The sequence below is a fragment of the Zea mays genome, chromosome 6 (genome assembly GCF_902167145.1).
Source record: "Zea mays cultivar B73 chromosome 6, Zm-B73-REFERENCE-NAM-5.0, whole genome shotgun sequence".
Lineage (NCBI taxonomy): Eukaryota > Viridiplantae > Streptophyta > Magnoliopsida > Poales > Poaceae > Zea > Zea mays.
The window spans coordinates 159,139,443-159,211,232 of record NC_050101.1 but is presented as its reverse complement, the minus strand read 5'-3'; the positions used below and the strand labels follow the sequence as shown (position 1 = coordinate 159,211,232).

The 71,790-nt window shown below is 51.1% G+C and overlaps 1 protein-coding gene and 2 non-coding genes across 3 annotated transcripts; all 3 read left to right on the top strand.

The window, feature by feature from the left end:
- Positions 1-3,722: 3,722 nt before the first annotated feature.
- Positions 3,723-3,804, top strand: TRNAS-UGA (transfer RNA serine (anticodon UGA)). Its single transcript has one exon. It is a non-coding gene; the product is annotated as a tRNA-Ser (tRNA).
- A 1,077-nt stretch (positions 3,805-4,881) lies between these two features.
- Positions 4,882-4,963, top strand: TRNAS-CGA (transfer RNA serine (anticodon CGA)). Its single transcript has one exon. It is a non-coding gene; the product is annotated as a tRNA-Ser (tRNA).
- Positions 4,964-27,199: 22,236 nt separating this feature from the next.
- On the top strand, positions 27,200-28,355 carry LOC109940641 (SWI/SNF complex subunit SWI3C-like). The gene is made up of 3 exons (XM_020540249.3): positions 27,200-27,593; positions 27,715-27,773; positions 28,210-28,355. Exons 1-3 carry the CDS (start codon positions 27,326-27,328, stop codon positions 28,222-28,224), a joined length of 342 nt encoding a protein of 113 aa, XP_020395838.1. The 5' UTR covers positions 27,200-27,325; the 3' UTR covers positions 28,225-28,355.
- Positions 28,356-71,790: the final 43,435 nt, after the last annotated feature.

Sequence of the window (71,790 nt, the reverse complement as noted above, 5' to 3'; positions counted from 1 at the left end):
GGACCAGTCTTTGCTCGACGATATGACAGTGGAGACAATGCCGACATCGACCCCGCCATATAATATGCCCTTGAACACGATACAGGTAGGAAAAGTGTTGATGTTGCTAAAATCTTCACAAGCGACTTCAAGCTCAGCTCTGTTCAGCTTTTGGGCACCTGAATACAGGAAATAGACCGGTGATCTCTTCCTGTGATGTAGTAGGCTATAATCTTAGCTGAGTGGCTAAAACAAATTCGTCCAATGCCATGTTCCTTAACCCAGAATCAATTTTGAATAATTCAGTGGTTCGCAAGAATAGGAATGTTAGAAGCCTGTGATGTTTGTACACCCGAACAAAAGATTGGAAAAAAATCTCTATCAACTCCACTCAATTTTGCACCTCTCCCAGTAAACCCTCTTCACCCCTTTTACCTGTCTAGAACTAACTGCCTAGAGAATTACAAACACCAGAATGTTAGCATCGCCTAGCCCCCACAATATCTTAAAAGGTAGAAATGCTCTGCGACTTGCACTACAACTTTCAACTATGTAGCAAACATCACTGTTTTACGTTTAAACCTTTAACCAAACAAACCACTCCATATGGTAGGAAGCATTATGTAAAATCAGTAACCTGGCCACGCGATAGATTGAGGATGTCGTCGCCCTACGAGCCAGTCGTGTCGCGAAGAGGAGGATCTCGTACAGATCCATGGCACGCAACCTATCACCCATCGCCATCGTGCTGCGGATCCAGTCTTCTCCCTCGTGCGTGAGGCGTTGGCTGGGAGGAGTTTTAGGGTTGGGGCGGCGGCTGGGAGGAGTTTTAGGGTTGGGGCGGGGTGGAGCAACGCCTGGTGCCTGTCGGGGGTGGAGACCGCACGACGAGCAGGGGCACCGAATCCGGGGAGGAGGGGCTGGGGTGCTGAGGCAGGCCGTCTCGCCGGAAGTAGAGCACGACAGCGTTGGCGGTTGAGGAGTTTTAGGGTTCGAGGCGGGTGAGGGCGGCAGGGCTTTGTTGGGCGACCCGCTCACGATGTCTGCGCAGGGGGCGCCTGTCGCGACGAGCGCCATGGGGGGTGGGGGAGGGGGCTCTGGCGACACGAGCAGATGCGGGCGGGGCACGGTGAAGGTGCGGCATTGATGGGAGACGCGACGCGGGGATTGGGGAAGGGGATGACTCCGGCGGCGAGCTCCTGGTCTCGGAGGAAGGGCCGCCGCCGCGCCGGAGAGCGTGCTGATGAGATCCTCGGAATGGAGTGGAGGTGAACGATCCGCGGGAGAGCGGCGGACTGGAGGGGGAGGCAGGGCGGCGGCGGCTCACGCGGGGTGGGGGAGTGGGAGGCGGGGGGACGAACGTGGGCGTAGGCGGGCGGACGGTGTAGATTTACGAAAGCGAGTGGACGGTGCAGATTGGCTGAAGGCAGAACCAGGGGAGGCAGCCTACCACTTAGAGCCTTAATAGGTAGTATAGATTGGACGTATACTACATTCCAAGGTCGACAGGGCCTCATGGTGTCCCCTGCGCGGCTCCAAGGCAAGCCGGGGCCCCTGCCATAGGACAGGACAGCCCTGCGCGTGGACGATCATCTGAAACCCACATGGGAACAAAGCAGGACACGGCCATTTGGACGTCTCTGTGAGTGACCTATAGCAGCATTGTTGGCGCATCTGTTCCACAATCATGTATTCAGTTTATGCGCAGGCAGTCGTAGGCTGTCCCAGCTGGAGGCTGGGACTTGCTGCCGCGATAGATGGGAGGCTGGAGCCATGCGAGGAGCATCGGCTCCAACATGCCACTTGCTGTGTCTCAGGATGCATGTAATGCGCGTGTACTATACCCCATGTCCGTCCTAACTCCTAACCAACGTTGGACTGTTCAGCTTCGTACCTGTGTATGATCGATTTCTTCAGGTACAGACAGACAGACAGGTCACTCACGCCGGCCCTTATTGGTCTTGCATGGGGTAATGGGTTGCAAAGCTAGCTAAAGCGCGTCGTACAGTAATAGATACCTCCGGCGAGAGTAAACAGTAGGTTGACATCCGGACTTCGAGCAATCAAACTGCAGGAATCCCAGGCAAATATATAGTCCAATAGTAAGGGCTAGTTTAGGAACCAACTTTTTCCATATGGTATTTTTATTTTGTCAAGGAAAATTAGTTCATTTTTTCTTGTAAAAATGGAAGTCTCTCGAAAAAATAGTGTTCTCAAAATAGTCCTAAATATATAGCAGCTTCGTCGATAGTAACCGGGCGACAATGTTATTATTAGGCGTGCAGTTTACCTTAATTATCCTAGCAAAGTGTCCACTACACCAAAAAAAATTAACTTTTTACGGCTTCTTAACTTCCTACCACGTTTATAACAAACCGTATAAAATTAACAACTTCCGAAATGCTACTGATAGCTATAGGAAATAACAATAACTTTCTACGTTTTGTAATAAAAGCTGTATGAAGTTAGATTTCAGCTGTTTGACGTCTACAATCTGTGTTCTGTCCTGCATCAACAAAAAAAACATGGTCTTTGCTAGTAGGATACCATTTCGAACAGAACAAGGAAGCCTAGCTATATATCTAGTATATCTTTCATGATCTTGCCTCCAAAGCAGTGACAGGAGAGAAGTCTAAAGTGCGGCTTCCACTTCAACCCGGCAAGCAGTCATGGCCAGTTTTGTGTTGGTTTCCCTACTAGATTATATAAATTAGATTATTTTAGCTTATTTGTAATCTCAAAGTGATATTTTATCCTACTACTGTTCTACCATAATCTAACTTATGTAATTTAGGAGGAAAACAAACAAGAATGAGAGAACATAGGGCAGTCGCTCGCTTTAGGACACACTCACACACCCGCTGCAGCACTGCAGCAGCATGAATTAGCGCGCTGTTAATGAATGATCCGGGCATGCTGTACGTACGTCCTTCAAAAACGAATTAATGTGCATGCACCACTGCGCCCCCTGGCAACTGGTCTAGACCCATGGGCCATGGCTTCTCGCAGTGGCTTTGTGTTTTGCTTTGCAATTGCAAGTCCCGGGCCGCGCACAAAGCTGGCAGCCATCGCCCTCAGTCCCAAAAAGTAAAGCGTGCATTTAGGATTTAGCTAGGCTCCCTTGTTCTTCTTTTTAGAAGTTGTCGTTGCTCCATATGAGCGGGTCGTACGTTAGCTGTTGCTGTTACGTACGTTGTAATTATCCACAGCAGTATCTGAAACCCTAGCAAACAATGATATATAGTCGCGCATATATATGCAGGACGTACGTGACGGGTAAAAGCCTAGACACAGATGGATGGAGATGGCTGAGCACAGGAATTTTACTGGCAGCAGGGTAAGCTAGCTAACCCGGAACGACTGTTGGACGCGCTGAACGGAAATTGAATAATTGTTCGATCCAATCTAGCACGATCGTCCACAGAGGGATACGACGTCGTTGAAAAGGAGAGGGGAGGGGTCGCTGTTGCGTTCTCTTTTCCTCGGAGTTTGCAGCCGGGATCGACGACCGACCGCACATGCACGGCGGGCCGGCCGGCCTTGCGTATGTCCCGGGGCCCCGGCGTCGCCGCCAGCCCGGCGCTACACGCCTCGGAGATACTCATATAGGGGAGAGGGATGGGACAAAAAGGAGGCGAACAGGGGACGGGCGCATGCGTGCATAGCAACAGTTTCCATTCATTAGTCGATATGTACTTAGTAGCAAGTACTTGTTCGTATTTAGTAGCCAACTCAACGTAGACGTCGATATGTCCGAGTGGTTAAGGAGACAGACTTGAAATCTGTTGGGCTTGTCCTGCGCAGGTTCGAATCCTGCTGTCGACGTTGTTTTTTTCAATTTTGTAACCTTCGTCGCCACACCACAAGGTCCAAGACTGTAGCAATTGTTGTTAAAGTATCGGCGTGATGCAGATCTTAGCCCTGAACCTTCTCGGCCTTGGCTTTTTGTTTCAGTTCCTTTACGAGGATGTACGTGTTTATTATAGAGAAAAAGTACAGTGTTTTATAAATACGTTTGATTTTAGCTCAGATAATTTTTATATAGATTTTCAATAGTCCTCCTTGGACGAATACCTACGGCTAACTCATACCTCATTAAAACTTTGAAAACTCAGTGAAAAAATACACAGAGGCAAAGCTTTCCCGTCATGTCGACCTGTGTTCTGCATCGATGGAACTTTTGTGTCCCGAAAAAACAAAGGGGCTTATCTTGATAGTAATTGGGATCGATTGCAACAATCAGCAAGTTCCTGTGGCTTTTGCCTTCGTCGAGAGCGAGCGAGAACACTTTCACCTGGTATTAGAAACGGTCTTTTCTTTAGGGGTACGGACGGGATTGAAGCCGTTATGGAATCTAAACAACAAACCATGCAGGTCGAGAGTTATAGTAATAGTAATGTGTAATGTAGTTATGGAGTTCTTACTTGTATGGTTTGTGCAAAGTACTTTAGGGAGCGTTACATGGCTGCTACTATCCATAATAATTTGTCTGGTGTGGAGTTTTGCGCGCGCGGGTGTCTAGTTATATTGAAGAGTAGACTAGAAAGGATTGGTTTCATATAGGCTTCGATCAGAACGTGCGGGCATCTGGAATTGTCTTCCTGTTGGGCCCAAAACCAATCCTGTCTAGATAGGGTGGATGATTGGTACTATGAAGCAACTGCCTTGTGGCCTGGCCCCCCTTTGCCCTGGGATGGCGTAGACCGGCGCAGGTCCGAAGCTGACCGAAATTAGCGGTGCTTCCATTCAATTAGATACCTCCGGGCGCATGCGTGCATAGTAACAGTTTCCATTCATCATAACATAAGTCAGTACACACTTAGTAGCCAACTGAACGTAGAATACACATTTAGTATCCGACTTAACAGTAAATACACACTTAGTAGCCGACTACACATACAAGTCGATATGTCCGAGTGGTTAAGGAGACAGACTCGAAATCTGTTGGGCTTGTCCTGCGCAGGTTCGAATCCTGCTGTCGACGTATTTTTTTAACATTCGTCCCCACACTGCGCAGGTTCGAATCCTGCTGTCGACGTTTTTTTCCTTCCATTTTTTAACATTCGTCCCCACACTGCGCAGGTTCGAATCCTGCTGTCGACGTTTTTTTTTTCTTCCATTTTTTAACATTCGTCCCCACACCACAAGGTCCATGGCCGCACAGGAGTCTCGAACCCGCCGAAATCAACACCTCCTCAGCATGTTAGCCTTTGAGTCACCAAATGGACTAGATGAGTGCACGTGCGTTGCAACGGAAATATATAATATCACGATAAATATGCGTTATATTATTAGAAGATAATATTTTGTAATTCATTTGTGATCCTAGCCATACATAAATTTTGTTATAGTTAGGTGCACGTGCGTTGCAACGACATATAAAATATTTGACAAAATGTTAGTGCACAATGATTACATAAAAACGAATATTATATTTATTATCGACCTCAATATCGCACAATTTTTTTTGATAACAATCAATATATAACTAAACAAAGTCTAAAGATGATGACTTTTTTACACAATTCTTACTACTATAAAAGCACGAGTTTTCATGCGATCCATCTATCTGATAAAAGTGTTTGTTGAACATCGTGCTAGCACTGTGGTAGATAGCGAAGAAATTAAAGCGAGGGGTACCTGTTTGGCGAGCGATAGTCTGACGAGCTGAGGATCTCCTAATTGAGGACATAGAAGTTGAGCGCGGTCCCTTCTGCGATCACTCATGCTATGAGATGCTTTGGTGAAGCTTACTCTACAACAAACTGGCATATGAAAGTTCTGAAAATATTAAAAAGTTTGGGTCAGCATTTGAGATCTAGTGGGGGTTGTAAGAATTTATATGGTCTAATTTTCCAAGCCCATATAAAGAAATTTTAATAAATCTCAAATGTCCATTACCTTTGTTCTCTAATGATTTTTAATGTTTAAGCCTATGAGAAGAGGTGGAAAACACAATATTAATTAGTATCATATTGCTAGTTGATATGGAGTAAGGGATTCACCTCTCTCTATATATTTATCAATCCTAATGGGAAAAGACCGAAAAATTATTATTTGAAAGTTTATAATTTGAAAAATCCTACAAATAATTTTTCTCTCTTCTTGCTGCTACACTTTCGTCATAGTCTCTCTATCGCAAGCGTATACGTGCACTGATGATTTGAAGAGCATGTCTCTGTAACCATTGTCTTCGTGAACTTATACAGAGAAAGAGATGACGAATAAGATTTTGGGAAGCACTTTTGGTGCGACTGATCCCAACTTTTAAGATGATCATATCCTATTAAAGTTAGACATCGATACATCTTGACGCATTCGTTATTTGAAACGTAGATTGACATAATTTATGTTCTGGTTCTTATCGGAAATTGTCGATATGAACATAAGCTATAACGTGCAGTTTGTGAATCACATATTTGCAAATGGTCATAAAGAAATTCTAAAAATTTTAATTCGTGTGTCCGTTTCATTGCAGAACCATTCAAAAAGTTTGACCCATTTCTTCGCTTCAGAGGACTGTTCTGAGTCAAGTTAACGATATTCAGAGAACTGTTCTGAGTCAAGTTAACGATATTTTGACAAGCCGGATTGCTGCTGCTTAATTATTTCACTAATTTAGTTTATAGACCTTGATTTCAAAGGGAGAACAAGTAAGTTTACAATGAACTCTGTGATTCCCTTGAAGCACTGTTTGCATTGACCAAGGATGATGATAACGATGGTTGCAGAAATGCAGAATCACATGATCTTCAGCAACTGAACATCAAACACCAGTGACAGTAGACTTTGCCTTGGTTCAAACTGCAATTTCAATAAAAATATAAGCAGGAGAACTATCAAACTTATGTAGAATTTATATTTTGGAAGTATTGTACTAATGTTCCGTCAAATCAAATCTAGATAAAGAGTACAACATCAAGATTGTGCACCTCTTCATGTATAAGCTTCAATATTTCACTGATGTAGCCTACATCAGGAGAGGGATTAAAGCCCTCCTCTTGCCTGCACAGACCACACCAAGTCATAAAAAAGGTTAAAATAAAATGGATGTCCTAAAAGCATAGTGTCAGACCACCAATATTCATATCGTTATAAGAAAAAAATAGAACAAATGATTTACTATGCAGCCAAGCTAATATCCAAATTACCTCGAGCATTCATCCCAATAAAAACGCCTTTCATGACTCGAATCATCTGAACATCCCATAATATATAGATTTCACAACAAACAAATTCACAGAACTAAAAACTACAGTAGAGTCAACCAAGAGGATATTTATACTCCTGAAGAATGTGGGAAAAAAATCCAAGTGCGAAGCTTGTAACCTCATCTTCAGATCAAGTGCAATTCGTCCCTGAGCAATCAGAAACAAGAACCGCCAGCTCCTCCGCCTGAAAAGTCCACATGTTGCCTTCACAGATGAAGCCTTAGTCTAGCGTGTGTCGGCCGGATCTTCTTCGTGTCTCATGGACTGACGGACACCAGCATCTGAGAACTGAACACGACCTCTTCTCATCAGTCAGTAACGGTGAGTGGCGATGATGTTCTGCATCATATTGGGGATGAAAAAATTCACTGCAACATGACTGAAGAAACAACAATATGTATAAAGTGAATAATTTTACCAATTTGATGAGATGACCGAGTTGGTCTAAGGTGCTAGATTAAGGTTCTGGTCTGATTAATTCACATATTAACTTTTTAATACTTTCAAATAAACTTGAGTCACAAAAGTGAGAAGGTCTATTTAGTGATATAGATTATAGAGAATTAATTTACATTTTAAACACTTCAATAATGCGACCAGAATTGACATCATGAACCTCTGGCATATACCAGAATGAAATGGTTAAAAATGACAAACAGGAATGAGCCTACAGAAGTTCTCCATAATTCTAACTGCAAGTTCACATGGCACTTTGAACATATAACCAAGTGAAGAACTCCCTAAAATGCTCAACGCACCAAGCAAAGAGCGGAGGCAGCAATACAACTCACCTTCTGGCACGAGGCCTGTCGAAGGAGGATGCAGAGAGGAGGCCCTTGTTCTCCTCAATAAGGATACGTTCTCTTTTAATTTAAGAAAAAATAGTTCATTTGTCAAACTGGCTAGACACAAAAGATGTTGTTTTTATATCAGAAAATTTTATTTGTTGCTAAATTTTATGATATGGAATGTCATCCCCTGTTGTTTGCAAAAGGGAGACAAAAGGGCAATGGTGTACCTAGTAATCAACAACAGTTCTCCTGCTTGCGTAGACAATGTCATATTAATTTTTTATTCCCGTGGCAACGCACGGGCAGGAACCTATTACTATATTATGCTTTGTTTATGTTTATTGAGAATAGTTGAAGGTGTGTTCTGTTGACCATTAACCTCATGCTTCTCTGCAGTGGTTAGCTTTGGATAAAGAGGAAAAAAAGCTTTCGGTTGAAACAACAACTAATCAGGTGAAAGATGTTAACCGTATCTGTTTATTCTTCATATGATACAGCATGGCTATGCCCAGTTCTCATTCTGGATCGTAGTCATATTGATGGCAACTTCCTTGCCCCTAGGTGCCCCATAGGCAAGCTTAACAGACACATGACATCTTGCAAGCTGCAATTGTTGTTGAGTGTGATTATATGCAGGCTTTGCATTTGTATGCATGCTTAAGAAAGGTATCTGACATAAGAAAAAAATTGAAAAATATAATAATCAAAATAAGCATCTAATGGGAAATGGATGTTGGGTTGCTTATGATATTGTATAAAAAAGGGTGTGAAGGGAAATGGATGTTGGGTTGCTTATCTGTGAAGATTGTACAGAAGGTTGTTCCATACACACGGCTAATTTTAGTATCTTGCAGGATCCTCTGGTGACTAAAGGTGCAAGCTTGGTTCCGCTGTTGGGGATTGATGTCTGGGAACATGCATACTATCTGCAGGTGATCTTGATGATGCTCCTAAACTGATGATGACTTCACACTGTTGCTTGACTCGTATGGAAAGGCTGCATCAAAAATTGTTATTGGCTCCTTGCATGTTACCATCCTATTGGTTCAACAACCCCTAAAATTAGCAACTTATGAATTATCTCCTCGATTCTTTTTATAAGTTGCCCATCATTCAGATTGGTGTTTATAACTTTATATTGAAGATAATTCCTACATCTTTCAAGTTTCAACTGTTTTAGATAATTCCAAATTCTAGCAGCTTATGGATTATTACATCATTATTATGGTTTATGCTTTACACATCAAAGTATTTAGAAGTAACAGTACAAATCTTGGATATATGACCATACATGTAGAAGGTAAAATTGACAAAGATATTTTCGAAGGTTGCCCAGTTGCAGTTTTGATTGAAAAAAAGCAATATTTTTCCCTCCTTACCAATCTGTAGGAAGTCGTGTGCCCCTGCTTTAACAACGAATTCAAATTGATCTTGGGTTCTGCGTCCTGAGTGGTTCAAATTTATTTGCCCTCCCAATATCAGTGTTAGTTTTGTCGTGAGTAAATCTTGAAGAGACTTTGTTGTCGTGCTAAGTGATCACTGCTTTCTTGGTTGCAGTACAAGAATGTTAGGCCGGATTACCTGAACAACATCTGGAAGGTGATGAACTGGAAATATGCTGGAGAGGTGTACGAAAATGTTCTTGCTTGAATTGTCTTAACAGACAATACTCATTTGCGCGCGCGGGTTTCGGCTGTTTGATCATGTGAAATAAAAGATGGACCTGTCTAGCGGCTGGACCTTGTGTACATTTCGCTGAGATAGACTAATGCACGGCCTGCCGATTTTGTTCGTCCTGCTTGTGTGCTACTCTGTCTCTGCTCCTTTTGTCTCCCTTCATTTCGCATATTAAGTTTATCAACAACAGTTCTCCTTCTCTAGAAGAGGAAGCAGGGGAAAAGTAGTTAATCAGATATTGGACAAGAATTGCTAGTGTACCTAGTAATGAACTCGGGATCAAGATAAAAAAAACTCATTAATTCTTTTGAGCTGACACAACATTAAGGGTCGTACATGTCGTAGTACCTGTCGTCGTACCTGAGCCCTGTTGGATTGGATCGCCCACGCACGCAGCAGATCCAAAACGCCCTGCCACTCAAATCCAAGGAATCAGCTAGTATTTGGCGTGATGGTGCCCAGTCTCGAGGAGCAGTTGCAGGATCTCGCCATGCCAAAACAATCAGAGCATCAGGGGGAGGCGATCGATCCTCCCACTCGCTCAGATGAGTCCTTTGTTCCTGCAGCAAAGGCGCATCACGAATTTGTTAAATGCAAGCATGCAGATGTGATGCGTCGCCATACCGCTATCTCATGGAGCAAGGAAGGAAGAGAGACAGAGCACACCTATGTCTGCTTGGAGAAGGAGGGCCCCGCGGCGGAGGCAAAGGGCGGCGAGCTCTTGATGCGGAAGATCATGTACGTCAGTGGGAGCACCACGCCGCTCATCATGATCGCTGCCCCCACCAAGTACCTCACCGGCGAAGTCGCCCCCGCCTCTAAACATCGATACTCGACGGCAAGCGGGGGAGGAAGGCAGGCGCGGCTAGGGTTGGCAGCGTGGTGTCGTCAGCGACGCCCGTGTACGGCTCGCGACCCTGAGGGTCCAAGGTGACGCTCTCTGGCCACCGCATCTCGCCGCAGAACCGCCAGTTCGCGCATCATCGTCTTCCTTCTCCTCACAGCCCGGCTTCTCCTCACAGCCCGGGGTTGAAGCAGACGACTGGGGGGGCGACGGTCGCAGATCCGAAGACGGGGTGTGGGGGAAGAAGGCGCGGCGGTCACGGACCTGCGGGGGGAGGGGATGGGGGCGGACCTGAGCGGGGGTGGGGTGCGCGGGGGTCACGGAGGCGGGGGCAGGGGCATGCTCTACATTAGACTCTTAATCTATACTACTCTATTAAGATAGTAGCGTCAACGTCCACACCCTGGTTGCCCCCGCCTGCCCCCACACCCTCCCACGCGCGCGCATGGAAGCAGCCCGCCAGCCCCGGCCGTGCCCCTCCCCCCACGACCGCAAAGGCACCGTCCCCCGTCGCCCCGCCCCGGATCCCGCCTGCTAGCCGCTAACCCACCGCGACTGCTCCGCATGCCCGCCGCGACAGCTCCGCACGACCGCTGCGACCGCTCCGCCGTGAACCGCACGGCCACATCGGGTGAGTTCTTCAGCGGGATCCACCATTTAGGCCTCTGATTCGACGCGGATTCGTGGCGCGGAGCCGCCGAGGTTGCGTGCGTGATTCGGATGGCGGAGCCAGGGCTCGAGGACAGCCAGCCGGTGGATCTGTCCAAGCACCCCTCCGGCATCGTCCCCACGCTCCAGTAAGTCCCGGATCTGGGCCGTCTGGGGTTGGGGGTTGCGGAGAGATCCGTGTCGTACGTGCTAGGGTCGTGTGGCGGATGGCGGTGCTTGGGTTCCCTAGAGACTGGAGCTGCCAGGGCTTGGGTCTGGGCAGCGGGGTGCCTCTCTGTACTGTGAGTGGTGGTGTGGTTGGTTTGTATCGTGTTTTTTTGTTCAGCTTCCCGAGCTCCCCGGTGCTGGGTGCATCGAAATGAGCTAATATTGACTTTACATAGTTGGGACTAAAACGTGAATTATTTAGTTATCATCCTCTCTCGGATCTAATTTGTGCGAACTAGTCAGGGCCAAACTCAGATCTAATTGAAGTTTGTATTCTTGGCGTAGTAGTCACAGCAAGCATAATCTCTTCTTGACCATATTTACATTCCATGTTTTGACTCGGGAGCATAAATTGTGTAATGACTAATGTGATAAGCAGTCAGCCTCGCGGAATGAGATTTTGATATCTCATCTCGTGTCAAGGGTTAAATGCATTGGTTGATGTGAGTTGACCATGAATAAAGGTGTTTAAGGGCTTATTGTACCACTCAATCGGTGGAGGCTATTGGAATCTAATGGTTGAGTCCTACGTCGTCCTTGTTCTTGCCCACGAAGGCCACCCAGATCCTCCTCGCCTGACCTCTCCCTTCTCATTTTTAGGCCTTGCACTGTATCTGCAGCAAAGAGAAGGATCCGAGGTTCTCCGTATTCACACTAAGAACTTGAAGCTACCTGAAGATGTAAGTGTCTGTAATTTATTCTTGATGCATTGTACTTCACACTGATTAGAATATGGTTTGTGTCTTCTCTTCTAGCGTCTTGTGATGTCCATTCTCTGAAATTTCCAAGTTAATTTGGAACTGGAAATCACTCTTATCAATACAGGTATGATTGCTCTAGCATTCTTTAGTATGATTCCATGGTTCCATCCTTAGGAGTGAGGATAATACAGATCGTTTTAGGTGAGTCTATCTATTCGACCTCAGCATATGATTATCTAAATTAAAATGGAAACATAAGACAAGCTAATATTTGTCGGGGACCATAATTAGGGGTACCCTCAAGGCTCCTAATTCTCAGCTGGTAACCCCCATCAGCATAAAGCTGCAAAGGCCTGATGGGTGCGATTAAGTCAGGGATCAGTCCATTCGAGGGACTCAATCACGCCTCGCCCGAGCCTAGCCTCGGACAAGGGCAGCCTACCCCGAAGGATTTCCATCTCACCCGAGGCCCCCCTCCAGCGGCGAATATATTTCCGGCTCGCCCGAGGCCCTGTCTTCGCCAAGAAGCAACCCTGACCAAATCGCCGCACCGACCGACCAAATCGCAGGAGCATTTAATGCAAAGGGGGCCTGACACCTTTATCCTGACGCGCCCCCCAGCCGGTAGAGTCGAAGTGACCGCCGTCACTTCGCCGCTCCACTGACCGGCCTGACAGAAGGACAGCGCCGCCTGCGCCACTCCGACTGCGGTGCCACTTGACAGAGTGAGACTGACAGGCAGTCAGGCCCGGCCGAAGGCACCATAGGAAGCTCCGCTTCGCCCGACCCAGGGCTCGGACTCGGGCTAAGTCCCGGAAGACGGCGAACTCCGCTCTGCCCGACCCAGGGCTCGGACTCGGGCTAAGTCCCGGAAGACGGCGAACTCCGCTCCGCCCGACCCAGGGCTCGGACTCGGGCTAAGTCCCGGAAGACGGCGAACTCCGCTCTGCCCGACCCAGGGCTCGGACTCGGGCTAAGTCCCGGAAGACGGCGAACTCCGCTCCGCCCGACCAAGGGCTCGGACTCGGGCTAAGTTCCGGAAGACGGCGAACTCCGCTCCGCCCGACCCAGGGCTCGGACTTGGGCTCAGCCCCAGAAGACGACGAACTCCGCTCCGCCCGACCCCAGGGCTCGGACTCCGCCCTGGCCTCAGCCGACGGCCTCCGCCTCGCCCGACCCAGGGGCTCGGACTCGACGTCGGCCACGGAAGACAGACTCGACCTCGGCTTCGAAGGAGCTTCCACATCGCCCAACCTAGGGCGCAGACCAGCCACGTCAACAGGAGGCGCCATCATCACCCTACCCCGAGCTGACTCGGGCCGCAGGGAACAAGACCGGCGTCCCATCTGGCTCGCTCCGCCAGATGGGCAATGATGGCGCCCCACACACTCTGTGACGACGGCGGCTCTCAGCCCCCTTACGGAAGCAAGAGGACGTCAGCAAGGACTCGACAGCCCCGACAGCTGTCCCTCCGCCAGGCTCCAGCACTCCTCCGACGACCACGACATCACACCAGCTGGGTGCCAAAATCTCTCCGGCTGCCACGACGGCATGTACTTAGGGCACTAGCTCTCCTCCGCTAGACACGTAGCACTCTGCTACACCCCCCATTGTACACCTGGATCATCTCCTTACGCCTATAAAAGGAAGGACCAGGGCCCTCTTAGAGAAGGTTGGCCGCGCGGGGACGAGGACGAGACAGGCGCTCGCTTGGAGCCGCTCGCTCCCTCTCCCGAATGGACGCTTGTAACCCCCTACTGCAAGCGCACCCGACCTGGGCGCGGGACGAACACGAAGGCCGCAGGATTCCCACCTCTCTCACGCCGGTCTCCGGCCGCCTCGCTTTCCCCCCTTCGCGCTCGCCCTCGCGCTCGACCCATCTGGGCTAGGGCACGCGACGACATTCACTCGTCGGCTCGGGGACCCCCCGGTCTCAGAACACCGACAGTTGGCGCGCCAGGTAGGGGCCTGCTGCGTGTTGACGAACAGCTTCCCGTCAAGCTCCAGATGGGCAGTCTCCAGCAACCTCTCCAACCCGGGACGGTGCTCCGTTTTGAGAGTCTCGAGTTCATGTCCCTCGACGGCAGCTATGACATGATACTCATTCCACCGCCGGGCGGCAGCGGCAACGGCGGCCGACAACCCGCCCGCCGGCGGCGGAATCGACAACGTCTTCCCCGCGTGGTGGAAGAACAACCTTCGAACTCATACCGCCCTCTTCCCCGCCGACGGAGGGGAAGGCGGGGAAACCAAGGCCAAGCGGGAGGCAGCGTCTCGTCGGCTGTCGAGCGAGTCGACGGCGCCGGCACCCCAACGGGGGGCGCACCGGGCACCGACCTCGCGCCTGAGATGAAGGCGAGCGCCGTCTCCCCGCAACACGCCAGTCCCGAGCAAACGGACGACGCCAGCACGCTCGCGGAAGGCTTTCTGGGTGTCACCCTCGTACCTGAGACGACGATGCAGTCAGTCCCCGACGTGACTTTATCGCCGCTTGTCGACCAAGAGGTACCGATCGATTCCCATCCCACGTCATTTGGATTCAGCCTCAACCCGCCTCGTGACTCCGCTTTGGCGGGCGCTCTCGTAGAGGCGAGTCCAAACCCTCTGGGGTTTCGTATGCGGTCACCTTGGGACCGGCTGACGGACGTCTCGACCTACGGGCCCTCCGGGTCCGAGGAAGACGACGAACTCAGCTTCTGCTGGGATTTCTCTAGACTTGGCAACCCCAGTGCCATGCGGGACTTCGTGACCGCATGCGACTACTGCCTTTCTGACTGTTCCAACGGTAGCCGTAGCCTCGGCGACGAGGACTGCGACCCAAGCCGCGAATGTTTCCACGTCGATCTAGGGGGTCCCACCGAAGGCAATCATCTCGGCATGCCGGAGGACGGTGATCTCCCTAGGCCGGTGCCTCGCGTTGACATCCCACGGGAGCTAGCTGTGGTCCCCGTTCAGGCTTGGGGGCCATGACCCACAGCTCGAGCAAATCCGCGGGGTGCAGGCCAGGCTCGACGAGAGAGCAGGAGCGCTTGAGCCGATCCGTCGGAACGTCGGGCAGGCATGGGTGGGCCAACCTCCGGCCGGAGAAATACGTCATCTACCCTAGGGCTTCCAGCACCGCATCGCCGACGACGTCAGGGTCAGGCCACCACCCGCATCTAGCGGGGTCGGCCAGAACCTGGCTGCAGCAGCAATGCTCCTCCGCGCGATGCCAGAGCCATCAACCACCGAGGGGCGGCGAATCCAGGGAGAGCTCAAGAATCTCCTGGAAGGCGCCGCGGTCCGACGGGCCGAGAGCTCTGCCTCCCGAAGGCAGGGGTACCCCTCGGAACCTCATGCCGCGACTTCCCGATTCATGCGGGAAGCCTCGGTCTACACCGGGCGCACGCGCAACACAGCGCCTGCGGCCCCGGGTCGCCTCGGCAACGAGCACCATCACCGCGACCGTCGGGCCCACCTCGATGAGAGGGTGCGCCGAGGCTACCACCCCAGGCGTGGGGGACGCTACGACAGCGGGGAGGATCGGAGTCCCTCGCCCGAACCACCTGGTCCGCAGGCCTTCAGCCGGGCCATACGACGGGCGCCGTTCCCGACCCGGTTCCGACCCCCCGACTACTATCACAAAGTACTCGGGGGAGACGAGACCGGAACTGTGGCTCGTGGACTACCGTCTGGCCTGCCAACTGGGTGGAACGGACGATGACAACCTCATCATCCGCAACCTCCCCCTGTTCCTCTCCGACACCGCTCGCGCCTGGTTGGAGCACCTGCCTCCGGGGCAGATCTCCAACTAGGACGACCTGGTCCAAGCTTTCGCCGGCAATTTTCAGGGCACGTACGTGCGCCCTGGGAATTCCTGGGACCTCCGAAGCTGCTGACAGCATCCGGGAGAGTCTCTCCGGGACTACATCCGGCGATTCTCAAAGCAGCGCACCGAGCTGCCCAACATCACCGACTCGGATGTCATCGGCGCGTTCCTCGCTGGCACCACCTGCCGCGACCTAGTGAGCAAGCTGGGTCGCAAGACCCCCACCAGGGCGAGCGAGTTGATGGACATCGCCACCAAGTTCGCCTCCGGCCAGGAGGTGGTCGAGGCTATCTTCCGAAAGGACAAGCAGCCCCAGGACCGCCCATCGGAGGATGCCCCCGAGGCGTCAACTCAGCGCGGCGCCAAGAAGAAGGGCAAGAAGAAGTCGCAAGCGAAACGCGACGCCGCCGACGCGGACCTTGTCGCCACCGCCGAGTACAAAAACCCTCGGAAGCCCCCCGGAGGTGCCAACCTCTTCGACAAGATGCTCAAGGAGCCGTGCCCCTATCACCAGGGGCCCGTCAAGCACACCCTTGAGGAGTGCGTCATGCTTCGGCGCCACTTCCACAGGGCTGGGCCACCCGCGGAGGGTGGCAGGGCCCGCGACGACGACAAAAAGGAAGATCACCAGGCAGGAGATTTCCCTGAGGTCCGCGACTGCTTCATGATCTACGGTGGGCGAGCGGCGAATGCCTCGGCTCGGCACCGCAAGCAGGAGTGCCGGGAGGTCTGCTCGGTGAAGGTGGCGGCGCCAATCTATCTAGACTGGTCCGACAAGCCCATCACCTTCGACCGAGCCGATCACCCCGACCATGTGCCGAGCCCGGGGAAATGCCCGCTCGTCGTCGACCCCGTCATCGGCGATGTCAGGCTCACCAAGGTCCTCATGGACGGAGGCAGCAGCCTCAACATCATCTACGCCGAGACCCTCGGGCTCCTGTGTGTCGATCTGTCCTCCGTCCGGGCAGGCGCTGCGCCCTTCCATGGGATCATTCCCGGGAAGCGCATCCAGCCCCTCGGACAACTCGACCTTCCTGTCTGCTTCGGAACACCCTCCAACTTCCGAAGGGAGACCCCAACGTTCGAGGTGGTCGGGTTCCGAGGAACCTACCACGTGGTACTGGGAAGACCATGCTACGCGAAGTTCATGGCCGTCCCCAACTACACCTACTTGAAGCTCAAGATGCCGGGCCCCAACGGGGTCATCACCGTCGGCCCCACGTACAAACACGCGTTCGAATGCGACGTGGAGTGCGTGGAGTACGCCGAGGCCCTCGCCGAGTCCGAGGCCCTCATCGCCGACCTGGAGAGCCTCTCTAAGGAGGTGCCAGACGTGAAACGTCACGCCGGCAACTTCGAGCCAGCAGAGACGGTTAAGGCCGTCCCCCTCGACCCCAGCGGCGACGCCTCCAAGCAGATCCGGATCGGCTCCGGGCTCGATCCCAAATAGGAAGCAGTGCTCGTCGACTTTCTCCGCGTGAACGCCGACGTCTTCGCGTGGAGTCCCTCGGACATGCCCGGCATACCGAGGGATGTCGCCGAGCACTCGCTGGACATTCTAGCCGGAGCCCGACCCGTCAAGCAGCCTCTGCGCCGATTCGACGAGGAGAAGCGCAGAGCCATAGGCGAGGAGATCCACAAGCTAATGGCGGCAGGGTTCATCAAAGAGGTATTCCATCCCGAATGGCTTGCCAACCCTATGCTTGTGAGAAAGAAAGGGGGGAAATGGCGGATGTGTGTAGACTACATTGGTCTAAACAAAGCATGTCCGAAGGTTCCCTACCCTCTGCCTCGCATCGATCAAATCGTGGATTCCACTGCTGGGTGCGAAACCCTGTCTTTCCTCGATGCCTACTCAGGGTATCATCAAATCAGGATGAAAGAGTCCGACCAGCTTGCGACTTCTTTCATCACACCCTTCGGCATGTACTGCTATGTCACCATGCCGTTCGGCTTGAGGAATGCGGGCGCGACGTACCAGCGGTGCATGAACCATGTGTTCGGCGAACACATCGGCCGCACGGTCGAGGCCTACGTCGATGACATCGTAGTCAAGACGAGGAAAGCCTCCGACCTCCTTTCTGACCTTGAAGTGACATTCTGATGTCTCAAGGCGAAAGGCGTCAAACTCAATCCCGAGAAGTGTGTCTTCGGGGTGCCCCGAGGCATGCTCTTGGGGTTCATCGTCTTCGAGCGGGGCATCGAAGTCAACCCGGAGAAGATCGCAGCCATCACCAGCATGGGGCCCATCAAGGACTTGAAAGGCGTACAGAGGGTCATGGGATGTCTTGCGGCTCTAAGCCGCTTCATCTCGCGCCTCGGCGAAAGAGGTCTACCTCTGTACCGCCTCTTGAGGAAGGCCGAGTGCTTCACTTGAACCCCTGAGGCCGAGGAAGCCCTCGGGAACCTGAAGGCGCTCCTCACAAAGGCGCCTATCTTGGTGCCCCCAGCTGCCGGAGAAGCCCTCTTGGTCTACGTCGCCGCGACCACTCAGGTGGTTAGCGCCGCGATTCTGGTCGAGAGGCAAGAAGAGGGGCATGCATTGCCCGTACAGCGGCCAGTCTACTTCGTCAGCGAGGTACTGTCCGGAACCAAGATCCGCTACCCACAAGTTCAGAAGTTGTTGTACGCGGTGATCCTAACGCGCGGAAGCTGCGACACTACTTCGAGTCCCATCCGGTAACTGTGGTGTCATCCTTCCCCCTGGGGGAGATCATCCAGTGCCGGGAGGCCTCGGGTAGGATTGCAAAGTGGGCGGTGGAAATCATGGGCGAGGCGATCTCGTTCGCCCCTCGGAAGGCCATCAAGTCCCAGGTCTTGGCGGACTTCGTGGCCGAATGGGTCGACACCCAGCTACCAACAGCTCCGATCCAGCCGGAGCTTTGGACCATGTTCTTCGACGGGTCGCTGATGAAGACAGGAGCCGGCGCAGGCCTACTCTTCATCTCGCCCCTCGGGAAGCACCTACGCTACGTGCTACGCCTCCATTTCTCGGCATCCAACAATGTGGCCGAGTATGAGGCTCTGGTCAACGGGTTGCGGATCGCCATCGAGCTAGGGGTCCGACGCCTCGACGCTCGCGGTGACTCGCAGCTCGTCATCGACCAAGTCATGAAGAACTCCCACTGCCGCGGCCCGAAGATGGAGGCCTACTGCGATGAGGTTCGGCGCCTGGAAGACAAGTTCTACGGGCTCGAGCTCAACCACATCGCTCGGCGCTACAACGAGACTGCGGACGAGCTGGCTAAAATAGCCTCGGGGCGAACAACGGTTCCCCGGACGTCTCCTCCCGGGATCTGCATCAACCCTCCGTCAAGATCGACGACACGCCCGAGCCTGAGGTACCCTCGGCCCAGCCCGAGGCGCCCTCGGTTCAGCCCGAGGTACCCTCGGCCCCCGAGGGCGAGACGCTGCATGTCGAGGGGGAGCAATGCGGGGTCACGCCTGATCAAAACTGGCAGACCCCGTACCTGCAATATCTCCACCGAGGAGAGCTACCCCTCGGCTGAGCCGAGGCTCGGCGGTTGGCGCGGCGCGCCAAGTCGTTTGTCTTGCTGGAAGATGAGAAGGAGCTCTATCACCGCAGCCCCTCCGGCATCCTCCAGCGATGCATCTCCATCGCCGAAGGTCAGGAACTCCTGCGAGGGATACACTCAGGGGCTTGCGGCCATCACGCAACGCCTCGAGCCCTCGTCGGGAATGCTTTCCGATAAGGCTTCTACTGGCCGACGGCGGTGGCCGACGCCACTAGAATTGTCCGCACCTGCGAAGGGTGTCAGTTCTACGCAAGGCAGACCCACCTGCCCACTCAGGCTCTGCAGACGATACCCATCACCTGGCCTTTCGCTGTGTGGGGTCTGGACCTCGTTGGCCCCTTGCAGAAGGCGCCCGGGGGCAACACGCACCTGTTGGTCGCCATCGACAAATTCTCCAATTGGATCGAGGTCCGACCCCTAAACAGCATCAGGTCCGAACAGGCGGTGGCGTTCTTCACCAACATCATCCATCGCTTCGGGGTCCCGAACTCCATCATCACCGACAACGGCACCCAGTTCACCGGCAGAAAGTTCCTGGACTTCTGCGAGGATCACCACATCCGCGTGGACTGGGCCGCCGTAGCTCACCCCATGTCAAATGGGCAAGTAGAGCGTGCCAACGGCATGATTCTACAAGGGCTCAAGCCTCGGATCTACAACAACCTCAACAAGTTCGACAAGCGATGGATGAAGGAACTCCCCTCGGTGGTCTGGAGTCTGAGGACAACGCCGAGCCGAGCCACGAGCTTCACGCCGTTCTTCCTAGTCTACGGGGCCGAGGCCGTCTTGCCCACAGACCTGGAATACGGCTCCCCGAGGACGAGGGCCTACACCGACCAAAGCAACCAAGCTAGTCGAGAAGACTCGCTGGACCAGCTGGAAGAGGCTCAGGACAGGGCCTTATTGCACTCGGCGTGGTACCAGCAGTCCATGCGACGCTACCACGCCCGAGGGGTCCGGCCCCGATACCTCCAGGTGGGCGACCTGGTGCTTCGGCTGCGACAAGACGCCCGAGGGCGGCACAAGCTCACGCCCCCCTGGGAGGGGCCGTTCGTCATCGCCAAAGTTCTGAAGCCCGGAACATACAAGCTGGTCAACAGTCAGGGCGAGGTCTACAGCAACGCTTGGAACATCCAACAGCTACGTCGCTTCTACCCTTAAGATGTTTTCAAGTTGTTCATATACCTCGCTCCCACGCAAAGTTTAGTCATCAAGGAAGGGTCGGCCTCGCCTCGGCAAAGCCCGACCCTCCCTCGGGGGCTAAAAGGGGGGAACCCCCTCTGCGTCGAAATTTTCCTCGAAAAAAGATCTTTTCTGCCAGAATGTCTTTCGCGCTTTTTGACTACTTCGAAAGTGGATCCTGAAAACGACGGAGTACACGTAAGCAGCCAAGGCTGACCGAGCCGAGGGACTCCTACGCCTCTGGGATACGGATACCTCACTCATCACCTTCTGCGATAAGTAACTCACGTTCGGATAAGTGATTCCGCGGACCGAACAAGTCTTCACGCTCGGAAGCTCTTCTGCCGGAGCGATTCTTCGAGCCCTCTCGACTGCGTCGATGACAGAGCCCCATGGACGGGTAAGAGTGCGCGTAAGCGGCAAGGCCGACCGAGCCAAGGGACTCCTACGCCTCCGAGATACGGATACCTCACTCATCACCTTCCGCGAGAAGCAACTCTCGCTCGCACAAACATTTCTGTTACCGACAAGAAAGTCCAGATACTTGAAACAAGAGGAAAAGAGACGCAACTTTACAACACGGCGAGGGTGTGTGTTGGCCTCGACGGCCACAGAAAACACACGCTACAAGATGATCCGATCCTGCAGGCTCGGGTCTTGACGCTGGAAGGGAGCAGCGCCACCCTCGGCGTCGACAACACCTTCGGCGAGGTCCGACCTAGCCTCGAACGGCGACGCGGTCCGAGGATCTCCACCCTGAGGGACGACGTCATCACCAAGCCCGGGCCATCGCCGCCTGGGTCTTCTTCGAGAATCCGGCCCGAGCAGGCGGCTCGGCCGGTCACCCCGGGGCCTCGGCCAGCTGTCCTCCAAGGACGTCAGCCCGACCCAAGGCCTCGACTGGTCAATTCCGGCGTCGGTCCCGCTAACGGACGACCCGACCAGGCTCCGGCCAACCAGGTTTTCTTTTCGAGCCAACTCTGCCTCTGTTCATGCTGACACCGCTACCCCTGGCCTCGGCTCATCGGAGAGCGGCCGAGGGGTTCCTTTAACTGAGCAAGAGAAGCCTCGGGCAGCAAGGCTGACCGAGCCGAGGGACTCCTACGCCTCCGGGATACGGATACCTCACTCGTCACCTTTACACGGGGCGACTCACGCTTGGTGAAGCGGTTCAGACAACCAACAGGCGAGTCCTAGTGCTCGAAAGTGAGGAAACAACACGGCTCCGTGCCGCAATTACATACATGTTCAGGCCTCGACAGCCACAATGAACAAAAACACTGGCATTCGAGGTGCCATTACAAACGGAACTCCGGTTCCACCTCCGCAGGTACGAACAAACCCACTCGATGGGGGGGGGCCTGTGGAGCACCAGAAGACTGACGGGCGGCTCACCGCCGCCCACCCTGGCAGCAGCAACAACGACCCCCGCTCCGGGTGGCCGAACTGCAGCAGCGTAGGCCTCAGGGCGGGTGCTGCTACAATCTTGCCCTCGCCCACGCCGACGCTCGAGGGGCGAGGACAAGTACAAAGAGCCGGAGGCCCGAAGCGCGGATGGTGGCGGTGATCCCGTCGGCAATGGGGACTTCTCGAGCCGCCTCCACCTCGGCACCGACGACAGGGGCCGTCAGCCCTCCGGCAGATCCCCACTCAGATCCTCCCGGACGAGTGGGGCACCGACCTCCGCGCAGAGGCGCCATACCGGTGCAAAGGCGGGACCGCCCCAGAACACGAACGCTGCCCTAGCTGCGCGCGACATCTTGGGCAGTCCTCCCGTGCACACGGCGCGGCAGCCGCCTTCCGGCAGGAGGGGGCACTGGGAGCCAAGCCGACGAACCCAACGCGCTGAAGCTGACGACGCCCGCCGTCGACCAGCCCCGCGTTGTCGAAGTCCCCCCTCGCGCAGGGCCAGCGAGCGCTCTCTCCCTCGAACGCTGAGGGAGAGGCTGACCCACGAACCCGTGCGGAGGTAGAGCTCCGGCTCAGCCCGGCCTCCACCCCAGCAAGGATGATGAACATCCTTGAAGCTGAGGGTGGGACCAAGATCGCAGCCCGGCTTGCTTCTCCCCACCCAGGGGCTGGTGGTCACCGTCTTGGGTGACCGCCGGCGGAGGGGTGCAACCGGGCTGCATGATGAAAATCCTTGAAGCCGAACGATGGCTGAAAGGTGCCAACTCCCACGGAGTTGCATTCTTCCAACAACGAGGCGGAAAGACGGTGGATATCCCCCATCCGGGGGCTTGGAAGGTGGAAAGACACGATGCATAAGGGAGCGCGAAGACACGGTCGCCTTCCAAAGGGGTCACCCTCCCTTTTAAAGGCAACTCTCCCTGCTCGCATCCCCAGCCGTCGCGGGCTGAGTCTTCTCCAACACGCTCCAAGGTCCTCCCCCGCGGCGCGGGGGCTGGGACCCACACGTCATGCAAGCCGGCTCAGAGCAGAAGAAGCCAAAACCGCCGTGCGCGGTGCGTACAACCGCCCAACGGTTACAAGCGACCCTCCACTTTTGCCCAGACCAACGGGCGAAAGGGGCGGGCAGCCATGCAGGCGGCATGCAACCGCGCCAAGTGGGCGCACTTCTCCGACTCCCAACACGCCTAGCATGGAGGCCCAGGCCCACGCGTCATGCAACCGGCGCATCGAATGCTTCGTGCATGCAACTGCACCGCCACTTGCGCCACTACCGCGCCTCCTCGACTGCGGGACCAATACCGCGACTCGAGGCGACCCAGCGCACGACCCAGCAGCGCCAGCCTGGCGCGACGGTCAATGCGGCCAAAAATGGGCCGGCAGTAATGACGATGGCAGGCGGGCAGGAGCAGCGGTCACGTCGTCAGCCAAGCTCACGTCCCATCCGGGGGCAGCGAGAGAACCCTCTCTCACGGCGTGAAGACAACGTGCTCGTGTTCCATTCCTCGAACGGCTCGCGCACGCGCAACGGCCGCCCCGCGAACCACTCGCCCCGTCGCATTAACTCCACGGCGGGGCAGGCGGCGCCTCTGGCGGGAGAAGCGGGCGACGCTTCGCCTTCGCCATAATGACCGCGTCAAAAAAGGTACGCCGCGTCGTTCGATTTCGTATCCTTTTCCTTTTTCCCTCTTTCTCTGTCTTGCAACAGGGACCGAGAAAGGGGGATACCCTGAAAGGGATCCTTCCCCGTGAAGGAACCAGGCTCCGAGCCTCCCTACTGATCAGAGGTTCGAAGGCTGGCCCCTCGGAAGGGTTCGACAGCCGCCTCAGATCGCGTGGGCCCTACACCCACTATTGGTTAGAGGTTCGAAGGCCGGCCCCTCGGAAGGGTTCAACGGCCGCCTCAGGCTACTCGGGCTCCGCGCCCACTATTGTTTAGGGGTTCGAAGGCTGGCCCCCGAAGGGTTCACAGTCGCCTCAGACACAGAGCGAGGGATGACCATGGGTACGTTCGATACATAACCAAGGCTCGGGCTGCGCTCCCGAGGTACCCTAGGACATTTCTGAGACCAGCAGGAACGATCTTGTAACGGAATCCCATCAGAGGGAGGCATCGAGCCCTCGGACCCCGTCGCCAGGGGACCGGGTCCGGCAGATCACCCGCAGGTACTTTTGGGCGTGCCTCTGGGCCCCTAGCCGACCCCTAACGAATGGGGCACGGACGTCCACTCGGATTACCCGCTTGCAGCTCACCGGAAACACCATGTTCGGCGCCCATCGAGGGCAACATGGCGCTTTCCCCCCTCCTCCTTGCGGAAAGGCGACGCAGGGGCGTATGTAAAAAAGCCGAGTCTGTCCCTGATCGCCCTCTCGCCCTGTGCAGAGGCTCGGGGGCTGCTCTCGCAAACCCGGCTCCGGCCGAACCGTTGACAGCGTCAACATACCAGCCCGAGAACTTGGAACCCGACCGTACACCCGGGCTACGGCCAGCTCGCATGAGGGAACGATCAGACCAGCCGAAGCATTACGCGAGGCATTAAGACCTCGAAGGAGTGAAACCACTCCTCCGAGGCCTCGGGGGCTACACCCGGCGGGTGCGCTCGCGCGCACCCACCGGAACAAAACGCAACCGAGAAAGGCTGGTCCCTTTGCAAAAAAGGGCGACGAAAGCCTCCAAGCGAGTGCTAACACTCCCTTCGAGGCTCGGGGGCTACTGTCGGGGACCATAATTAGGGGTACCCTCAAGGCTCCTAATTCTCAGCTGGTAACCCCCATCAGCATAAAGCTGCAAAGGCCTGATGGGTGCGATTAAGTCAAGGATCAGTCCATTCGAGGGACTCGATCACGCCTCGCCCGAGCCTAGCCTCGGACAAGGGCAGCTGACCCCGAAGGATTTCCGTCTCGCCCGAGGCCCCCCTCCAGCGGCGAATATATTTCCGGCTCGCCCGAGGCCCTGTCTTCGCCAAGAAGCAACCCTCACCAAATCGCCGCACCGACCGACCAAATCGCAGGAGCATTTAATGCAAAGGGGGCCTGACACCTTTATCCTGACGCGCGCCCCCCAGCCGGCAGAGCCGAAGTGACCGCCGTCACTTCGCCGCTCCACTGACCGGCCTGACAGAAGGACAGCGCCGCCTGCGCCACTCCGACTGCGGTGCCACTTGACAGAGTGAGACTGACAGGCAGTCAGGCCCGGCCGAAGGCACCATAGGAAGCTCCGCTTCGCCCGACCCAGGGCTCGGACTCGGGCTAAGTCCCGGAAGACGGCGAACTCCGCTCCGCCCGACCCAGGGCTCGGACTCGGGCTAAGTCCCGGAAGACGGCGAACTCCGCTCCGCCCGACCCAGGGCTCGGACTCGGGCTAAGTCCCGGAAGACGGCGAACTCCGCTCCGCCCGACCCAGGGCTCGGACTCGGGCTAAGCCCCGGAAGACGGCGAACTCCGCTCCTCCCGACCCAGGGCTCGGACTTGGGATCAGCCCCAGAAGACGACGAACTCCGCTCCGCCCGACCCCAGGGCTCGGACTCCGCCCTGGCCTCAGCCGACGGCCTCCGCCTCGCCCGACCCAGGGGCTCGGACTCGACCTCGGCTTCGGAGGAGCTTCCACATCGCCCAACCTAGGGCGCAGACCAACCACGTCAACAGGAGGCGCCATCATCACCCTACCCCGAGCTGACTCGGGCCGTAGGGAACAAGACCGGCGTCCCATCTGGCTTGCTCCGCCAGATGGGCAATGATGGCGCCCCGCACACTCTGTGACGACGGCGGCTCTTAGCCCCCTTACGGAAGCAAGAGGACGTCAGCAAGGACTCGACAGCCCCGACAGTTGTCCCTCCGCCAGGCTCCAGCACTCCTCCGACGGCCACGACATCACACCGGCTGGGTGCCAAAATCTCTCCGTCTGCCACGACGACATGTACTTAGGGCGCTAGCTCTCCTCCGCTAGACACGTAGCACTCTGCTACACCCCCCATTGTACACCTGGATCCTCTCCTTACGCCTATAAAAGGAAGGACCAGGGCCCTCTTAGAGAAGGTTGGCCACGCGGGGACGAGGACGAGACAGGCGCTCGCTTGGAGCCGCTCGCTCCCTCTCCCGCGTGGACGCTTGTAACCCCCTACTGCAAGCGCACCCGACCTGGGCGCGGGACGAACACGAAGGCCGCGGGATTCTCACCTCTCTCACGCCGGTCTCCGGCCGCCTCGCTTTCCCCCCTTCGTGCTCGCCCTCGCGCTCGACCCATCTGGGCTGGGGCACGCAGCGACATTCACTCGTCGGCTCGGGGACCCCCCGGTCTCGGAACGCCGACAATATTATTTGATCCAACATACCTGTATTTATAAGAGTGAGTCCTACTTTTGATTGGTATAAAGCCCTCATGGACAATACAATTTTTCTGTCAATAACTTCTTCGACTATCCTCTTTGTTCGCTGGTCGAAAACCTTACATCACAGCATTGTTTAATTAAGGGAACAGTACAACTGCCATATCTTGTATCACTCAAAATTTTTAAATAAGTGTGAAGTCCATTCAAAATATGCACAGCAATGCGACCAAGGAAGAAGTGTGCAAGCCACTCCTAGATGGTGAGTACACCGACTTGAGAGAATCCTAATACATCTATCACTATGTAAAATTTCGTAAAAAAAACTATCGCTCTGTAAACAAGCATCCACAGAACGTTTCCTATCACTGTTCACTATTCAGCTTCCTGTGCATTTGCTTGTACTGCCACTGTTGGGAAGCAGGGCAGGCAGAGAGCCTTGGGACCGAGCTCTTGGAGATGCTGCTAAAGATGGCGCCTAGCAGGGAAGAGGAGATTAGGTTCAAAGAGTACAGGGAGGATGCCGTGTCTAATCTTGGCCCCATTGAGAGCTTCCTGAAGGCAGTGCTCGTGATTCCATTTGCTTTCAAGAGAGTGGAAGCGATGCTGTACATCGCCAAGTTTGATTTAGAGGTTGACTACCTCAAAGCCTCCTACAAAACTCTTGAGGTAAGGCATTCTTTCAGTTCATTTACTTCCCTACACCATGGCAGTATGTTTGTCTTGATGGGTAAATGAACGCCTTGGGGACAGATTGACAGTCTTATGATCCAACCAATTTATGTTTCAGAATCTCTACTACTAATTATGTGACTAATGTAGGCGTCCACAAAACGACGGCGCGACAATTCCGGCAAGCGGTCCGTGCCGTGCATGTCTATTTTAACTGGTGGAGCAGACAGACATTGCTTTTTGTTCAGACTGCTTCCACAATGCAAAATTTGTTACTGGGCGTTCAAGCTTAGATTTTCAGAGAGTGGATGCGATGAAAGATGGATCAGACACTGATGGGGACAGATGGACAGATCAGGAAACTTTGTTGTTGTTGGAGGGCATAGAAAAGTACAATGATAACTGGAATCATATCGCAGGTCATGTTGGGGCAAAATCAAAAGCACAATGTATTCACCATTTCATTCGTCTCCCGGTGGCAGATGGTTTGTTAGAGAACATTGAAGTGCCAGAAGCATCCCTTCCATCTGGAATGCAAAGCAGTGGATTTTTGCATTCAGATTCCAATAGCAGTACTTCAGGTGTTTTCTATTTGTTCAACTAGCAAACTTCTTAGTTCTGTTATGTTTCAGTATTCATGGTTACAAAATGTATTGGGATTCTATATTTTTGACTGATGATTTGTTCATTTTTTTCATCAAGGTAGCCAACCTGGAAACCAGATTCCATTCATTAATTCTGCTAATCCAGTCATGTCACTGGTGGGTTATTGTACACTATATTCAAATTTGATACTGAAATGTCTGAAAGCATTTACAGTTGTAACTGTAATTATCTTCACTATTCATTTATATGGCTGTCCATGACACACAAACGTTTTCCATGCCTGAATGTTTTTAATCTAAGCCTTTTCTGTCTCAATCAAAATAATATTTACCATTTACATGTTGACAACCATATGGGGTTGCTAATTCATTTCCTATGCTGTGGCGTTTTTTACATGTTGCCAACCATAATGTGGTGTTTTTCCTCCATTTTTGCCTTCTTGCTTTCTACTCGAAAGAATTGTACTGCTAACAGTACCGACATAGCACACACCACATCATGCCAATGTTTCCTTTCTTTTGTCAGTTTTAAATTCCCCGTTGGGTCCTGCACCTCCATGTTTCCTCACTGGGGTTACCATTTTTAACGCAGTTATTGGAGAAATAAGGGTCGACTTGGTTGCCCGAGGTCAACCTAGCACCTGCGATGGAGGAGAAGGCTGTCGCAATTGGAGCAGATGCAGAAATGAGTACGACTTGCACCAATTGATGGGAAGTGTGTCTCCGTAGAGGAAAGACTTGCTGGCACTTACAGGTACCTTGCACCAGAGTATGCAGGTGATCATCCTATATTTCTTCTTACCAAGTATCATATGTGTTCAGTTCAATTAATAAGCACATTACATCTAACCTACAACTACCTGTAATAATATTATTTAACCTACAACAGTATCATGAATACTTGCATATTACCATATTTCCTCTAAAATGACTCTTTAGTTGTGAATGATGTATTATATGGTAGAATTAGCTAACTTACTAATTTATTTTTCATTGGTAGAGGCATGTGCACACCCTTATTATACTTGGGAATTGCCCTTGGTTGTGACTTGTGACTTAAGGGGGTGTTTGGTTCCACCCAACCGAAGTTTAGTCCATGTCACACACTCACACAAAATACTACTACTATTAAGAATGAAAAGTAGACATCCACACGAGGAGATACCATGCCCCCGCCTGACACCCGCCTACATTTCCCGTGTCAGGCCTTTCAGTTCAGATAACAAATCTCTCACAAATATCCATCTACTACAATTGATTTAGTTCATGTGGCAGTGTTCATATTGTCATAGTATGGTAACGTGTTGTAGCTCTCACATAGACTAGAGGGCCACCTAGAGGGAGGAACCAGAGCAGCTGGCCAAGGCCTTGGCGAAGGACAAGACAATGCAGGTGACTCCTATGTGGAGGACAAGGCAATGCAGGTGACCATAGCCTTCAACCATTTCTATGAAGGTCTCATTTAGAGAATGCCAAGGTGAATTTATGAGCCTAAGCAGTAGCATACTGAACCTTGCTTGATTTTTCCTATCCAGCAACATCACTACTATGCACTGATCTATATTCCTTGTTACACATTTTGTTTTTCCACCCCTTGCCAGATATATCAACGGTTCTTGTTTCAAGTGCCGGCATGACTACTTCCATGTTGTGAACAATGACTACACACACTAGGAAATCTATGAATTCTTGATTTCGGCAACACCATCGGTTTTCAGAGGTTGGTGAATTTACATATATGAATAGCACTCTATACTTATTCATGGTTTGGTGAATTTTAGCTAGCAGTTAAAAGTGTTTGGATCCTTTGTTGAGGCGTTTGGAAGATAGGGTGGATGAACTGATTAAAGAGGAGCACATTAGTGTGCTGCTCCGGAGTGCACGACAGGCAACCACCAGTGATGTTTTCATTTCATAAGATTAATTCTATCAAGTATAGTCATGCTAATGATCATTTCATTAGATTAATCTATTAAGTACAGTGCTATGTGGATGTTTTCATTAGATTAATTCTATCAAGTACAGTGCTGCATGAAGCATTCCATTAGATTTATTGCAATAAGTACAGTCATGCTAATGATCATTTCATTAGATTTATGCTATTCACAAACTATAGAAAATAGTTTATCTACATGGTTCACTTAGTACACCATGCGTGACTGAACATGTGTGCATGAACTACCAATTTTTGTTCGGCTTCAGAATCTTAGGTTCATATCAATAACTGGCTTTGGAACTACCAGCTATAGCATGTACCTTGGTTAAGCTCTGCTGTTGTTTCTTAAGGAGCGGAGCTAAGTCAGATCACATGAAAATCTAACAAATTTGTCTTGAACTTTTTAGAATTATTTATATCCAACAAAACAAGAAGATTTTTTTGGCGCATGTCAGTTTGTGTTAGCTTTGAATTAATGTTTTTTGTATCAGTTCATTAGTCAAGGTTGTGCAGAACTGTAAGGTAATCAAACCCACAAGATCAAATGGATCAAATTTAGAACGTAATGATTGTGTATAAAGTATGTTCTCATGATAAAACATAAAGCTTAACACTGAACATTTTTTTCTTGTAATTCTCTTCCTTAGGCTTAGACCTCTTTTAATTCCTTGAAATGGTACTTGCCTACATTCCTCTCACATGAATTACCCCATATAGGTGAGGCTATATGTGTGGATGACATCCCCGCTCCCAAGGACTATATAGGTGAGGCTATATGTTCGATCAGATTTTGTCATAGATAGTGAATGCCTTTTTCTTATCTAACGAGTATGCCACTTATGCTTTGATGTGAAATTTAACTCTTTCTGTTGATGTGAAGGATATTTAAGACACTATCTCAATGGTTGTGCTCTCTCACTCTATCGCTCTCTGTTTTCTATTGTCCACATGTAGGGAAAAGTTCTACCTGCCGATGGCATGGATCAGGGAAAGGGTAAGTTTTGCTTCCTAGGTGTATCAATATTTGGAAACTCAACCAAACCCTCTTGTTTTTCCACCCGCTAACATAACCTTATGGAACCCAACACAAAACTCAATGAGAATAATGATGCAATGACACATACATGTCCAAAGTTCATACCTTTTTAAGAAATAACACTTCTCTAGATGAGATGATCAGTATATGTGCAATTATTGTCATGTGTTGTGTGAGCTGATGGATTGATTTTTATATCCTAGACAGTGATTCAGGTTACAGTTTACCTGAGATTCATGGAGCCAATTGGTTGAACCGTCCATCCAAATTTTATTTGTTTTAATCTAATGAATAGCAATCTATTAGTAGTGGCATGATGAGAGTTCATATTCATTAGTCAACTATTGTGTGTGATCTTCAGAGGACAATAATTGTGCATGTCTTTTGAGTTGGATGGCTTTGAATATACTAACTTTTGCTTTAGTTCCTTCTTTTTTGTTATGGATTGTTCTGAAACGTTTATTCTGGTAATTGGCAAGTATTGCTTTGGACGAATTGGAACTGATTTGCCTTTTCTTTGCAAACTTATGTACAGTGACACAAAATTTCAAGGAAGAAACCTTCGAACCTTAAATTTCTTCGCAGTATTCTTTTTGGAGGAAAGGCAAGGTAAATCTTGGACACACACACACATATACACACACACATATATACATTACATATATGTATATACACACATTTCTTTGTAACTACCAAATGCAAATTCATCCATCGTCCAAGTGCTTTGTGATGGCTTTATAGGCGTCGTGGCAAGAACGGGAAAGAGGCTGAGCGCTTGAGCATATGTGCTCGATGGACACCACTTGCTCGTTAGGGGGTAGTGATGGGGTGGCACGGCAGGTGAAAGGGAATTAGGCTTACACCTATTTCCTAATTGATTTTGGTGGTTGAATTGCCCAACACAAATAATTGGACTAACCAGTTTGCTCTAGATTATATGTTCTACAGGTGTCAAAGGTTCATCTACAACTGTACTAAATCGACTGTCCGGAATACCGTAGATTATTCCGGACAGGAGAAGCTTTTTGGAAAAACAGGCCAAGCGCGGACCGTCCGGGCCCTTGCGGCGGACCGTCCGCAACACCAGGATGACACTCGGACAGAACCAATGCAAAAATCCAAGTATGCACTACGGACCGTCCGAAGGAAAAGTAAGGACCGTCCGAGACCGTGCGCGGATCGTCCGGGCTCAGGCGCGGACCGTCCGGTAGGTGAGAAACCGAAAAACCCGAAGGTAACGGGTTCGGAAAAATGAATTATAGCGGCCTCGCGGACCGTCCGGGGTGCACGACCGGACCGTCCGCGACTGGCTTTAGCTGACATCTGACGACGCATTAAATGCAATATAGCCGTTGATATAGCCGTTACTGCTGACCGTTGCGTTTTCAGCCGTTGATCTACAGGCGCGGACCGTCCGGACCAGGCGGGCGGACCGTCCGCGGTCGGTAGAATGGAGCAACGGCTAGGAAGTGGTTGGTGGCTATAAATACAACCCCAACCACCTCCATTCACTACACCCAAGCATTCCAACCTTCAACATTCAATACAAGAGCTAGCAATCCATTCCAAGACACATTCAAAGCCTCCATCTCTCCAAGTTTCACAATTGAGAAAAGAGATCATTAGTGATTAGTGACTTGAGAGAGATAGTGATCCGTGTGTTATTTGTCGCTCTTGTCGCCTGGCTTTTGCAATCGTGCTTTCTTTCATTCTTTCTTGCAAACAACTCAATTGTAACCAAGGCAAGAGACACCAATTGTGTGGTGGTCCTTGCGGAGAAGTTTGTTCCCGTTTGATTGAGAAGGAGAAGCTCACTCGGTCCGAGGGACCGTTTGAGAGAGGGAAAGGGTTGAAAAAGACCCGACCTTTGTGGCCTCCTCAACGGGGAGTAGGTTTGCGAGAACCGAACCTCGGTAAAACAAATCCGCGTGTCACACTCTTTATTTGATTGCGATTTGTTTTGCACCCTCTCCCGCGGACTCGTTTATATTTCTAACACTAACCCGGCTTGTAGTTGTGATTATTTTTGAGAATTTCAGTTTCGCCCTATTCACCCCCCTCTAGGCGACTATCAATTGGTATCAAAGCCAGGTGCTTCATTAGAGCCTAACCGCTCGAAGTGATGTCGGGAGATCACGCCAAGAAGGAGATGGAGACCGGCGAAAAGCCCACTACAAGCCACGGGAGCACTTCATCGGAAGAGTCCCGCACAAAGAGGAAGGAGAAGAGCTCCTCCAACAAAGGGAAGGAGAAGAAATCTTCTTCTCACCACAAAGAGAAGAAGGAGAGATCTTCCTCTCACAAGTCGCATCGGAGTGGGGACAAGCACAAGAGGATGAGGAAAGTGGTCTACTACGAGACCGACACTTCATCAACATCGACCTCCGGCTCCGATGCGCCCTCCGTAACTTCTAAACGCCAAGAGCGTAAGAAGTTTAGTAAGATCCCCTTACACTATCCTCGTACATCTAGACATACTCAATTGCTTTCCGTTCCATTAGGAAAACCGCCAACCTTTGACAGTGAAGATTATGCTAGGTGGAGTGATTTAATGAAATTTCATCTAACCTCACTCCACAAAAGTATATGGAATGTTGTTGAGTTTGGAGCACAGGTACCATCCGTAGGGGATGAGGATTATGATGAGGACGAGGTGGCCCAAATCGAGCACTTCAACTCTCAAGCTACAACCATACTCCTTGCTTCTTTAAGTAAGGAGGAATACAACAAAGTGCAAGGGTTGAAGAATGCGAAGGAGATTTGGGACCTACTCAAGACCGCGCACGAAGGTGATGAACTCACCAAGATCACCAAGCGGGAAACGATCAAGGGGGAGCTCGGTCGCTTTCGACTTCGCCAAGGGGAAGAGCCACAAGACATGTACAACCGGCTCAAAACCTTGGTGAACCAAGTGCGCAACCTCGGGAGCAAGAAGTGGGACGATCACGAGGTGGTTAAGGTTATTCTAAGATCTCTCATTTTCCTTAACCCCACTCAAGTTCAATTAATTCGTGGTAATCCTAGATACACTCAAATGACCCCCGAGGAAGTGATCGGGAATTTTGTGAGCTTTGAATGTATGATCAAGGGCTCCAAGAAGATCAACGAGCTTGATGAACCCTCCACGTCCGAAGCACAACCGGTGGCATTTAAGGCGACGGAGGTGAAGAAGGAGGAGTCTACACCGAGTAGACAACAAATTGATGCCTCCAAGCTCGACAATGAGGAGATGGCTTTAATCATCAAAAGCTTTCGCCAAATCCTCAAGCAACGGAAGGGGAAGGATTACAAATCCCGTTCCAAGAAGGTTTGCTACAAGTGTGGTAAGCCCGGTCACTTTATAGCTAAATGTCCATTATCAAGTGATAGTGACAGGGGCGACGACAAGAAGGGAAAGAGGAGAGAAAAGAAGAGGTACCACAAGAAGAGGGGCGGCGATGCCCACGTGTGCCGCGAGTGGGACTCCGACGAGAGCTCCACTGACTCCTCCTCCGAAGAGGACGCCTCCAACATCGCCGTCACCAAGGGACTCCTCTTCCCCAACGTCGGCCACAAGTGCCTCATGGCAAAGGACGGCAAAAGGAAGAAGGTAAAATCAAGATCCTCCACTAAATATGAAACCTCTAGTGATGAGGATGATGCTAGCAATGAGGAGGATAACTTGCGCGTTCTTTTTGCCAACCTTAACATGGAACAAAAGGAAAAACTAAATGAGCTAATTAGTGCCATCCATGAAAAGGATGACCTCTTGGACTCCCAAGAGGACTTCCTAATCAAGGAAAATAAAAAGCATGTTAAGGTTAAAAATGCTTATGCTCTAGAGGTAGAAAAATGTGAGAAATTATCTAGAGAGCTAAGTACTTGCAATGACATTATTACCAACCTTAGAAATGAAAATGCTAGTTTAAATGCTAAGGTTGATTCACATGTTTGTAATGTTTCAATTCCCAATCTTAGAAATGATAATGATGATTTGCTTGCTAAGATTGAAGAATTGAACATTTCTCTTGCTAGCCTTAGGATTGAAAATGAAAAATTAATTGCTAAGGCTAGAGATTTTGATGTTTGCAATGATACTATTTCTAACCTTAGAAGTGAAAATGATATATTACATGCTAAGGTTGTGGAATTAAAATCATGCAAACCCTCTACTTCTACTATGGAGCACACTTCTATTTGTACTAGATGTAGAGATGTTGATATTAATGCTATTCATGATCACATGTCTTTAATAAAACAACAAAATGATCATATAGCAAAATTAGAAAATGAAAAATTTAAATTTGCTAGAAGTATGCTCTATAGTGGGAGACGCTTTGGCATCAAGGATGGCATTGGCTTCCAAAGGGGAGACAATGTCAAACTTAATGCCCCTCCTAAAAGATTGTCTAACTTTGTTAAGGGCAAGGCTCCCATGCCTCAGGATAACGAAGGTTACATTTTATACCCTGCCGGTTATCCTGAGGACAAAATTAGGAGAATTCATTCTAGGAAGTCTCACTCTGGCCCTAACCATGCTTTTATGTATAAGGGTGAGACATCTAGCTCTAGGCAACCAACTCGTGCTAAGTTGCCTAAGAAGAAAACTCCTAGTGCATCAAATGAACATAGCCTTTCATTTAAAACTTTTGATGCATCTTATGTATTGACTAACAAATCCGGCAAAGTAGTTGCCAAATATGTTGGGGGCAAGCACAAGGGGTCAAAAACTTGTGTTTGGGTACCCAAAGTTCTTGTGTCTAATGCCAAAGGACCCAAAACCATTTGGGTACCTAAAGTCAAGAACTAAAATTGTTTTGTAGGTTTATGCATCCGGGGGCTCAAGTTGGATACTCGACAGCGGATGCACAAACCATATGACAGGGGAGAAGAAGATGTTCTCCTCCTACGAGAAAAACAGGGATCCCCAACGAGCTATCACATTCGGGGATGGAAACCAAGGTTTGGTCAAAGGATTGGGTAAAATTGCTATATCTCCTGACCATTCTATTTCCAATGTTTTTCTTGTAGATTCTTTAGATTACAATTTGCTTTCTGTATCTCAATTATGTCAAATGGGCTACAACTGTCTCTTTACTGATGTAGGTGTCACTGTCTTTAGAAGAAGTGATGATTCAATAGCATTTAAGGGTGTGTTAGAGGGTCAGCTATACTTGGTAGACTTAGATAGAGCTGAACTAGACACATGCTTAATTGCTAAGACTAACATGGGTTGGCTCTGGCATCGCCGACTAGCCCACGTTGGGATGAAGAATCTTCATAAGCTTCTAAAGGGAGAGCACATTTTAGGACTAACAAATGTTCATTTTGAGAAAGACAGGATTTGTAGCGCATGCCAAGCAGGAAAGCAAGTTGGCACTCATCATCCACACAAGAACATCATGTCAAGTGACAGGCCACTGGAGCTCCTACACATGGATCTATTCGGTCCGATCGCTTACATAAGCATCGGCGGGAGTAAGTACTGTCTAGTTATTGTGGATGATTATTCTCGCTTCACTTGGGTGTTCTTTTTGCAGGAAAAATCTCATACCCAAGAGACCTTGAAGGGATTCTTGAGACGGGCTCAAAATGAGTTCGACTTAAGGATCAAGAAAATTAGAAGCGACAATGGGACGGAGTTCAAGAACTCTCAAATTGAAAGCTTCCTTGAGGAGGAGGGCATCAAGCATGAGTTCTCTTCTCCCTACACTCCACAACAAAATGGTGTAGTGGAGAGGAAGAATCGAACTCTATTGGACATGGCAAGAACCATGCTTGATGAGTACAAGACACCGGATCGGTTTTGGGTCGAGGCGGTCCACACCGCCTGCTACGCCATCAACCGGTTATATCTACACCGAATCCTCAAGAAGACATCATACGAACTCCTAACCGGTAAAAAGCCCAACATTTCATATTTTAGAGTCTTTGGTAGCAAATGCTTTATTCTTGTTAAAAGAGGTAGAAAATCTAAATTTGCTCCTAAGACTGTAGAAGGTTTTTTACTAGGATATGATTCAAACACAAGGGCATATAGAGTCTTTAACAAGTCCTCTGGACAAGTTGAAGTTTCTTGTGACGTTGTGTTTGATGAGACTAACGGCTCTCAAGTAGAGCAAGTTGATCTTGATGAGATAGGTATTGAAGAGGCTCCGTGCATCACGCTAAGGAACATGTCCATTGGGGATGTGTGTCCTAAGGAATCCGAAGAGCCTCCAAATGCACAAGATCAACCATCCTCTTCCACTCAAGCATCTCCACCAACTCAAAATGAGGATGAAGCTCAAGTTGATGAAGTAGAAGATCAAGCAAATGAGCCACCTCAAGATGACGGCAATGATCAAGGGGGAGATGCAAATGATCAAGACAAGGAGGATGAAGAGCAAAGGCCGCCACACCCAAGAGTCCACCAAGCAATCCAACGAGATCACCCCGTCGACACCATCCTCGGCGACATTCATAAGGGGGTAACCACTAGATCTCGTGTTGCACATTTTTGTGAGCATTACTCTTTTGTTTCCTCTATTGAGCCGCACAGGGTAGAGGAAGCACTCCATGATTCGGATTGGGTGGTAGCAATGCAAGAGGAGCTCAACAACTTCACTAGGAATGAGGTATGGCATTTAGTTCCACGTCCTAACCAAAATGTTGTAGGAACCAAATGGGTCTTCCGCAACAAGCAAGACGAGCATGGTGTGGTGACAAGGAACAAAGCTCGACTTGTGGCCAAGGGATACTCCCAAGTCAAAGGTTTGGATTTCGGTGAAACCTATGCACCCGTAGCTAGGCTTGAGTCAATTCGCATATTATTGGCCTATGCTACTTACCATGGCTTTAAGCTTTATCAAATGGACGTGAAAAGTGCCTTCCTCAATGGACCAATCAAGGAAGAGGTCTATGTTGAGCAACCTCCCGACTTTGAAGATAGTGAGTACCCTAACCATGTCTATAAGCTCTCTAAGGCGCTTTATGGGCTCAAGCAAGCCCCAAGAGCATGGTATGAATGCCTTAGAGATTTCCTTATTGCTAATGGCTTCAAAGTCGGAAAGGCCGATCCTACTTTATTCACTAAAACTCTTGAAAATGACTTGTTTGTATGCCAAATTTATGTTGATGATATCATATTTGGGTCTACTAACGAGTCTACATGTGAAGAATTTAGTAGGATCATGACACAAAAGTTCGAGATGTCTATGATGGGGGAGTTGAAGTACTTCTTAGGATTTCAAGTGAAGCAACTCCAAGAGGGCACCTTCCTAAGCCAAACGAAGTATACTCAAGATATTCTAAGCAAGTTTGGGATGAAGGATGCCAAGCCCATCAAGACACCCATGGGAACCAATGGGCATCTCGACCTCGAGACGGGAGGTAAGTCCGTGGATCAAAAGGTATACCGGTCGATGATAGGTTCTTTACTCTATTTATGTGCATCTCGACCGGATATTATGCTTTCCGTATGCATGTGTGCAAGATTCCAAGCCGACCCTAAGGAAGCTCACCTTACGGCCGTAAAACGAATCTTGAGATATTTGGCTTATACTCCTAAGTTTGGGCTTTGGTATCCTAGGGGATCCACATTTGATTTGATTGGTTATTCGGATGCCGATTGGGCGGGGTGCAAAATCAATAGGAAGAGCACATCGGGGACTTGCCAGTTCTTGGGAAGATCCTTGGTGTCTTGGGCTTCAAAGAAGCAAAATTCGGTCGCTCTTTCCACCGCCGAAGTCGAGTACATTGCCGCAGGCCATTGTTGCGCGCAATTACTTTGGATGAGGCAAACCCTACGGGACTACGGTTACAAATTAACCAAAGTCCCTTTACTATGTGATAATGAGAGTGCAATCAAGATGGCGGATAATCCCGTCGAGCATAGCCGCACTAAACACATAGCCATTCGGTATCATTTTCTTAGGGATCACCAACAAAAGGGAGATATCGAGATTTCTTACATTAACACTAAAGATCAATTAGCCGATATCTTTACCAAGCCACTAGATGAACAAACTTTTAACAAACTTAGGCATGAGCTAAATATTCTTGATTCTAGGAACTTCTTTTGTTAAATTGCACACATAACTCTTTTATATACCTTTGACCATGTCTCTTTCATATGCTATGACTAATGTGTTTTTCAAGTCTATTTCAAACCAAGTCATAGGTGTATTGAAAGGGAATTGGAGTCTTCGGCGAAGACAAAGGCTTCCACTCCGTAACTCATCCTTCGCCGTCGCTACGAGCCACTCTCCATCCTAGGGGGAGAAAGCAAAAGGACTTCGTCTTTGGTATAATCTTAACTCATTTATTTATGACCAAAGGGGAAGAAAGTCCTTCAAGGGCTCTAATGATTCCGTTTTTGGCGATTCATGCCAAAGGGGGAGAGAGTAAGAGCCCAAAGCTAAAGGACCGCACCACCACCAATTTCAAAAACTTAGTTTTTCAAAGAGTATTTTCAATTGGTATCTTATTGTGTTCAAAAGAGGGAGAAAGTAGTATTTCAAAATGATATATCCAAACCCTCTTGAACACTAAGAGGAGGATCTCATTTAGGGGGAGTTTTGTTTCAGTCAAAGAAAAAGCATTTGAAACAGGGGGAGAAAATTTCAAAATCTTGAAAATGTTTTGCAAATCCTATTCATTTACCTTTGACTATTTGCAAAAGAACTTAGAATTTGCAAAAACAAAACAAGTGGTGCAAGCGTGGTCCAAAATATTAAGAATGTAAGAAACGATCCATGCATATCTTGTAAGTATTAATATTGGCTCAATTCCAAGCAACCTTTGCACTTTTATATTTGCTTTGGTTTGTGTTGGCATCAATCACCAAAAAGGGGGAGATTGAAAGGGAATTAGGCTTACACCTATTTCCTAATTGATTTTGGTGGTTGAATTGCCCAACACAAATAATTGGACTAACCAGTTTGCTCTAGATTATATGTTCTACAGGTGTCAAAGGTTCATCTACAACTGTACTAAATCGACTGTCCGGAATACCGTAGATTATTCCGGACAGGAGAAGCTTTTTGGAAAAACAGGCCAAGCGCGGACCGTCCGGGCCCTTGCGGCGGACCGTCCGCAACACCAGGATGACACTCGGACAGAACCAATGCAAAAATCCAAGTATGCACTACGGACCGTCCGAAGGAAAAGTAAGGACCGTCCGAGACCGTGCGCGGACCATCCGGGCTCAGGCGCAGACCGTCCGGTAGGTGAGAAACCGAAAAACCCGAAGGTAACGGGTTCGGAAAAATGAATTATAGCGGCCTCGCGGACCGTCCGGGGTGCACGACCGGACCGTCCGCGACTGGCTTTATCTGACATCTGACGACGCATTAAATGCAATATAGCCGTTGATATAGCCGTTACTGTTGACCGTTGTGTTTTCAGCCGTTGATCTACAGGCGCGGACCGTCCGGACCAGGCGGGCGGACCGTCCGCGGTCGGCAGAATGGAGCAACGGCTAGGAAGTGGTTGGTGGCTATAAATACAACCCCAACCACCTCCATTCACTACACCCAAGCATTCCAACCTTCAACATTCAATACAAGAGCTAGCAATCCATTCCAAGACACATTCAAAGCCTCCATCTCTCCAAGTTTCACAATTGAGAAAAGAGATCATTAGTGATTAGTGACTTGAGAGAGATAGTGATCCGTGTGTTATTTGTCGCTCTTGTCGCTTGGCTTTTGCAATCGTGCTTTCTTTCATTCTTTCTTGCAAACAACTCAATTGTAACCAAGGCAAGAGACACCAATTGTGTGGTGGTCCTTGCGGGGAAGTTTGTTCCCGTTTGATTGAGAAGGAGAAGCTCACTCGGTCCGAGGGACCGTTTGAGAGAGGGAAAGGGTTGAAAAAGACCCGGCCTTTGTGGCCTCCTCAACGGGGAGTAGGTTTGCGAGAACCGAACCTCGGTAAAACAAATCCGCGTGTCACACTCTTTATTTGATTGCGATTTGTTTTGCACCCTCTCTCGCGGACTCGTTTATATTTCTAACGCTAACCCGGCTTGTAGTTGTGATTATTTTTGAGAATTTCAGTTTCGCCCTATTCACCCCCCCTCTAGGCGACTATCAGCAGGCAAGGCAACGGATAACTCGCTTTGTATGACATTTTTTATGCTACGAGTCTCTAAAAGTGAAGTAAGACAAAGGTATTTGATTATAACGTTGAGAATGTGAGCTTTGATAGTTGAATTTATCGTTTGTTTAGACCCTCTAGAGATAATTGTTAGCAGCTAAATTCCTGTATTACTAATGGAATCTTAATGTTTTTTTACCATGATTGTTAGCAGATAATTGTTGATTCTGAGGAACTTTGCATATTCTTCACGTTTGGTTATTCCGAGGAACTCAAAGCTACATGTCCATTGCATATCCATAGTTTCAAAAGCCAAGGATGAGTTGCCACAGGCAGTGCGTGCTTGTGAATGGTGTCGTGCCCACTTCTCTTCACCTTATGGTGGAAACACGCTGCTGCATGCCGTTCACGACCAGCTTCGAGCCGCCTCCACCTTACTCACTGAAGTTGGCTGTGGGGCGGAAGCCAACCGAGGGCAAGCAGCCGCGGTCCTGGCTGGCTGCTGAAGCACCTGTAGCGTCAGAAGAGGGCGTGCAAATGGGGCCACTTTGGGAGATTATGTTGTTGCCAATGGTCTTTGAGCACATTGAACCACTCGACGCCTGGTACTGCTGGTTCTGCTCCTGGAGCTGCTGCTTTGTGTTGAGGAACCGCCCTCCTGAGCCACGGGCCCGCTTCATGGCATGACGGTGTCGAGACTCATGAAGGTATGGCTGCGAAGAATGGAGACTTCGTGATGCGTATTTGCCAGGTGAACTATATAGCTGAAGTAACAGAACTGTACAGCCTGTATAGAAATGCAGGGCTAATTCATGCAGCTTTCAGATCAGAGAAGAACAGATGAAAACGTGGTGCAGAAGCCAAGAAAAGCTTGGTCCTAGCTATTTAGCTGCTAACAATTATCTGCAACGAATAACTCGATGGACACCATTTGTTGATTCCTTCTGCAACCACATTTGCAGATCTCAACTCCTTCGTGTCGGTGCCATGGTGTGGGGCGCCACCACCAGACACGCAGTGAGAGCCACACATGGAGTTTGTAAGATAGTAAGGGCGATGGTAATTTGTGTTGTTTGCTTTCATGTAATCATTGTGCACTAATATTTTGTTGAACAATTTATATACCATTGCAATACACAGGTATTGTAATATCTATGTTTTATAATATTTTTTACTCTCGTGGCAACGCACGGGCACATACCTAGTAAGTTAATAAGTAGTATAGATAAAGGAGAGCAACTTGTTAGCGCAACTAATATTTTTACAGTATACATATTTCAAGTCATAAATATTGACATTGTTTTGTACTATAAACGTATAAACGTTTTTTAAGGCTATATAACCTTTGTTTAAGTTATACGTGGCCAATGGACCGTGTGATTTAATTGGGCCAAGGCGAAGTCGGAGCCCAAACACGACCCTCGTGACCTTAAAGTTATGATAGTAGCAGTAGCCTCCGCTCAGAGCGTGCCCTTCCTTCCTGTTGGGCCCAAAACCAATTCGGCCTAGATAGGGTAGACGACGATCGGTATGTCGACGTCGTACTCGATCAAATCTGAAGCAACTGCCTCGTGACACCGACCACATTCAAAAAGAGATACGTAGTCGTCTCGTGTTCGCGTGTGCCAGTGTAGCCACAACACAAACAATTCTAACAGACGATACATATAAGCAATGCATTTTGCACGCTCCAGCCAAGGACAGCTAAAAATGTATATATCCTCTCTGCTCAATGCATCGTGTACGGTCGCGTGCCAGAAGCATTGAATACGACGCATTTTGTCTAATACATGTCTTCATTGAAACCAAAGACTGCCTTTTTTGCGTGTCCATTTGCATGCTGTTTTTTCGTGTCCCATTGGGGTCGCCGGGTCGGTCTGAGTGTTGTACTGTTTGTGGCCCTGCACTGCACCCACCCTTGCTTCTCCCTGGGCCTATCGCGGTACGGGTCGAGGCCTATAGGGACGAGTAATTAATTGGCCAATCTTGGGATACCCGGCATACCATCGGTCTCTTTCGAGGCAGAAATGATCAGTGCGGTGCGGCTGCATTTCTGAACGAAAACGAAGGTCATCAGGGCTACTACGCGCGCGGTACGTGCGGTGTCGCGATGATGATTTTATTGGACACGCACAACCGTACTGCACCAATCATTACAGTTCAGTTCGGAACACGCCTATTATTGGCCCGCGCGAAAATAATATGTTATGTTTGTCCAAATTAGAAAGCGATGACATTTCACCAAATTAAATCAGCCGAGACAATAATGCATTGTGTGCATATATATATGTGTACAGGTGGTACAAACTATAAATTAATTAAAACACTATGCACCGCTATATATGCAATCACTGCTGCCTACATTATCTCAGTGATCATTTCGGCTTAATGGCAGAACGTGTGCATCCGACTAAGAGTGTGATTCGTTTTTATATAGAGGTGGATGCCCGGCCTATCCGTTTTTTATTAAGTATATTAACACAGACGATCGCCTTATGCTCACCTTCTACGTTCAGACCCGTTAACACTTAACAGAGGCAAGACATAGCATGCTCGTCTGCCTTGACGACAACGTTTAGGCATCTATCTGACTCCGTTGAAGTATTAACTGAGACGACCCTGTTTACTATGCCCACCTTCATTAACTATTTTTTTAGATTTAAATATATATTTCTACTATTCTATTTGAATTTTATTTAACACAAACAAATAATACTGGTGCTCGGTGTTGATGCCAAGATGGAGGCTACACCATGGCTCTACAGACTGAGGTATAGCCTCTGTCGTCAGGAGTAATAGGCTATTAACAATGGTGAATGTTTTATATCAACCGCCTCAAGACGACAGACTCTTAGTTGTAAGGCATGCCGATGATATTAAGAGAGAATGAGAGATGGTACTCTACTGTGTTGAGCTCCGTTAACCCCAGGACCGTGCGTGTAAGCAGCGAATCCTCTGAACCAAAACGAGCAAATCCCAGGGGACTTGCGGAGATGAAATCCAGAAGAGGAATGAAGTGAAAGGCATGTTAGATAGGCCGTAGCTGTACGTACAGACTGCGCGTTCAGGAGTTGAAATCTCGCTCTCGAGTCCACAGCTCTCGCTAGGTCGATCTACGTCTAGCTGGAGTAGTTGTAGTTATCCAGAGCAAAGCGGCAACCGACAAAACTAAGCACAATCAATTAATGCCCTCTCGATCGCTTGGGCTATATCGATCCTGCTACCTGCAGTAGCTCAGCACCGGCCGAACTTATATAGACTTAGCTTATGGTTATCTGTCCGTCAATACGCGCGATAACGATGTTACTCGATCTACTTAAGGGGGGAAAAAAAGTAAACAACACTTAGTCAACTAGAACATCTGGGCTGGGGTTAGCGACTGTGCTTTGATTTGGTCACGTACGGCACGGAGCTCTCGCTTATTCTGAAGCAGACAATCCGAATGACGCGTGCATCGTCGTAGTGATGCAGTCCTTGTCAGTTACTGTCACAGATGTGTGTCGTCGGCCGTCCTTAGGGGGACGATGCATCAGAGACGTATACGTACGCCCGGCCCAACCCAACCCAACCCTGCCCAACCTTGGCACACACGTTTACGACGACTCATCTCAGTCATCAGTTCAACCGTCTCTCTTCGGGAGTTCAATTTAATTTGCCCAACTAACCAACATTGTTGCCACGCCGCTGACTCCGACGTCGTCGTCGTCGAGGCATGCGATTATTCCTCAAGGGGGTTGTGTACGACGTGCACCAAACGCGCGCGCCCGCGGCCTGTGTACTACTAGTACTAGCCAGGTCGATCGACCTCCAGGAGATGTAGATGTGGAGTACTCTGTGTATAGATGCTACAGCGGTGCGGGATATGCATGCATGTAATGTAATATTAATGTGCTAAGAATCGTAGCTTACGGCAACCGAGCTAGCCGGCCGCCGGCCTGCTGGACGATTGTTTCCCGGCCTCTCGTACGACGTTGGGGTCGTGAACAGCCGTTAGAGCTTTACGCAAGTCGTGGCCTATACATAGCTACATACAAGTATATTCTGCTATCCTCTGCATTGCACGCGATCTGATGCTCATTATTACTACTTGTTCCGTATGCCGGACGTACGTTTCAAATAAACTAGTACATTATTAGAGCCTAGCTCTACCTGAGACGATGCATGACTTTTAGTAGCAAAGTAGTAGCATGCAGCAGCGTACGTAGAACACGACGACAATGCGTTAGGCACGCACACACAAGCATGGATATTATTCAGTCAAATTCAACTCAGCCGCCTAAGCTGCTTACCTCTGATGGGAATACCTCATTATGTTTTTTTTTGGGGGTTCTGTTTTCCTTCTGACGATGTATGACAGCCAAACTTAGTTCGGCACTGGCATTTGAATTTCGCGGTGCAACGTCGGGTAGTAAACTTACGTACGAGACCATCCAATGATCGAGGGGACACGAGCTCGCGTACGTCGTTCCCGTGCGCGTTTACCGAACGCGCGCGCGACGGAACACGCGCATGCATTTTGAACGTGTTTCGTCATCGTCAGAGAAGAACGACCAAATAATTTGCCAGGGGGGACGACGACGCTGACTATATATGCTTAGACGCGGCGTACGGCGCATAACAACGACCTGCTAACAAAGTCGTAATCGTAACATGCGTGCTGCACGGAACTACGTACACGCAGCAGCTTCAGCGATCCAGGAGTCCATCGATCAGTAGTATATGATGAGCCAGGAACTATAAGGGCATGCATGGAGCCAAGAACTAGGACATGTATAGACGAGGGACATCAAAATGATTCTCGAATAATGTCGGCGTTCTGAGACCGTGGGGTCCCTGAGCCGACGAGTGAATGTCGCCGCGTGCCCCAGCCTAGATGGGTCGAGCGCGAGGCCGACCGTGAAGGGGGGAGAGCGAGGCGGCCGGAGACCGGCGTGAGAGAGGTGGGAATCCCGCGGCCTTCGTGTTCGTCCCGCGCCCAGGTCGGGTGCGCTTGCAGTAGGGGGTTACAAGCGTCCACGCGGGAGAGGGAGCGAGCGGCCTCAAGCGAGCGCGTACCTCGTCCTCGTCCCCGCACGGCCAACCCTCTCTAAGAGGGCCCTGATCCTTCCTTTTATAGGCGTAAGGAGAGGACCCAGGTGTACAATGGGGGTGTAGCATAGTGCTACGTGTCTAGCAGGGGAGAGCCAGCGCCCTAAGTACATGCCGTTGTGACAGCCGGAGAGATCTTGGCACCCAGCTGGTGTGATGTCGTGGCCGTCGGAGGAGCGATGGAGCCTGGCGGAGGGACAGCTGTCGGAGCTGTTGAGTCCTTGCTGACGTCCTCTTGCTTCCGTAAGGGGGCTGAGAGCCGCCGTCGTCACAGAGTATGCAGGGCGCCATCATCGCCTATCTGGCGGAGCGAGCCAGATGGGACGCCGGTCTTGTTCCCCGTGGCCCGAGTCAGCTCGGGGTAGGGTGATGATGGTGCCTCCTGTTGACGTGGCTGGTCTGCGCCCTGGGTTGGGCGACGTGGAAGCTCCTCCGAATTGAAGCCGAGGTCGAGTCTGTCTTTCGTGGCCGAGGTTGAGTCCGAGCCCCTGGGTCGGGCGAGGCGGAGGTCGCCGGCTGATGCCGGGGCGGAGTCCGAGCCCTGGGGTCGGGCGAAGCGGAGTTCGTCGTCTTCTGGGGCTGAGCCCAAGTCCGAGCCCTAGGTCGGGCGAGGCGGAGATCGTCGTCTTCCGGGACTTAGCCCGAGTCTGAGCCCTGGGTCGGGCGGAGTTCGCCGTCTTCCGGGACTTAGCCCGAGTCCGAGCCCTGGGTCGGGCGGAGTTCGCCGTCTTCCGGGACTTAGCCCGAGTCCGAGCCCTGGGTCGGGCGAAGCGGAGCTTCCTATGGTGCCTTCGACCGGACCTGGCTGCCTGTCAGCCTCACTCTGTCGAGTGGCACCGCAGTCGGAGCGGCGCAGGCGGCGCTGTCTTTCTGTCAGGCTGGTCAGTGGAGCGGCGAAGTGACGGCGGTCGCTTCGGCTCTGGGGGGCGCGCGTCAGGATAAAGGTGTCAGGCCACCTTTGCATTAAATGCTCCTGCGACTTGGTCGGTCGGTGCGGCGATTTGGTCAGGGTTGCTTCTTAGCGAAGACAGGGCCTCGGGCGAGCCGGGAACACATTCGCCGTCGGAGGGGGGCCTCGGGTGAGACGGAGATCCTCCGGGGTCGGCTGCCCTTGTCCGAGGCTAGGCTCGGGCGAGGCATGATCGAGTCCCTCGTATGGACCGATCCCTGACTTAATCGCACCCATTAGGCCTTTGCAGCTTTATGCTGATGGGGGTTACCAGCTGAGAATTAGGAGCCTTGAGGGTACCCCTAATTATGGTCCCCGACAGTAGCCCCCGAGCCTCGAAGGGAGTGTTAGCACTCGCTTGGAGGCTTTCGTCGCACTTTTTTGCAAGGGGACCAGCCTTTCTCGGTTGCGTTTTGTTCCGGTGGGTGCGCGCGAGCGCACCCGCCGGGTGTAGCCCCCCGAGGCCTCGGAGGAGTGGTTTCACTCCTTCGAGGTCTTAATGCCTCGTGTAATGCTTCGGCTGGTCTAGTCGTTCCCTCATGCGAGCCGGCCGTAGCCCGGGTGTACGGTCGGGTCCCAAGTTCTCGGGCTGGTATGTTGACGCTGTCAACGGTTCGGTCGGAGCCGGGTTTGCGAGAGCAGCCCCTGAGCCTCTGCACAGGGCGAGAGGGCGATCAGGGACAGACTCGGCTTTTTTACATACGCCCCTACGTCGCCTTTCCGCAAGGAGGGGGGGAAAGCGCTGTTGGAACTTGCTATCAGTCGCAAGAAGGCCAACAGGGGTGAACAGTGTAGACAGTAGGGTTACACGTGAGATGGCAAAATAGCTCTATTCACCAGGCCTCTCACGGGCACTGTGCGGGGGTATTTATAGGTACCTGAACGCCCAGCGCCTTGTGTTAAGGACGCATGTGCCCTCAGCTACCTAGGTTATCCCCAGAATATTCCCATAAAGCAGGGTTACAAACTGTAATTACAGGGATGCCTTTACAAATTAGGCCCGTAACACGCGGCGGCTACGCGGGGCCCGTTACAATGGGCTGGATCGCACGTGGGCCTCTGAGCTGGACGAGGCCGCACTGTGGGATGCCTTCGTCGCCGGTCTTCGTCTGGTGCCGATCAAGCGAAGGGCGTCCCTGCCTGCTTTGTCTGTCAGAGCAGCGGCTAAGCAGCGGAGACTTCGAGCGAGGGGTGGCGTTTCTGCCTTCGCTCCAACAAGCGCCATGTTGCCCTCGATGGGCGCCGAACATGGTGTTTCCGGTGAGCTGCAAGCGGGTAATCCGAGTGGACGTCCGTGCCCCGTTCGTTAGGGGTCGGCTAGGGGCCCAGAGGCACGCCCAAAAGTACCTGCGGGTGATCTGCCGGACCCGGTCCCCTGGCGACGGGGTCCGAGGGCTCGATGCCTCCCTCTGATGGGATTCCGTTACAAGATCGTTCCCGCTGGTCTCGGAAATGTCCTAGGGTACCTCGGGAGCGCAGCCCGAGCCTCGGCTATGTATCGAACGTACCCATGGTCATCCCTCGCTCGGCGTCTGAGGCGGCTGTGAACCCTTCGGGGGCCAGCCTTCGAACCCCTGATCAGTAATGGGCGCGGAGCCCGAGTAGCCTGAGGCGGCCGTTGAACCCTTCCGAGGGGCCGGCCTTCGAACCTCTGACCAGTAGTGGGTGTAGGGCCCACGCGATCTGAGGCGGCTGTCGAACCCTTCCGAGGGGCCAGCCTTCGAACCTCTGATCAGTAGGGAGGCTCGGAGCCTGGTTCCTTTACGGGGAAGGATCCTTTTCGGGGTATCCCCCTTTCCCGGTCCCTGTTGCAAGAGAGAGAAAGAGGAAAAAAGGAAAAGGATACGAAATCGAACGACGCGGCGTACCTTTTTTGACGCGGTCATTATGGCGAAGGCGAAGCGTCGCCCGCTTCTCCTGCCAGAGGCGCCGTCTGTCCCGCCGCGGAGTTAATGCGACAGGGCGAGTGGTTGGCGGGGCGGCCGTTGCGCGTGCGCGAGCCGTTCGAGGAACGGATCACGGGCGCGTTGTCTTCACGCCGTGAGAGAGGGTTCTCTCTGTTGGAACTTGCTATCAGTCGCAAGAAGGCCAACGGGGGTGAACAGTGTAGTCAGTAGGGTTACGCGTGAGATGGCAAAATAGCTCTGTTAACCAGTCCTCTCACGGGCACTGTGCGGGGGTATTTATAGGTACCTGAACGCCCAGCGCCTTGTGTTAAGGACGCATGTGCCCTCAGCTACCTAGGTTATCCCCAGAATATTCCCATAAAGCAGGGTTACAGACTGTAATTAAAGCGAAGGGCGTCCCTGCCTGCTTTGTCTGTCAGAGCAGCGGCTAAGCAGCGGAGACTTCGAGCGAGGGGTGGCGTTTCTGCCTTCGCTCCAACACTCTCGCTGCCCCCGGACGGGACGTGAGCTTCGCTGACGACGTGGCCGCTGCTCCTGCCCGCCTGCCACCGCCATTACTGCCGGCCCACTTTTGGCCGCATTGACCGTCGCGTCAGGCTGGCGCTGCTGGGTTGCGCGCTGGGTCGCCTCGAGTCGCGGTATTGGTTCCGCAGTCGAGGAGACGCGGTAGTGGCGCAAGTGGCAGTGCAGTTGCATGCACGAAGCATTTGGCGCGCCGGTTGCATGACGCGTGGGCCTGGGCCTCCATGCTGGGCGTGTTGGGAGTCGGAGAAGCGCGCCCACTTGGCGCGGTTGCATGTCGCCTGCATGGTTGCCCGCCCCTTTCGCCCGTTGGTCTGGACAAAAGTGGAGAGTCGCTTGTAACCGCTGGGCGGTTGTACGCACCGCGCACGGCGGTTTGGCTTCTTCCGCTCTGAGCCGGCTTGCGTGACGTGTGGGACCTAGCCCCCGCGCCGTATGGGAGGACCTTGGAGTGTGTTGGAGAAGACTCAGCCCGTGACGGCTAGGGACGCAAGTAGGGAGAGCCGCCTTTAAAAGGGGGGTGACTCCCTTGGAAGGCGACCATGTCTTCACGCTCCCTTATGCATCGTGTCTTTCCACCTTCCAAGCCCCCGGATGGGGGATATCCGCCGTCTTTCCGCCTCGTCGTTGGAGGAACGCAACTCCGTGGGAGTTGGAACCTTTCAGCCATCGTTCGGCTTCAAGGATTTTCATAATGCAGCCCGGTTGCACCCCTCCGCTGGTGGTCACCCAAGACGGTGACCTCCAGCCCCTGGATGGGGAGAGGCAAGCCGGGCTGTGATCTTGGTCCCGCCCTCAGCCTCGAGGGTGTTCGTCATCCTCGCTGGGGCGGGGAGCGAGGCAAGCCGGGGCTCTACCTCCCGCGCGGGCCGGCGGGCCACCTCTTCTTCCAGCTTCTGGTGGTGGCAAACATCCTCCAGCTCTGCGGAGGAGATGTCCTCCAGCCATGCCGGGGAAGGCGAACTGTTGCTGCCCAGCTAGGATGCAACATTCTGCCCACTTCCTTGCATTCGCGGCAAGGACGACAGCGAGGACCTGCCGATGCGCTTGGGGGTGGCCCGCTCTTTGGCTTTAATAGCTGGTTCGCGTCCCTTGAGCGGGAACGCGAACGAGAGCCCTCCGGCGGCCGCGTCCGTCCTGATACCATGGCTGCTGCTGCAGAGGTCGCTGGCGGGTCCCCCGGTGTTCGTCGCCCCGCAGGCTCGAGGTTGTTCGTACCCGCGGGGACGGAACTAGAGTTCCGTTTGTAATGGCACTTTGAATGCTAGTGTTTTTGTTCATTGTGGCTGTCGAGGCCTGAACATGTATGTATTTTTGGCACGGAGCCGTGTTTTTTCCTCATTTTTGAGCACTAAGACTCGCCTGTTGGTTGTCTGTACCGCTTCACCAAGCGTGAGTCGCCCCGTGTAAAGGTGACGAGTGAGGTATCCGTATCCCGGAGGCGTAGGAGTCCCTCGGCTCGGTCGGCCTTGTTGTCTGAGGCTTCTCTAGCTTAGTTAAAGGAACCCCTTTGCCGCTCTTCAATGAGCCGAGGCCAGGGGTAGCGGTATCAGCATGAACAGGGGCAGAGCTGGCTCGAAAAGGAAACATGGTTAGCCGGAGCCTAGCCGGGTCGTCCATTAGCGGGACCGACACCGGAGTTGACCAGCCGAGGCCTCGGGTCGGGCTGACGTCCTTGGAGGACGGCTGGCCGAGGCCCCGGGGTGACCGGCCGAGCCGCCTGCTCGGGCCAGATTCCCGGAGAAGACCCTGGCAGCGATTGCCCGGGCGTGGCGATGACGTCGTCCTTTAGAGTGGAGATCCTCGGACCGCGTCGCCGTCCGAGGCTAGGTTGGACCTCGCCGAAGGTGTCGTCGATGCCGAGGGTGCCGCTGCTCCCTTCAGCCGTCAAGATCCGAGCCTGCAGGATCGGATTATCTTGTAGCGTGTGTTTTCTGCGGCCACCCGAGGCCTAAACACAAGTGTCTCTTTTCCTCTTGTTTCGAGTATCTGGACTTTTTTGTCGGTAACAGAATTGTTTTGCGCGAGCGAGTAGTTGCTTCTCACGGAAGGTGATGAGTGAGGTATCCGTATCCCGGAGGCGTAGGAGTCCCTCGGCTCGGTCGGCCTTGCCGCTTACGCGCACTCTTGCCCGTCCATGGGGTTCTGTTCCCGACGCAGTCGAGAAGGCTCAAACAATCGCTTCGGCAGAAGAGCTTCCGAACGTGAAGACTTGTTCGGTCCGCGGAATCACTTATCCGAACGTGAGTTACTTATCGCAGAAGGTGATGAGTGAGGTATCCGTATCCCGGAGGCGTAGGAGTCCCTCGGCTCGGTCAGCCTTGGCTGCTTACGTGTACTCCGTGGTTTTCAGGATCCACTTTCGAAGTAGTCAAAAAGCACGAAAGACATTCTGGCAGAAAAGATCTTTTTTCGAGGAAAAAATTCGACGCAGAGGGGGTTCCCCCCTTTTAGCCCCCGAGGGAGGGTCGGGCTTTGCCGAGGCAAGGCTGACCCTTCCTTGATGACTAAACTTTGCGTGGGAGCGAGGTTTATGAACAACTTGAAAACATCTTAAGGGTAGAAGCGACGTAGCTGTTGGATGTTCCAAGCGTTGTTGTAGACCTCGCCTTGACTGTTGGCCAGCTTGTACGTTTCGGGCTTCAGAACTTTGGCGATGACGAACGGCCCCTCCCAGGGGGGCGTGAGCTTGTGCCGCCCTTGGGCGTCTTGTCGCAGCCGAAGCACCAGGTCGCCCACCTGGAGGTCTCGGGACCGGACCCCTCGGGCGTGGTAGCGTCGCAGGGACTGCTGGTACCGCGCCGAGTGTAGTAAGGCCTTGTCCCGAGCCTCCTCCAGCTGGTCCAGCGAGTCTTCTCGGCTAGCTTGGTTGCTTTGGTCGGTGTAGGCCCTCGTCCTCGGGGAGCCGTATTCCAGGTCTGTGGGCATGACAGCCTCGACCCCGTAGACTAGGAAGAACAGCGTGAAGCCCGTGGCTCGGCTTGGCGTTGTCCTCAGACTCCAGACCACCGAGGGGAGTTCCTTCATCCATCGCTTGCCAAACTTGTTGAGGTCGTTGTAGATCCGAGGCTTGAGCCCTTGTAGATTCATGCCGTTGGCACGCTCTACTTGCCCATTTGACATGGGATGAGCCACGGCGGCCCAGTCCACCCGGATGTGATGATCCTTGCAGAAGTCCAGGAACTTTCTGCCGGTGAACTGGGTGCCGTTGTCGGTGATGATGGAGTTCGGGACCCCGAAGCGATGGATGATGTTGGTGAAGAACGCCACCGCCTGCTCGGACCGGATGCTGTTCAAAGGTCGTACCTCGATCCACTTGGAGAATTTGTCGATGGCGACCAGCAGGTGCGTGTAGCCCTCGGGTGCCTTCTGCAAGGGGCCGACGAGATCCAGACCCCACACAGCAAAAGGCCAGGTGATGGGTATCGTCTGCAGAGCCTGAGCGGGCAGGTGGGTCTGCCTTGCGTATAACTGACACCCTTCGCAGGTGCGGACAATTCTAGTGGCGTCGGCCACCGCCATTGGCCAATAGAAGCCTTGTCGGAAAGCATTCCCGACAAGGGCTCGAGGTGCTGCGTGATGGCCGCAAGCCCCCGAGTGTATCTCTTGCAGGAGTTCCTGACCTTCGGCGATGGAGATGCATCGCTGGAGGATGCCGGAGGGGCTGCGGTGGTAGAGCTCCCTCTCATCACCCAGCAAGACGAACGACTTGGCGCGTCGCGCCAGCCGCCGAGCTTCGGCTCGGTCGGAGGGTAGCTCTCCTTGGTGGAGATATTGCAGGTATGGGGTCTGCCAGCTTTGATCAGGCGTGACCCCACTTCGCTCCCCCCCAACGTGCAGCGTCTCGCCCTCGGGGGCCGAGGGTACCTCGGGCTGAACCGAGGATGCCTCGGGCCGAGCCGAGGGTGCCTCGGACTGAGCCGAGGGTACCTCGGGCTGGGCCGAGGGTGCCTCGGGTTCGGGCGTGTCGTCGATCTTGACGGAGGGTTGATGCAGATCCCGGGCGAAGACGTCCGGGTGAACCGTCGTTTGCCCCGAGGCTATTTTAGCCAGCTCGTCCACAGTTTCGTTGTAGCGCCGAGCGATGTGGTTGAGCTCGAGCCCGTAGAACTTGTCTTCCAGGCGCCGAACCTCATCGCAGTAGGCCTCCATCTTCGGGTCGCGGCAGTGGGAGTTCTTCATGACTTGGTCAATGACGAGCTGCGAGTCACCGCGAGCGTCGAGGCGTCGGACCCCTAGCTCGATGGCGATCCGCAACCCGTTGACCAGAGCCTCATACTCGGCCACATTGTTGGACGCCGGGAAATGGAGGCGTAGCACGTAGCGTAGGTGCTTCCTGAGGGGCGAGATGAAGAGTAGGCCTGCGCCGGCTCCTGTCTTCATCAGCGACCCGTCGAAGAACATGGTCCAGAGCTGAAAGGGAAATAGGCTTTAAACCTTTTCCTAAATGATTTTGGTGATTGAATGTCCAACACAAACAATTGGACTAATTAGTTTGCTCTAGATTATATGTTCTACAGGTGCCAAAGATTCAACATAAAACCAATAAAAAGAATAAGACAAGAGTCAAAATAAAGGAGCAAAGGGGCAACCGAAGGCACCCTTGGTCTGGCGCACCGGACTGTCCGGTGTGCCACCGGACAGTGAACAGTACCTGTCCGGTGCACCAGGGGACTCAGACTCAAACTCTTCACCCTCGGGATTTCTCGGAAGCCGGCGCGCTATAATTCACCGGACTGTCCGGTGTGCACCGGACATGTCCGGTGCTCCAAGGAAGCGCGGTCTCCGGAACTCGCCAGCCTCGGGTTCGCGTGGCAGCCGCTCCGCTAAAATTCACCGGACTGTCCGGTGTACACCGGACTGTCCGGTGTGACAGCGGAGCAACGGTCATCTTCGCGCCAACGGTCGACTCTGACAATAAACAGTGCAGAACAGTACACGCGGCAGAAGTCAGAGCAGAGGATCAGAGAGGCACCGGACTGTCCGGTGTGCACCGGACTGTCCGGTGCCACATGAGGACAAAGCCTCCAACGGTCGACCAGCTCCAATCTCAACGGATAGGATGACGTGGCTGGGGCACCGGACATGTCCGGTGTGCACCGGACTGTCCGGTGCGCCCATCGCCAGCAGACTTCATCAACGGCTAGTTTTTGGATGGTGGCTATAAATACCACCCCAACCGGCCACTTCAAAGTGTGGGAGTCCAAGCAACATTCCAAGTCATCTAGTTGACATACTCAAGCCCTCCCAACCACCTATATTCATTGATCCATTCTATACACAAGATTTAGTCCACTACAACCAACACAAGTGCCACAAAAGAGAGAGCAAGTAATTGAGAGCTACTCAATTGAGTTTAGCCCTAGCGCCTTGTGAGATTCATTGAGAGATAGTGTGTGCTACATCTTTGTGTTCATTTGCGCGTGGAGTTTTTGACTCCCATTCGAACTTCCTCCAAAGTGTTGGAGGCTTGTAAAAGCTAGCAAGAGACACCAAAGATTGTGGTGGTCCTTGTGGGATCGACAGTGATCCTTGAGAAGAAGAAGAGCTCGCCGATCCTTGTGTGATCGGGAGAGAGGGAAAGGGTTGAAAAAGACCCGTCCTTAAGTGGACTCCTCAACGGGGACTAGGCCTTCGAGGGCCGAACCTCGGTAAAACAAATCACCCGTGTTCATTGTGCTTTTGCTTGTGATTTGTTTGCTTTCCCTTACTCTAAGTTCTCTTGCACTATTCTTTGCTCATATCATTTGGTGTTGCTTCAAGTTAAAATCTCATTTAAAGTGAAGCAACACTCCGCAAGAAAAGAACTTGAGTTAGTGCTCTTTTTCATCTAAGCTTTCTTGCTTTGTTATCATAGAATTATTAGTTGTATTGATTTATCACTTCCGCATTATTTAAAAGCTATACTCTTTACTAGCAAGAACTTAGTTTTTATACTCTGATAATTGTTCATCTTGTTCTAACCACTAATCAAAGGATCTAGTTGGGGGATAAAGTTTTAATTTTCAGGTTTCGCCTATCCACCCCCCTCTAGGCGACTTTCAATTGGTATCAGAGCTAGGCACTTCATCTTGAGTCTAACAACTCGAAGTGATGGCTCGTAGAAGATCCCAAAAGAACAAGAAGACCCAGGAGAACCCAACTCGGAAGGAGGTAACTCTTGAGATATTATGTGATGATTGTTCTAATTATGATTCATGGTCTACTAGTGTGATAAATGCCTTTAGAACCATACATCCTCAATTAGAACAAATTATTGACAAGAGTATTTTTCCCTCTAGCTTTAATGAAAAAATTAATTCCGAGGAGGATCAAAGATGTTATCGCTTAAACTACCTAGCTTTTGACATCTTAAACAATTCTCTTAGCAAAGAAGATTATCGTGCCTTCATATCAAACTATGACGAATCCATTCCCGATGTGCATGATATTTGGACTAGAATTAAAATCAAGTTTGATGAGTCCAAACATAATAATTCATTTGATGCCTCTACTTCCTTTAGTTTTTGTGATACTAACCCTTGCAAGGAAGAAGGAGAAAATGAACGATGGAGACCAAACGATGAATCCACCTCTCCAAAAGGTTTGTCTTCCCAGTTCGATTCCCACATGTGTTGTGTGGCTAATGAAAATAATAGCGGAAGCACAAATGAGGATGAGGAGGAAGAAAGAAGCTTTGTGCATCTCTACGCTCGCCTAAGCCAAGAAGATAAGGCGGTCATGCTCAGACTTCTAGAAAGAGCAAGAGAGCAAAGCGAAGCTCGTCAAAGGCTAGAAGATATTCTCTCCATAAAGATGCAACACTTTGACGAGTTGACTAAAGAACATGAGGAGCTAAAGTGCTCTCATGTTGATTTGGTCCAAAGGTATGAAACTATTTCAATTGAGCAAGATAACGCTTCACATTGTATCGCTCAATTAGTAAATAAGAATACCTTGCTAAAGGACCAAGTAGAAAAGCTAAAAGTTGAAAATCTAGCTTTTCAAGATAAATATGATATGCTTCTATGTTCTCATGAAAATCTTATAGATGATCATATCATATTAAACTTTGCTCATGAGGTTGTGATAGAAAATTTAAAATCCCAACAACCTCACTCATGCACATGTATTCAAATTGATACTATATTACCATGTGCTAATGCTTGTTGTTCGTCGACAAGCAAATCTTCCTTTGAGCTAGAATCTGCAGGAACAAATGATGATTCATATCAAAAGCTCAAAGAAGAAAATGAGAGGCTAAAGAAGAGCTTGACACAACTAAAAGGGAAATGCATTGCCCAACCTTCTCAAGATAACCGTGATCACATGGTGAAGAAGCTTGAGACGGGAACAACCGTGGCATGTACTACATCCCTTGAAGAAAATGTCAAGGATTTGAGGATTGTCAAGAGGAAGAAACAAAAGATGAATTTCAACACCTCCTCCAAAAGCCTCAACCACGCCTCCACAAAAGGTAACATCCAAGGTAATGATCAAGCCACACTTCACATTAAGAGGTGTAGAGAATGCTTTAAAGAGGGGCACTTGATTAGGTCATGTCCCTACATTAAAAATGGCTTGATTATTGACAAGGATGATAGACTTTGTTTTAAATGCTCCAAGAAGGGACACTTGCTTAGATCTTGTCCCCATTTAAAACAAAAAGGCATAGGGTTAGAAAAGAAAATTTTTACTAACCATGTAGCAAGCAATAAACAAGGAAAGAGGAAATCTTCAAAATTTGGAAAACGCCTATGCTACACATGCCGAAAGAAGGGACATCAATGCAAAGATTGTCCCATTGGTAAAAATCTCACTCCTAACTTGTCATTTGATTCATATATAACTAGGCAACCCAAGATTGCAACTTGTGCTAGAAAGGTAACAAGTTTACCAAGCGCTAGCACAAAGGACACTTGGGTTCCTAGATCTTTGTTTACTAACCTTAACGGACCCATCAAGCGATGGGTACCAAAATATGCTTGACAAGATTTGTAGGAGAAGGAGATGGTATGAACCTTTGGGGTGCTTGAGGGAGTTAATTCAATTCTTATCAACTCAAGCTATCAATCTTCAAATAATCTACATATTCAAGATTGACCCAAGGTTATTTCAACATGTTATTCAAAACCCATATCATCTCGGGGAAGATATTGATGTTGTAGGAATTAAAGAATTATCATGTGCGGAATATCAAAGCCTACAACATGGAGGAAAGTCAAGGGATGGTAACATTTATATTCTTAAGTGCAATTATCTTAATTTGTCATGTGTCTTGTGTAGTCACATAGAAATAGAAAGCACTTAAGGATGTTTTAAAATTATGTCATCATTCTTTGAAGAAATTCCTCTCATATGGTAGATTGTGTATTTATCAAATTCTATATTATGACAATCTACATGCTTTGAATTATTGCAAGTTCTCATGGCATGTCTTTACATTAATTATTCTATTATTGCCATGTTCTAGATATAGAGAGATATTTCATGTTCTTAAAAGAATAAGGTGTCATGTAAGAAATTCAAATACTTAGGACACTTATAAAAGGAAAAATTCTCTCTATAGCTAGAATAGTGAGACTAATGTTTTTATCTAAGTAATTTAAGTAGTCTCACTTGTAGAGATAAATTTCTCTATGGAAATGCGTAATCCATCATGACAAGGAAAATCAATCCAATAATTTAGGTTGTATGTTTTATTGCTTAAATTGGATATGATTCTTCTACATTTATCGTTCTCCATGTTATGAATTAGATTTATTCCCTTAAGTCTCAAGAATTTAACCATGCTTGTTTTATGAGTTAAAACTAGGCATACTTCATGGAATAATCTAGTTCATATTATAAAATTTCCATGCCAATAGTAATTCACTTTTCATTCTTTATCAAAATGATTACTAAGTGGAAACTAGTGCTTGTGTTGCTAACGTATCTCTTGAGCTTATAAATATGCATAGAAGGGAAAGTACACAAGCCTCATGGGTTGATCTTCACCCAAAAGAAGAAAGGTAAATGCAAAGGTATGGGAACTCATCTTCTTAATTAAGTTTAAGTTCCCATCTCAATGGGTATCTAATCTTAATTATCATATTCTACCCTTGTGAGGAATAGATTCGCTATTGGACTGAAATTAACTAAGTGTGCATTCAAATATCATTTTCTTAATGCTCATGTCCATTAGAATCTATTTAATGCCTTTGCGATATTTATATGTTATCATATTGATTTGCTTCCAAGTGATGATTAACTAACTTCAATATGATAAAGTAAAATCTCCAATAATTATTAAAATGCTTAAAAGGTGCTCACTCATTTTTCTCAAATGAAATGCACTAATGTTAAGGATTTTACCTCATGTCTGTGTGACTTGTGGATGATGAATTTTGTATGCTAATTATCTAAAGTAATCATCATTCATCATATACTCCCTTGCGCTATTGACATCTCTCTTAAGTATTTTCAATAAGTTTGGAAAGAAAAAGAGACAACTACAAAGGGAGGACACTCAAATGAAAAAAAAGGAAGAACATCAAGGACAACAACACCTACTTGGACAATAAGGTTTTCACAACAATCAATGGTGTGGTTGTAAGCATTCTAAATCTTTTTTCATTATGAGGTTACCAGGCTTAAGTTATCTGTTGCAAAATTTATGAGCCTTGATCAAAATGTATAATGCTTCCCCCTTTATGTCCTTAAAAATGAATGCATCGAAATCATTTCTTTAAATTACTTGATGCATATCTTTAGGGGGAGTCCATTATTATATTTTGATTATGCTGAGACTATTGCTTTATCTTAGTAATTTCATATAGTCTCTTGCATGAGAATAATGTTTCTCATATAGTATGCTACTTCACATCAATCAAACTTGTTAAAGTAATATCGCTTTCATCAAGGTTTGTTGCTTTCATTTCTAAAAGGTAGCATGCTTATTGAATTCTCCTATTTTTAAGCTTAATTGAAAACTTAATGCCTTTGTTGTTCTCTCTTGATCGCATATTGGTTGATCATTGAACAACTTCAAGTATCACTTATGTTTCTTAGTGCCTCATGTAATTTCAATTTGATCTCAATTGGTAATTTTAATTGACATCTATCTTGATATGCACTAAGGAAAAAGGAGAACTCATGATTCATTTATGCAACTTGTGATCCATTTGATATATGCTAACAATAACTTGAAAAAGATCACTAGTTGTAGAACTCTCTCTTGTGCAAAGTATTTCCATATATTGTCATTGAGTATAGGTCTTAAGCAACTAAGACTAAGGACAAAGCACAATGAAGAGAGCGTCTCTATGAGAAGGTACAAAAGGGTAAAACCACTTCCTTTCATTTAAACTTGTACCTAAATCTTCCTCTTATAAGCATTCTTTGCATATCTTATATATAAGGAAGAGAAAGCATGTCCTTTGCATTTATCCCTGCTTCATACCTAGTTTAACCTCTTAAAATTTCACTCATGCATTATTGCATCTTTGCCAAAACTAGATGAAATGATTCTATTGTCAAAGAGCTTAAAGCTTAACCTTGTAACGAGGATAAGCTACCTTTGTTCCAAAGGTGGATGGTCCTTAAGTCTCTTTGAAACCCTTAAAGGAAAATGCTTAAAAATGTTTGCAACATGCTTTCATAAGTGCATAAACTGTCTTGAGCATCACTCATATACTATGACACAATGCACTTCACTTTCTCTATGATATAGACTTGTTCTCATTAACCTAATTATGTGCACTTGGCATTTAAGGCCAAAATATGTATTCCTCTCAAGGCACATATTTAGGGGGAGAAATCTATATTATATAGAACTATGATCATGCTTAATTGACATATCCCTTGATCATATCTCTTTCATTTTGGTACAAATGCATATATCCTATTATTCTCGTACCATGACTACGACTAATATGTTTCCAAGTATATTACTATGCTGAGTCGTAGATTGAAAGGGAAATGGAGTCTTCGGCGAAAACAAAGGCTTCCACTTCGTAAATCATACTTCGCCATCACTCCAAGCAACTCTCTATTCTTTGGGGGAGAAATGAGCATCAAAGAAAAGGACTTCATCCTTGGGGGAGAGAGTAAAAGCTCAAAAGCAAAAGGACCGGATTTCGTCTTTGGTATAATCTTAACTCATTCATTTATGACCAAAGAGGAAGAAAAACACTTCAAAGGCTCTAATGATTCCGTTTTTGGCGATTCATGCCAACAAGGGGGAGAAATGAGCCCAAAGCAAAAGGACGCACCACCACCACCAAATTCAAAAACTTAGTGCTTTCCAAAAGTATTTATCATTTGGTATCCTATTGTGTTTAAAAAGGGGGAAAGTAGTATTTCAAAAATAGTATATCAAAACCCTCTTGAACACTAAAAGGTGGATCTCTTTTAGGGGGAGTTTTGTTTAGTCAAAAGAAAAGCATTTGAAACAGGGGGAGAAAATTTCAAATCTTGAAAATGCTTTACAAACTCTTATTCATTTACCTTTGACTATTTGCAAAAGATCTTTGAAATGGATTTACAAAAAGAATTTGCAAAAACAAAACATGTGGTGCAAACGTGGTCCAAAATGTTACATAAGAAAAGAACCATTCATGCATATCTTATGAAATCAATATTGGTTTAAATTCCAAGCAATCTTTGCACTTACCGTAGGCAAACTAGTTCAATTATGCTCTTATATTTTTGCTTTGGTTTGTGTTGGCATCAATCACCAAAAAGGGGGAGATTGAAAGGGAAATAGGCTTTAAACCTTTTCCTAAATGATTTTGGTGATTGAATGTCCAACACAAACAATTGGACTAATTAGTTTGCTCTAGATTATATGTTCTACAGGTGCCAAAGATTCAACATAAAACCAATAAAAAGAATAAGACAAGAGTCAAAAATAAAGGAGCAAAGGGGCAACCGAAGGCACCCTTGGTCTGGCGCACCGGACTGTCCGGTGTGCCACCGGACAGTGAACAGTACCTGTCCGGTGCACCAGGGGACTCAAACTCAAACTCTTCACCCTCGGGATTTCTCGGAAGCCGGCGCGCTATAATTCACCGGACTGTCCGGTGTGCACCGGACATGTCCGGTGCTCCAAGGAAGCGCGGTCTCCGGAACTCGCCAGCCTCGGGTTCGCGTGGCAGCCGCTCCGCTAAAATTCACCGGACTGTCCGGTGTACACCGGACTGTCCGGTGTGACAGCGGAGCAACGGTCATCTTCGCGCCAACGGTCGACTCTGACAATAAACATTGCAGAACAGTACACGCGGCAGAAGTCAGAGCAGAGGATCAGAGAGGCACCGGACTGTCCGGTGTGCACCGGACTGTCCGGTGCCACATGAGGACAAAGCCTCCAACGGTCGACCAGCTCCAATCTCAACGGATAGGATGACGTGGCTGGGGCACCGGACATGTCCGGTGTGCACCGGACTGTCCGGTGCGCCCATCGCCAGCAGACTTCATCAACGGCTAGTTTTTGGATGGTGGCTATAAATACCACCCCAACTGGCCACTTCAAAGTGTGGGAGTCCAAGCAACATTCCAAGTCATCTAGTTGACATACTCAAGCCCTCCCAACCACCTATATTCATTGATCCATTCTATACACAAGATTTAGTCCACTACAACCAACACAAGTGCCACAAAAGAGAGAGCAAGTAATTGAGAGCTACTCAATTGAGTTTAGCCCTAGCGCCTTGTGAGATTCATTGAGAGATAGTGTGTGCTACATCTTTGTGTTCATTTGCGCGTGGAGTTTTTGACTCCCATTCGAACTTCCTCCAAAGTGTTGGAGGCTTGTAAAAGCTAGCAAGAGACACCAAAGATTGTGGTGGTCCTTGTGGGATCGACAGTGATCCTTGAGAAGAAGAAGAGCTCGCCGATCCTTGTGTGATCGGGAGAGAGGGAAAGGGTTGAAAAAGACCCGTCCTTAAGTGGACTCCTCAACGGGGACTAGGCCTTCGAGGGCCGAACCTCGGTAAAACAAATCACCCATGTTCATTGTGCTTTTGCTTGTGATTTGTTTGCTTTCCCTTACTCTAAGTTCTCTTGCACTATTCTTTGCTCATATCATTTGGTGTTGCTTCAAGTTAAAATCTCATTTAAAGTGAAGCAACACTCCGCAAGAAAAGAACTTGAGTTAGTGCTCTTTTTCATCTAAGCTTTCTTGCTTTGTTATCATAGAATTATTAGTTGTATTGATTTATCACTTCCGCATTATTTAAAAGCTATACTCTTTACTAGCAAGAACTTAGTTTTTATACTCCGATAATTGTTCATCTTGTTCTAACCACTAATCAAAGGATCTAGTTGGGGGATAAAGTTTTAATTTTCAGGTTTCGCCTATCCACCCCCCCTCTAGGCGACTTTCAAGAGCTCCGGCTGGATCGGAGCTGTTGGGAGCTGAGTGTCGACCCATTCAGCTACGAAGTCCGCCAAGACCTGGGACTTGATGGCCTTCCGAGGAGCGAACGAGATCGTCTCGCCCATGATTTCCACCGCCCACTTTGCAATCCTTCCTGAGGCCTCCCGGCACTGGATGATCTCCCCCAGGGGGAAGGATGACACCACAGTTACCGGGTGAGACTCGAAGTAGTGTCGCAGCTTCCGCCGCGTTAGGATCACCGCGTACAGCAGCTTCTGAACTTGTGGGTAGCGGATCTTGGTTTCGGACAGTACCTCGCTGACGAAGTAGACTGGCCTCTGAACGGGCAATGCATGCCCCTCTTCTTGCCTCTCGACCACAATCGCGGCGCTAACCACCTGAGTGGTCGCGACGACGTAGACCAAGAGGGCTTCTCCGGCAGCTGGGGGTACCAAGATATGCGCCTTCGTGAGGAGCGCCTTCAGGTTCCCGAGGGCTTCCTCGGCCTCAGGGGTCCAAGTGAAGCACTCGGCCTTCCTTAAGAGGCGGTACAGCGGTAGACCTCTCTCGCCGAGGCGTGAGATGAAGCGGCTCAGAGCCGCGAGGCATCCCATGACCCTCTATACGCCTTTCAAGTCCTTGATGGGCCCCATGCTGGTAATAGCTGCGATCTTCTCCGGGTTGACTTCGATGCCCCGCTCGGAGACGATGAAGCCCAAGAGCATGCCTCGGGGCACCCCGAAGACACACTTCTCGGGATTGAGCTTGACGCCTTTCGCCTTGAGACATCAGAATGTCACTTCAAGGTCGGAAAGGAGGTCGGAGGCTTTCCTCGTCTTGACCACGATGTCATCGACGTAGGCCTCGACCGTGCGGCCGATGTGTTCGCCGAACACATGGTTCATGCACCGCTGGTACGTCGCACCCGCATTCCTCAAGCCGAACGACATGGTGACATAGCAGTACATGCCGAAGGGCGTGATGAAAGAAGTCGCGAGCTGGTCGGATTCTTTCATCCTGATTTGGTGATACCCCGAGTAGGCATCGAGGAAAGACAGGGTTTCGCACTCAGCAGTGGAATCCACGATTTGGTCGATGCGAGGCAGAGGGTAGGGAACCTTCGAACATGCTTTGTTGAGACCAGTGTAGTCTACACACATCCGCCATTTCCCCCCTTTCTTTCTCACAAGCACAGGGTTGGCAAGCCATTCGGGATGGAATACCTCCTTGATGAACCCTGCCACCATTAGCTTGTGGATCTCCTCGCCTATGGCTCTGCGCTTCTCCTCGTTGAATCGGCGCAGAGGCTGCTTGACGGGTCGGGCTCCGGCTCGGATGTCCAGCGAGTGCTCGGCGACATCCCTCGGTATGCTGGGCATGTCCGAGGGACTCCACACGAAAACATCGGCGTTCGCGTGGAGAAAGTCGACGAGCACTGCTTTCTATTTGGGACCGAACTCGGAGCTGATCCGGACTTGCTTGGAGGCGTCACTGCTGGAGTCGAGGGGGACGGACTTAACCGTCTCCGCTGGCTCAAAGTTGCCGGCGTGTCGCTTCACGTCTGGGACCTCCTTCGAGAGGCTCTCCAGGTCGGCGATGAGGGCCTCGGACTCGGCGAGGGCCTCGGCGTACTCCACGCACTCCACGTCGCATTTGAACGCTTGTTTGTACGTGGGGCCGACGGTGATGACCCCATTGGGGTCCGACATCTTGAGCTTCAGGTAGGTGTAGTTGGGGACGGCCATGAACTTCGCGTAGCATGGCCTCCCCAGTACCGCATGGTAGGTTCCTCGGAACCTGACCACCTCGAACGTCAAGGTCTCCCTTCGGAAGTTGGAGGGTGTTCCGAAGCAGACGGAAAGGTCGAGCTGTCCGAGGGGCTGGACGCGCTTCCCGGGAATGATCCCATGGAAGGGCGTAGCGCCTGCCCGGACAGAGGATAGATCGACACGCAGGAGCCCGAGGGTCTCGGCGTAGATGATGTTGAGGCTGCTGCCTCCGTCCATGAGGACCTTGGTGAGCCTGACGTCGCCAATGATGGGGTCGATGACAAGCGGGTATTTCCCCGGGCTCGGCACATGGTCGGGGTGGTCGGCTTGGTCGAAGGTGATGGGCTTGTCGGACCAGTCTAGGTAGACTGGCGCCGCCACCTTCACCGAACAGACCTCCCGGCGCTCTTGCTTGCGGTGCCGAGCCGAGGCGTTCGCCGCTTGCCCACCATAGATCATGAAGCAGTCGTGGACCTCGGGGAACTCTCCTGCCTGGTGATCTTCCTTCTTGTCGTCGTCGCGGGCCTTGCCACCCTCCACGGGCGGCCTGGCCCTGTGGAAGTGGCGCCGAAGCATGACGCACTCCTCAAGGGTGTGCTTGACGGGCCCCTGGTGATAGGGGCACGACTCCTTGAGCATCTTGTCGAAGAGGTTGGCACCTCCGGGGGGCTTCTGAGGGTTCTTGTATTCGGCGGCGGCGACAAGGTCCGCGTCGACGGCGTCGCGTTTTGCTTGCGACTTCTTCTTGCCCTTCTTCTTGGCGCCGCGCTGAGTTGACGCCTTGGGGGCATCTTCCGAAGGGCGGCCCTGGGGCTACTTGTCCTTCCGGAAGATAGCCTCGACCGCCTCCTGGCCGGAGGCGAACTTGGTGGCGATGTCCATTAGCTCGCTCGCCTTGGTGGGGGTCTTGCGACCCAGCTTGCTCACCAGGTCGCGGCAGGTGGTGCCGGCGAGGAACGCGCCGATGACATCCGAGTCGGTGATGTTGGGCAGCTCGGTGCGCTGCTTCGAGAATCGCCGGATGTAGTCCCGGAGAGACTCTCCTGGCTGCTGTCGGCAGCTTCGGAGGTCCCAGGAATTCCCGGGGCGCACGTACGTGCCCTGGAAATTGCCAGCGAAAGCTTGGACTAGGTCGACCCAGTTGGAGATCTGCCCCGGAGGCAGGTGCTCCAACCAGGCGCGAGCGGTGTCGGAGAGGAACAGGGGAGGTTGCGGATGATGAGGTTGTCATCGTTCGTTTCACCCAGCTGACAGGCCTGACGGTAGTCCGCGAGCCACAGTTCCGATCTCGTCTCCCCCGAGTACTTTGTGATAGTAGTCGGGGGTCGGAACCGGGTCGGGAACGGCGCCCGTCGGATGGCCCGGCTGAAGGCCTGCGGACCGGGTGGTTCGGGCGAGGGACTCTGATCCTCCCCACTGTCGTAGCGTCCCCCACGCCTAGGGTGGTAGCCTCGGCGCACCCTCTCGTCGAGGTGGGCCCGACGGTCGCGGTGATGGTGCTCGTTGCCGAGGTGACCCGGGGCCGCAGGCGCGGTGTTGCGCGTGCGCCCGGTGTAGACCGAGGCTTCCCGCATGAATCGGGAAGTCGCGGCATGAGGTTCCGAGGGGTACCCCTGCCTTCGGAAGGCAGAGCTCTCGGCCCGTCGGACCGCAGCGCCTTCTAGGAGATTCTTGAGCTCCCCCTGGATTCGCCGCCCCTCGGTGGTTGATGGCTCCGGCATCACGCGGAGAAGCATCGCTGCTGCAGCCAGGTTCTGGCCGACCCCACTAGATGCAGGTGGTGGCCTGACCCTGACGTCGTCGGCGACGTGGTGCTGGAAGCCCTGGGGTAGATGACGTATTTCTCCGGCCGGGGGTTGGCCCGCCCATGCCTGCCCGACGTCCCGGCGGATCGGCTCAAGCGCTCCTGCTCCCTCGTCGAGCCTGGCCTGCACCCCGCGGATTTGCTCAAGCTGTGGGTCATGGCCCCCCGCCTGAACGGGGACCACAACTAGCTCCCGTGGGATGTCAACGCGAGGCACAGGCCTAGGGAGATCACCGTCCTTCGGCATGCCGAGATGGTTGCCTTCGGAGGGAACCCCTAGATCGACGTGGAAGCATTCGCGACTTGGGCCGCAGTCCTCGTCGCCGAGGCTACGGCTACCGTCGGAACAGTCGGAAAGGCAGTAGTCGCATGCGGTCATGAAGTCTCGCATGGCACTGGGTTGCCAAGTCTAGAGAAATCCCAACAGATGCTGGGCTCGTCGTCTTCCTCGGACCCAGAGGGCCCGTAGGTCGAGACGTCCGTCAGCCGGTCCCAAGGTGATCGCGTACGAAACCCCAGAGGGTTTGGACTTGCCTCTACGAGAGCACCCGCCAAAGCGAAGCCGCTAGGCGGGTCGAGGCTGAATCCGAAAGACGTGGGATGGGAATCGGTCGGTACCTTCTGGTCGACGGGCGGCGATGAGGTCACGTCGGGGACTGACTGCACCGTCGTCTCAGGTACGAGGGTGACGTCCAGCAAGCTTTTCGCGAGCGTGCTGGCATCGTCCGCTTGCCCGAGATTGGCGTGTCGCAGGGAGATGGCGCTCGTCTTCGTCTCAAACGTGGGGTTGATGCCCGACGCGCCCCCCGTTGGGGCGCTGGGGCCATCGACTCGCTCGATAGCCGACGAGGCGCTGCCTCCTGCTTGGCCTTGGTTGCCCCGCCTCCTCCTCCGTCGGCGGAGGAGAGGACGGGGTGAGCTCGAATGTTGTTCTTCCACCACGCGGGGAAGATGTCGTCGATTCCGCCGCCGGCGGGCGGGCTGTCGGCCGCCATTGTCGTTGTCGCACGGCGGTGGAAGGAGTATCATGTCGTAGCTGCCGTCGAGGGACATGAACTCAAGGCTCCCGAAACGGAGCACCGTCCCGGGTTGGAGAGGTTGCTGGAGACTGCCCATCTGGAGCTTGACGGGAAGCTGTTCGTCAACACGCAGCAGGCCCCTACCTGGCGCGCCAACTGTCGGCGTTCCGAGACCGGGGGGGTCCCTGAGCCGACGAGTGAATGTCGCCGCGTGCCCCAGCCCAGATGGGTCGAGCGCGAGGCCGAGCGCGAAGGGGGGGAGAGCGAGGCGGCCGGAGACCGGCGTGAGAGAGGTGGGAATCCCGCGGCCTTCGTGTTCGTCCCGCGCCCAGGTCGGGTGCGCTTGCAGTAGGGGGTTACAAGCGTCCACGCGGGAGAGGGAGCGAGCGGCCTCAAGCGAGCGCGTACCTCGTCCTCGTCCCCGCGTGGCCAACCCTCTCTAAGAGGCCCTGGTCCTTCCTTTTATAGGCATAAGGAGAGGACCCAGGTGTACAATGGGGGGTGTAGCAGAGTGCTACGTGTCTAGCAGGGGAGAGCCAGCGCCCTAAGTACATGCCGTTGTGACAGCCGAAGAGATCTTGGCACCCAGCTGGTGTGATGTCGTGGCCGTCGGAGGAGCGATGGAGCCTGGCGGAGGGACAACTGTCGGAGCTGTTGAGTCCTTGTTGACGTCCTCTTGCTTCCGTAAGGGGGCTGAGAGCCGCCGTCGTCACAGAGTATGTAGGGCGCCATCATCGCCGAGCGAGCCAGATGGGACACCGGTCTTGTTCCCCGTGGCCCGAGTCAGCTCGGGGTAGGGTGATGATGGTGCCTCCTGTTGACGTGGCTGGTCTGCGCCCTAGGTTGGGCGACGTGGAAGCTCCTCCGAAGCCGAGGTCGAGTCTGTCTTCCGTGGCCGAGGTTGAGTCCGAGCCCCCGGGTCGGGCGAGGCGGAGGTCGCCGGCTGATGCCGGGGCAGAGTCCGAGCCCTGGGGTCGGGCGAAGCGGAGTTCGTCGTCTTCTGGGGCTGAGCCCATGTCCGAGCCCCTGGGTCGGGCGAGGCGGAGATCGTCGTCTTCTGGGACTTAGCCCGAGTCCGAGCCCTGGGTCGGGCGGAGTTTGCCGTCTTCCGGGACTTAGCCCGAGTCCGAGCCCTGGGTCGGGCGGAGTTCGCCGTCTTCCGGGACTTAGCCCGAGTCCGAGCCCTGAGTCGGGCGGAGTTCGCCGTCTTCCGGGACTTAGCCCGAGTCCGAGCCCTGGGTCGGGTGGAGTTCGCCGTCTTCCGGGACTTAGCCCGAGTCCGAGCCCTGGGTCGGGCGAAGCGGAGCTTCCTATGGGGCCTTCGACCGGACCTGGCTGCCTGTCAGCCTCACTCTGTCGAGTGGCACCACAGTCGAAGCAGCGCAGGCGGCGCTGTCTTTCTGTCAGGCTGGTCAGTGGAGCGGCGAAGTGACGGTGGTCGCTTCGGCTCTGGGGGGCGCGCGTCAGGATAAAGGTGTCAGGCCACCTTTGCATTAAATGCTCCTGCGACTTGGTCGGTCGGTGCGGCGATTTGGTTAGGGTTGCTTCTTAGCGAAGACAGGGCCTCGGGCGAGCCGGGAACACATTCGCCGTCGGAGGGGGCCTCGGGCGAGACGGAGATCCTCCGGGGTCGGCTGCACTTGTCCGAGGCTAGGCTCGGGCGAGGCGTGATCGAGTCCCTCGTATGGACCGATCCCTGACTTAATCGCACCCATCAGGCCTTTGCAGCTTTATGCTGATGGGGGTTACCAGCTGAGAATTAGGAGCCTTGAGGGTACCCCTAATTATGGTCCCCGACAAATAAGCACAAGAGACAACTAAAAACTCTATTATATAATTGAGTGTCTATAAATGTAGTCTATTAATAAATACAGAATTAAATTCGTTTGTACAACATCAGATCGATAGAACAGACGATAAATTCATACAGTGGGAAGTGAGACGTCTGTTGCTACTTGGATTACGAGCCAAGAGCGTCTCTTCACGAAGAGACGGCTCCACGATTTTGTTTACAAATAACCTCTTTAAATACCTCAAGAATCTCTACATTAAAATCACTGTACATACCTTAACATGTTTAGGTTCTTTGAGGTACATTCATTACACTTTAGAACCTTTGCTACTTGGCTCTGTTCTCGAATATTTGTCTACGCTAGTTTATTTTTGAACTATACCACGTTGCGTGCAGGGTTGAGCGAGGCGCTGTGCAAAAACTGTCGGTGCGAGCGAGCGCAATCAGTACTACCGCCACTGATCGATCCATTGTGTGTACACTGTACACACACGAGCAGAGTCCCCAGACGGTTTCTGCCTTAATTTCTAGCCTCTCCACAAAAGTAGTGCTTGCCCGCGCACGTACGTATGCACATGCATCCAATACATTCTGACATGATGGCCCTCACGTACAAGTCACAGGCAAGCTGAACTGCTCTCCACGTTGTAAAGAAGAAGAGTTCTGGAGAAGGGTCATCTATCACACGATGGAAAGCTAGGGATGGAGACATTGCAAGGGATACATGGTTCATCCACGCACAATCATTGCACGAAGTCATAGATATTGCGCGCCCATCGAGCTAGCTAAACCCTAAACCCTTTACTTGTTCAGGTTTGGTGGCCTGTTAGATTGTGTAATGATATGGTCGTACGTACTGTTTCATGTAGTGTTATAGTAGCAATACTATCATGGACACATACAACCAATTAATTCTCAACTGATCCACGCCACACGTCGACAACCGGTTTGAATAAATCCAGTTTTAAATAGTTTTGCATAGGTCGACTAACCTGTTTTGCTGGTTTTTTTTTGTTCAAACTAGGTTCAAGTGACACGGTGTGCCAATTTTAAAGACCGCTAGTGCATTTTACTCTAACTATTTATGTTTTCTATTCTTTTATAAATTTTGAGAGCTATAAATTATCTTATGCCGACTATAAAAATATAAGTTAATGTTGCCAAAAAAAACATGACAATGTAACTAAGACTGTATCAAAACAAAAATATGGACCCAGATAGAATTTTTATCATGTTTCTAAGCACAAAAATATGTGCTTGTAGATATATCTTAAGGACAAACAATTTATCATACTAGCTATAAGCAACCTAACTCCTAGATAAGAAGAAAGCTTGCAGTAAAATTATACTTCTCTCAATATGCTTTATGATGCTATTGACATAAATGTGTTTTAGCAAGTCAATGATCTTAAGTTCTCATATGAGGTATTGAAACTATTAAAAGATTCATACGAGGGAACATTTGTGCTTAAGGCTATCTCCAGCAGCTTACCCACCATATGTTCTATCTCGTATTCTCATCTCCTATTTCAAACTCCACTCTGCGAACAATACGAAACGATGTTTTGGGTGACCATATGGGTAACCTGATAAACACGGCCCAAGGAAGCAAAATTATGCATCCTTAAAATTGTGCATGGTGGCGAGGATCTACCGTGGTGTTGTAGATACAAACTATTTGGTCCTAGAAGCTCGATCCCTTCTTATCATTACCATCAACGAGGTTCATATGGAGTGTAGTAGCCATACATGGACCTACAAATATGAACTAAAAAAACTATTGACAACCTAAAATGGTGTCAAATTTATAAAAATGTATGTGTCGGCGTTTCGAAACCCGGGGGGGTCCCTGGACCGACGAGTAAATTGTTGCCGCGTGCCCCAGCCCAGATGGGTCGGCGCGAGACGAAGCGCGAAGGGGGGAGGCAGCCGGAGGGAGACGGGCGTGAGAGGTGGAATCCCGCGGCCTTCGTGTTTGTCTCGCGCCCAGGTCGGGTGCGCTGGCAGTAGGGGGTTACAAGCGTCCACGCGGGAGGGAGCGAGCGGCCTCACGCGAGCGCCGTCCCGTCCTTCCTCGCGCGGCCAACCCTCTGTAAGAGGGCCCTGGTCCTTCCTTTTATAGGCGCAAGGAGAGGATCCAGGTGTACAATGTGGGGTGTAGCAGTGTGCTAACGTGTCTAGCGGAGGAGAGCTAGCGCCCTAAGTACATGCCATCGTGGCAGCCGGAGAGGTTTTGTCACCCGGTTCGTGTGGTGTCGTGGCCGTCGGAGGAGCGCTGGAGCCTGGCGGAAGGACAACTGTCGGGGCTGTCGAGTCCTTGCTGACGTCCTCTTGCTTTCGTAAGGGGGCTGAGAACCGCCGTCGTCATAGAGCGTGCGGGGCGCCATCATTACTTGTCTGGCGGAGCGAGCCAGATGGGACGCCGGTCTTGTTCCCCGTAGCCTGAGTCAGCTTGGGGTAGGGTAATGATGGCGCCTCCTGTTGACGTGGTCGGTCCGTGCCCTGGGTTGGGCGATGTGGAGGCTCCTCCGAGGTCGAGGTCGAGTATGTCTTCCGAGGCCGAGGTCGAGTCCGAGCCCCCGGGTCGGGCGAGGCGGAGACCGTCGGCTGAGGCCAGGGCTGAGTCCGAGCCCTGGGCGAAGCGGAGCTCGTCGTCTTCCAGGGCTGAGCCCGAGTCCAAGCCCTGGGGTCGGGCGAAGCGGAGTTCGTCGTCTTCTGGGGCTGAGCCCGAGTCCGAGCCCTGGGGTCGGGCGAAGCAGAGTTCGTCGTCTTCCAGGGCTGAGCCCGAGTCCGAGCCCTGGGGTCGGGCAAAGCGGAGTTTCCTATGGCGCCTGAGGCCGGGCCTGGCTGCTGTCAGCCTCACTCTGTCGAATGGCCCAGCAGTCGGAGTGGCGTAGGCGGCGCTGTCCTCTTGTCAGACCGGTTAGTGGAGCGGCGAAGTGACTACGGTCACTTCGGC

Excerpts from the sequence above, each read along its gene's own strand:
- LOC109940641 (XM_020540249.3), top strand. The coding sequence starts at position 27,326 with ATGAAAGATGGATCAGACACTGATGGGGACAGATGGACAGATCAGGAA. Across the intron at positions 27,594-27,714 it reads TTCCAATAGCAGTACTTCAG|GTAGCCAACCTGGAAACCAG; the intron begins GTGTTTTCTATT and ends TTTTTCATCAAG.